Below are 71485 nucleotides of genomic sequence, written 5' to 3'. Positions count from 1 at the left end.
GGTGTCATTTACTCTCAGGTGAGTAAACTGATCACCATAACTAACAAGAGATTGATCTGTGACGATTAGAAATGAAAAGACTTGTTGGTTATGTTTTATTGGGACGGATTCTATTAACATTTAAGTACAGTTTAAAAACACAGATTTACAATGAAAAGTAACAAGCAAATATAAAAAGTGAAGGGGCTATTCCCCAAACTAGTTTCCAATGAGATACCACCAGAGAAAAACAACTCTCAGGACAGGGATACTGCTTCAAAGACACAGATTGCACAGCTGGATGGTTGATCTCGAATTTCCCAAAATGCCATCCTTTACTCATGAAATGCAGTTTATTTAAGAACTTTCTAATTTGACTGTAGTTTCATACACACACACTTCCGTGTATTGTGTATTATTCCATTATGATAAGTATAACTTATTTGAAAATGAGTTACATACTGGTGAGAAAATTTTCCCTTTAAATTAAACTTAAACTGACACCATAAAATGAGCAGCATCCGTTTGTCTGTTCCAAGAATTACCTAGGTTCTACCCAGGGCACCTGAGGTTGCTTGAAAACAAATGCAAAAAAAGTTGGGGTAAAAAATAAGAACGCCCTTCAATGTTACAAATGCATCCCAGTTTCAATTATTCACATTCGCGAGAATGATTCACATATATCCCACATTAGCAAAATTTCACCTACTCTCATCTACCAATTGACTAATCAAAACAAACCAAGACAGAATAATAAATTCAAATCCATCCAGTAACCTGAGGGGGAAACCTACACCTCAAAATGTAGTACATAGATATTCACACAGGATGTCACCTACTGTGAAAACGCATGCACAGAGACAGTCCCTTCACATGATCAGAATACTCAAAACTCCACAACAACATATTAGATATGGGATCATCTTGAAATGCAGCCATCACTAACCAGTTGTACCCTCTTGCATAGACAAAAACCTGAGGACCACATTATGTTATGTAGGAATGACTGTACACCTGTGTGTGTGTGTGTGTGTGTGTGTGTGTGTGTGTGTGTGTGTGTGTGCGTATAGGGATCCGTGGAATCCAATAGATATTCCAGTGATAACCTTTCTATGTTCAGCCTCTTGATTCCATATCAGAGTGAAATGACTTGCCAGTATGGAACAAGATAAGTCTTTTCAGGAAATGCACTTGTGGAAGCTAGATAGCCAAATCATAAAGCATCGAGTGCTGGAAACATGCACTGAAGTTAGATGAAATACTCAATGCACAAATTAGACTGTGAAAGACCATCAGGAAATCATGCAATCCCTGAGAGGCTGATTGATGACATCCCCGAATTTATGATTGTAAGAACAGAGAAATACGACATTCTATTTCCAGTGGTTGCGGACGTACGAAAGCAATTTAAGAAATCATGAAATCAAGAAACTTGAGTAATCGGAAGCTATGCCAACTAAAACCTTCGGTTCATGTAACAAAGGATGAAAACAAAAACCACATGTCACACAGCAGGGGAGATGACATTTTCATATGTATGTGATAATGGATCACCATTTGAGAGAGATGCAATAAGAAGTTCTAAATTTGACAAAAGCAAACAACCAGAATTAAACACTGGAAAAGCCTGGGTGACAGGAGTGGGGCGCCCTGTCTCAAGAAGAAAGAAACAGAGAAATTTGAAAGCAGGGAGTGAAACAGAGGTTTGTACACCATTGTTGCTACTGGCCCTTGTTTCAGTAGGAAAAGGCGAAAAGAAGGCATTTATCTCACGGATTCTTGCATGGATTGTTCAGGATCTGCCATGTTGCCTCCGTTTCCCCCAGTTAGGCATTGTGTGGTGGACTGGCAGTTCCCACATTTGGTGCAAAATGTAAAGGTGATGAATGTAGACATGCTCCCTAAACTAGGAGGGGCAGAATTTGGGTGTGTCTTCAGGTCCTTTGGCTTACCAGGAATGAGGATCCTGGCTCCAGGGATTTTGTCAAAATGTCTTAGAGAGTGAGAAACGGGGCAGAATTTAGGCCCGGCGTCAAGGCCTCGAGGTGTAAAGAAACACCCTGGCCTCAGGGCCCATGAAATCAGGATGATTTTAGGGAGGATGGTGGAATGAGAGGACTGTGACCTTTGGCCCCGTTTCTTTCCACTGTCTTTTCATGGGGCAGGTGTGTTCAATCAGAAGGCTTCCCGTGCCCGATGGGAAAGAGTCCTGGGGGAGGAAAGAAGCGCTGCTTAGAGAGTTGGTCCCCAGGGAGAAAGGAGCCACGATTTTCAGGAGAATGATCCCCAGAAGCGTGAGCAGTCCAGATGCCGTGGCTTCACACAAGACGCTGGAGGGTGTTATGTCTGAAGCCGGGACCTGGGCATCGGTGTTCTTTCATGCTCATAACTGATTTTGAGGTGAGTCCAATGGATCACCTGTCTGCCAGTCATGCTCATCACACTGTAGTTTACACACACATCACACGGAGACACTGTTAATACGCACATTTGTGTGCTTGAGCAGGGTTGCACCCAAGATTCTGTGATTGTACGGAGCCCTGAGTTATGCCCTGGACATCTTTACTCTTGGGTCGGTCAACTTGGATCACTGCACCTGAACGAGAAATGGAGCCTGAAATCCAATCAGCGAATACACAAAAGGAAGGGGCCATTTCCCACAATCATTTCCACTGCAACACCACCTCGCATGAACAAGTCTCATTGCAGGTCAGGGACTGTGCTTCAGAGATGCACCTTTCGCAGCTGGACGATTGACCTGGAATCTCCCAAATGCCATTTTTATACACACCAAATGAGATTTATTTCAGTGCTTGCTGATTTTATTTTAGTTGAATACACACACGCTCCTGTGTTTGATTTCCTTTATTATCAATGCGACTTACTTCCAAATGACTCACATACCAGTGGGATGATTTTCCGCTTCAATTTGTTGGAAATGGACACCATTCAATAGGCAAGTTGTCTGTCTGTCTGTTTCCAGCATTCTGTGGGTTCCACCAAGGGCACAAGTCCTAGGGCCCCTGAGGTCCATTCAACAAGCAATGTAAAAAACGGCGAGGCAGGTTCAAAAGAAGAACACCCTTCCTCTCTTCAAATGCGTTGCAGTTTCCACTACTCAAGGTGGCGTGAAGGATCCACAGAAGTCCCACGTTCGCAAAATTTCAACTTCTGGTGCTCACCAACAACTGAAGAATGAAACACACCCCAAGAGAAAATAGTCAACCCCGTCCCCTGCAATAACCTCACGCGCAACCCTACACCACAATATGTCCTATTCAGAAATTCACACTGAATGTCATCTACCATGAACACAAATACACAGACAATCCCTCCACAAGTTCAGAAGACTCACGACTGCAAAACTCGATGTTTCCCATGTCTGGGCTCATCCTGAAACGCAGCCATCACTATCCAGTTGTCCCTCTTCTGTAGACAGAAACCTGGGCTCCTCATTACTTTATGTCGGATTGACTGTGTATGTGATGGTGTGTGTGTGTGTGCGCGCCAACCCCCTCGTGGGTGTGTGGGTGTGTGCGCGCGCACTCCTGCATGTTGGTGGAGACTTTCCCTGAGATCACTGGTACACAAAGAGAGCCCTCTTGCTGTGTTTGTTCTTCCCTTTGAATCTCCTGGTCCTCCCTTGCAGAGAAGTGAGTGTGCCAGTGTTCATGGACTCCTGATGTGTCACATTTGCGTTAGTTTACTTAAAATATTGCTAGTGAATAATTCTGTACTTATGAAACAGTGTGTGTGTTTGTGTGTGTGTGTTTGCTTGCGTGAGCTTGTGGGCATGCACAATCATGCCTGTGTGAGTGTGATTTTGTTTGTGTTTATATGTCTGGATGTGTGTGTGTGTTTGAACTGGGATGTGCTTCCAACTATTTGCTTTTGGGATATACAATCATCCTTTCAGGCATTGAAGGACAGAAAGTCAGACCTTTACTTTCTGACTGGAGAATTGTCAATGAAGTACAGTTAATAACACAGCGTATTTGATTCCTTAATATCAAAGAAGAGATTTGTGGAGTCAAAAAGATATTTCAGCGATAACCTTTCCATGTTCAGCCTATTGATTCTGTATCCGAATGAAATGACTTGCCAGTGGGGAACAACACATGCCTTTGCAGGAAATGCTCTTGTGGAAGCTGTATACCCAAATCATAAATCATCAAGTGTTGGAAACATGCACTGAAGTTAGACGAAATACTCAGTGCACTAATTAGACTGTGAAAGACTTTCAGGAATTCATGCAATCACCGACATACCAATTGATGGCATTCCCTGAATTTATGATTGCAAGAAAAGAGAAATACTCATGACATTCTATTTCCAGTGATTGCGGATGTATGACGGCAATTTAAGAAATCATGAAATCAGGAAACTTGACTAATCAGAATCTATGCCAACTAAAACCTTTGGTTAATTTAAGAAAGAATGAAAATAAAAACAACATATTACACAGCATGGGAGATAATATTTTAATACGTATGTGATAATGGATCAACATTTGAGAGAGATGAAATGAAAAGTTCTAAATTTGAGAATAGCATATAACCAGAATTAAAACACTGTAAATGCCTGGGTGATGGGAGTGAGTCCCTGTCTCAAGAAGAAACATAGAGATTTAAAAGCAGGGCGTCTAAAAGAGATTTGCATAGCATTGTTAATACTGGCAGTTGTTTTAGTAAGAAAGGGAAAAATAAACCATTGGTCTTAGGGATTCTTGCATCTATTTTTCATCATCTGAGATGTTGCCTGATATTCCAGTTAAGCATTGTGTGGTGGACTTGCAGTTAACACATTTCGTGCAAAATTTCATGCTGATGAAGGTAGACTTGTTTCCGAAACTAAGAGGGACAGAATTTGGGTGTTTCTTTGGGACTTTTGGCTTACTAGGAATAAAGATCCTGGCTCTAGGGATTTTCTTAAAAATTTTCAGATAATGAGAAAGAGAATAGAATTTAGGCCAGACACCAAGGCCTCGAGGTGTACAGAATCATCCCCGGTCTTGGGGCCCATGAAATCAGGATGATTTTAGGGAAGATGGTGGAATGAGGGGAGTGTGACCTTTGGCCTCCTTTCTTTCCCTTTTCTTTTCATGGGTCAGGTGTGCTCTATCAGAAGGCTTCCCCTTTCTGTTGGACAGAGTCCTGGAAGAAGAAATGAGCCCTGCTGAGAAAGATAGCTCCACAAGGAGGAAGAAGTCACCGTTTACGGGAGCATGATCCCCAGAAGCATGAGAAATCCAGATGCCGTGGCTTTACATAGGATGCTGGAGTTTCTTTTCTCTGGATCCAGGACCTTGGCATCGTTGTTCTGTAATGCCCATAACTGATTTTGAGGTGAGTCCACTTGATAACCTGTCTGCGTGTCATGCTCATTCCACTGCAATTCACACACGTCACACCGAATCACTCTGAATGAGCATATTTATGTGCTTGAACAGTGTTGCACCCAGGGTTCTGTGATTCTACAGAGTCCTGAGTTTTGTCCTGGACATCTCTACTCTTGGGTAGGTCAACTTTGATCACTGTACCTAATGATAAATGTACCATTAAATCTAATCAGCAAATACACTAAAGCAAGGGGCCATTCTCCACAATCGTTTCACTCTGGTAGGTCAACTTTAATAACTGTACCTAAGAAGAAATGGATCTGTGATGATTCCACATCAAAGAACCTGTTGATTTTTTGCCATTTGAATGAATTATGTTAACATTTAAATAGAGTTTAAAACCCCAGATTTCCCATGAAATCTAATCAGCAGATACACAAAAGGAAGGGGCCATTCTCCAAAATCGTTTCCACTGAAACACCACCACCAATAAACAAGTCTCATTGCAGGAAAGGGATCCTGCTTCCAAGATCCAGTTTACACAGTTGGACAATTGACCCAGAATCTCCCCTAATGCCATTTTTTTACACCCCAAGTGAGATTTATTTCACGGTTTTCTAATTTTATCTCAGCTGAATACACACACTCCTGTGTTTCAATTTCTTTCAAACACCTTTTAATAATGAAGTATCTTGCTGCTTCACCCCTTATATAACTAATGCCCACCCACCGGTTCCACTACATTTACCCATCAATTACCCAATTTACCAATGAAATATCAGCAGTCAATTAAGTTTTGTGTCTTAGGTTGTATCCTTTTGCATTGCTCAGGGAATTTAATGGACACAGCTTAAATTGTGATTATAGAACAGTTGAATCAGATTTACTAATCAGTGTCATGGGCAAATATGATAGGAGTGGAACTGGGTTAGGACAGTGGCTACTGTCCAAGTACTGTCCACTAGGCAAGTGGCTATATGACATTTGCCTTATTTCATGTAAAACAATGCCAGTTAACAATTGTGTACATATTAAACAGTTTGTGCCTGTGTGTGTATTTGTATCTTTGTGTCTGGATGTGAGTGTGTGTGTGTGTGTTGAGAAGTACTTCCAAGCATGTGCATCTGGGAGATAAGATCATTCTTTCAGCGATTGAACAACAAGAAGTTGGAACTACACTTTCTGATTTGAGAATGTGCAGCGATGTTATGTAATTAACACAGCATATTCTGTCTTAATTAAGATGGAGAGATCAATGGAGTCAAATAGACATTCCAGAGATAACCTTCCCATTTTTGACCAATTGATTCTATATCATGTTGCAATGATCTGGCTGTGGGGACAAGACAAGTCTTTGCATGAAATGGTCTTGTGGAAGCAATATATGCAAATAATAAAGCATCAAATGGTACTATGCCTTCAATTTGTAGAAATATTCACTTAAGTTTGATGAAATTCTCAATGCCCAAAATAGACTGTGGAACACTTTCAAGAAAACATGCTATAACCCAGAGATTAATTGATGACATCCACTGAAGTTATGACTGCAAGAAAAGAGAAATATTCATGGCATTTTATATCCAAGGGTTTCTTGTATATGACAGCATATTTTGAAAAGTCAAAATCAGAAAAACTTGACAAACACAAAGATATATAAGCTAAAACCTTTTGTTCATTAAAGGAGTGATGAGAGGCAGTTCCAAGATGGCCGAATAGGAACAGATCCAGCCTCCAGCTCCCAGCGTGAGTGACACAGGAGACGGGTGATTTCTGCATTTCCAACTGAGGTACCGGGTTCATCTCACTGGGGCTTGTTTGACAGTGGGGGCAGGACAGTGAATGCAGCCCACAGAGCGACAACAGAAGCAGGGAGAGGCATCACCTCACCCAGGAAGTGCAAGGGGGAAGGGAATTCCCTTTCCTAGGCAAGGGAAACTGTGATACACAGCACCTGGAGAATTGGGTTCCTCCCACCCTAACACTGTCCTTTATCAAGGGTCTCAGCAAACGTCACCAAGAGATCATATCCCGCATCTGGCTTGGAGAGTCCCACGCTCACAGAGCCTCCCTCATTGCTAGTACAGTAGGCCGAGATCTAACTGCAAGGAGGCTGCAAGGCTGGGGGAGGGGCGCTTGCCATTGCTGAGGCTTGAGTAGGTAAACAAAGTGGCCGGGAAGCTCGAACTGGGTGGAGCCCACCACAGCTCAAAGAGGCCTGCCTGCCTCTGTAGACTCCACCTCTGGGGACACGGCATAGCCAAACAAAAGGCAGCAGAAACCTCTGCAGATTTAAATGTCACTGTCTGACAGCTTTGAAGAGAGTAGTGGCTCTCCCAGCATGGAGTTTGAGATCTGAGAACAGACAGACTGCCTGCTCAAGTGGGTCCCTGACCCTGAAGTAGCCTAACTGGGAGACACCCCCACTAGGGTCAGATTGACACCTCACACCTCACACAACCGGGTACCCCTCTGAGACGAAGCTTCCAGAGGAAAGATCAGGCAGAAACATTTGCTGTTCAGCAATATTCACTCTTCTGCAGCCTCCACTGCTGCCACCCAGGCAAACAGGGTCTGGAGTGGACCTTGAGCAAACTCCAACAGACCTGCAGCTGAGGGTCATGACTATTAGAAAGAAAACTAACAAACAAACAGAAAGGACATCCACACCAAAACCCCATCTGTACATCAACATCATCAAAGACCAAAGGTAGATAAAACCACAAAGATGGGGAAAAAGAAGTGCAGAAAAACTGAAAATTCTAAAAATCTGAGCACCACTCCCCCTCCAAAGGAATGCAGCTCCTCTCCAGCAATGGAACAAAGCTGAACAGAGAATGACTTTGACGAGTTGAGAGAAGGCTTCAGACGATCAAACTTCTCCAAGCTAAAGGAGGAAGTTCGAACCCATAGCAAAGAAGATAAAAACCTTGAAAAAAGATTTCCTGAATGGCTAACTAGAATAACCAATGTAGAGAAGTCCTTAAATGACCTGATAGAGCTGAAAATCATGACACGAGAACTACATGACAAATGCACAAGCTTCAGTAACTGACTCGGTCAACTGGAAGAAAGGGTGTCAGTGATTGAAGATCAAATGAATAAAATGAGGTGAGAAGAGAAGTTTAGAGAAAAAAGAGTAAAAAGAAATGAACAAAGCCTCCACGAAATATGGGATTATGAGAAAAGGCAAAATCTACATCGGATTTGTGTACCTGAAAGTGATGGGGAGAATGGAACCAAGTTGGAAAACACTCTGCAGGATATTATCCAGGAGAACTCCCCCAACCTAGGAAGGCAGGCCGACATTCAAATTCGGGAAATACAGAGAACGCCACAAAGATACTCCTCTAGAACAGCAACTCCAAGACACATAACTGTCAGATTCATCAAAGTTGAAATGAAGGAAAAAATGTTAAGGGCAGCCAGAAAGAAAGGTCGGGTTACCCACAAAGGGAAGCCCATCTGACTAACAGTGGATCTCTCGGCAGAAACTCTACAAGCCAGAAGGGAGGGGTGGGGCAATATTCAACATTCTTAAAGAAAAGAAGTTTCAACCCAGAATTTCATATCCAGCCAAATTAAGTTTCATAAGTGAGGGAGAAATAAAATCCTTACAGACAAGCAAACGCTGAGAGAGTTTGTCACCACCAGACCTGCCCTACAAGAGCTCCTGAAGGAAGCACTAAACATGGAAATGAACAACCGGTACAAGCCACTGCAAAAACATGCCAAAATTTAAAGACCATCAATGCTAGGAAGAAACTGCATCAACTAATGAGCAAAATAACCAGCTAACATCATAATGACAGGATCAAGTTCACATGTAATAATATTAACCTAAATGTAAATGGGCTAAATGTTCCAATTAAAAGACACAGACTGGCAAGTTGGATAAAGAGTCAGGAGCTCTTGTAGGTCAGGCCTGGTGGTGACAAGACCCATCAGTTTGCTGTATTCAGGAGACCCATCTCACATGCAGAGACACACATAGGCTCAAAATAAAGGGATGGAGGAAGATCTACCAAGCAAATGGAAAACAAAAAATGGCAGGGGTTGCAATCCTAGTCACTGATAAAACAGAGTTTAAACCAACAAAGATCAAAAGAGACAAAGAAGGCCATTACATAATCATAAAGGGATCAATTCAACAAGAAGAGCTAACTATCCAAAATATATATGCACCCAATTCAGGAGCACCCAGATTCATAAAGCAAGGCCTTAGAGACTTACAAAGAGTCTTAGACTCCCACACAATAATAATGGGAGACTTTAATATCCCACTATCAACATTAGACAGATCAATGAGACAGAAAGTTAAGGATGTACAGGAATTGAACCCAACTCTGCACCAAGCAGACCTAATAGACATCTACAGAACTGTCCACCCAAACCAACAGAATATACATTGTTCTCAGCACCACATCGCACTTATTCCAAAATTGACCACATAGTTGGAAGTAAAGCACTCCTCAGGAAATATAAAAGAACAGAAATTATAACAAACTGTCTCTCAGACCACAGTGCAATCAAACAAGAATTCAGGATTAAGAAACTCAATCAAAACTGCTCGACTAAATGGAAACTAAACAACTTGCTCCTGAATGACTACTGGTTACATAACGAAATGAAGCCAGAAATAAAGATGTTCTTTGAAACCAATGAGAACAAAGATACATCATACCAGAATCTCTGGACACATTTAAAGCAATGTGTAGAGCAAAATTTATAGCAATAAATGCCCACAAGAGAAAGCAGGAAAGATCTAAAATTGACATCCTAATATCACAATTAAAAGAACTAGAGAAGCAAGAGCAAACACATTCAAAAGCTAGCAGAAGGCAAGAAATAACTAAGATCAGAGCAGAACTGAAGGAGACAGAGACACAGAAAACCCTTTAAAAAATCAATGAATCCAGAAGCTGGTTTTTTGAAAAGATTAACAAAATTGATAGACAGCTAGCAAGACTAATAAAGAAGAAAAGAGAGAAAAATCAAATAGATGCAATAAAAAATGATAAAGGGGATATCACCACTGACCCCACAGAAATACAAACTACCGTCAGAGAATACTAAAAACACCTCTACGTAAATAAGCTAGAAAACCTAGAATAAATGGATAAATTCCTGGACACATACATTCTCCCAAGACTAAACCAGGAAGAAGTTGAATCCCTGAATAGACCAACAACAGGCTCTGAAATTGAGGCAATAATTAATAGCCTACCAACCAAAAAAGTCCAGGACCAGAAAGATTCATAGCCAAATTCTACCAGAGGTACAAGGAGGAGCTGGTACCATTCCTTCTGAAACTATTCCAATCAATAGAAAAAGAGGGAATCCTCCCTAACTCATTTTATAAGGCCAACGTCATCCTGATACCAAAGCCTGGCAGAGACACACACACACAAAAAGAGAATTTTAGACCAATATCCCTGATGAACATCCATGCAAAAATCCTCAATAAAATACTGGCAAACCAAATCCACAGCACTTCAAAAAGCTTATCCACCATGATCAAGTGGGCTTCATCCCTGGGATGCAAGACTGGTTCAACATACACAAATCAATAAATGTAATCCAGCATATAAACAGAACCAAGGACAAAAACCACATGATTATCTCAATAGATGCAGAAAAGGCCTTTGACAAAATTCAACAGCTCTTCATGCTAAAAACTTAATAAATTCGGTATTGATGGAACATATCTCAAAATAATAAGAGCTATTTATGACAAACCCACAGCCAATATCATATTGAATAGGCAAAAACTGGAAGCATTCCCCTTGAAAGCTAGCACAAGACAGGGATGCCCTCTCTCACCACTCCTATTCAACATAGTGTTGAACTTCTGGCCAGGGCAACCAGGCAAGAGAAAGAAATAAAGGGTATTCAATTAGGAAAAGAGGAAGTCAAATTGTCCCTGTTTGCAGATGACATGATTGTATATTTAGAAAACCTCATCATCTCAGCCCAAAATCTCCTTAAGCTGATAAGCAACTTCAGCAAAGTCTCAGGATACAAAATCAATTTGCAAAAATCACAGGCATTCTTATACACCAATGACAGACAAACAGAGAACCAAACCATAAGTGAACTCCCATTCACAATAGCTTCAAAGAGAATAAAATATCTAGGAATCCAACTTACAAGGGATGTGAAGGACCTCTTCAAGGAGATCTACAAACCACTGCTCAATGAAATAAAAGAGGACAGAAACAAATGGGAGAACATTTCATACATTCCATGCTCATGGATAGGAAGAATCAATATCGTGAAAATGGCCATCCTGCACAAGGTAATTTATAGATTCAATGCCATCCCCATTAAGCTACCAGTGACTTTCTTCACAGAGTTGGAAAAAACTACTTTAAATGTTCATATGGAACCAAAAAAGAGCCCACATTGCCAAGACAATCCTAAGTCAAAAGAACAAAGCTGGAGACATCACACTACCTGACTTCAAACTATACTACAAGGCTACAGTAACCAAAACAGCATGGTACTGGTACCAAAACAGAGCTCTAGACCAATGGAACAGAACAGAGCCCTCAGAAATAATACCACACTTCTACAACTATCTGATCTTTGACAAACCTGACAAAAACAAGAAATGGAGAAAGGGTTCCCTATTTAATAAATGCTGCTGGGAAAAGTGGCTAGCCATAAGTAGAAAGCTGAAACTGTATCCTTTCCTTACACCTTATACAAAAATTAATTCAAGATAGATTAGAGACTTAAATGTTAGACCTAAAACCATAAAAACCCTAGAAGAAAACCTAGGCGATACCATTCAGGACATAAGCATGGGCAAGGACTTCATGTCTAAAACAACAAAAGCAATGGTAACAAAAGCCAAAATTGACAAATGGGATCTAACTAAACTAAAGAGCTTCTGCATAGCAGAAGAAACTACCATCAGAATAAACAGGCAACCTACAGAATGGGAGAAAAATTTTTGCAATCTACTCATCTGACAAAGGGCTAATATCCAGAACCTACAAAGAACTCAAAGAAATTTACAAGAAAAAAAAAAACATCAAAAAGTGAGCAAAGGATATGAACAGACACTTCTCAAAAGAAGACATTTATGCAGTCAACAGACACATGAAAAAATGCTCATCATCACTAGCCATCAAAGAAATGCAAATCAAGACCACAATGAGATACCATCTCACACCAGTTAGAATAGTGATCATTAAAAAGTCAGGAAACAACAGGTGCTGGAGAGGATGTGGAGAAATAGGAACACTTTTACACTGTTAGTGGAACTGTCAGCTAGTTCAACCATTGTGGAGAACAGCGTGGCGATTCCTTAAAGATCTAGAACTAGAAATACCATTTGACCCAGACATCCCATTACTGGCTATATCCCCAAAGGATTATAAATCATGCTGCTATAAAGACACATGCACACATATGTTTATTGCGTTACTATTCACAACAGTAAAGACTTGGAACCAACACAAATGTTCATCAATGATAGACTGGATTAAGAAAATGTGACACATATACACCATGGAATACTATGCAGCCATAAAAGAGGATGAGTTCATGTCCTTCATAGGGACATGGATGCAGCTGGAAACCATCATTCTCAGCAAACTACTGCAAGAACAGAAAACCAAACACCACATGTTCTCACTCATGGATGGGAATTGAACAATGAGAACACCTGGACACAGGAAGGGGAATATCACACACCAGGGCCTGTTGTGGGGTGGGGGGAGGAGGGAAGGATAGCGTTAGGAGATATACCTAATGTATATGACGAGTTAATGGGTGCAGCACACCAACATGCCACATGTATACATGTGTAACAAACCTACACGTTGTGCATATATACCCTAGAATATAAGCTATAATAAAGTAAAATAATAAAATAAAAAAGGGACGATGAAAATAAATGAAATGTAACACACAGCATGTGAGATAATGTTTTAATACATATCTAAAAATGTCTTAAAATTCAATAGAAATAAAATAAAATCTTCTAAACCTTGACAAAAGGAAACAACAAAAATTACAGACTGGAAAAGCCTGGCTGACTGGAGTGATGTCCTGTCTCAAGAAGGAACAAACAAACACACAAACAAGCAAAGGATTCTGAAAGCAGAGAATCAAACAGATATTTGTACACCGTTCTTCCTTCTTCCTACTAGCACTCTTCATAGTAGGAAAAGTCTAAAAGAACCCAAATGTGTCACGAATTACTTCATCAGTTTTTTAGGATCTGAAATACTGCCTCAATTTTCAGTTACTCATTGTGGGGTGGACCTGCAGTTACCACATTTGGTCTAAAATTTTATGCTGATGAAGGTAGACCTGTCCTGCATTTTCAGAGGGACAGAATTCTGGTGTTTCTCCAGGTTCTTTGGCTTACCAGGAATGAAGATCCGGGAAGAATGTATGTGTGTGTGTATGTATGTATGTATGTATGTACATAAGTATTTCCTGTTTTTAAATTTAAAAAATACGGGATACATGTGCAGAACGTACAGGTTTGTTATATAGGTATCCTCTGCCATGGTGGTTTGTTGCACCTATTGACTCATCCTTTAAGTTCTCTTCCCTCACCCCCAGTCCCCAGCGGGCCGTGTTGTGTGTTGTTCCCCTCACTGTGTCCTTGTTTTCTCAATGTTCAACTTTCACTTATTAGTGAGAACATGCGGTGTTTGATTTTTTTGTTACTGTGTTAGTTTGCTCAGTATGATGGCTTCATCCATGTGCCTGCAAAAGACATGATCTCATTCCTTTTTATGACTGCATAGTATTTTATGGTGTATATGTACTACATTTTCTTTATCCAGTCTAGCACTGAAGGGCATTTGGGTTGGTTTCATGTCTTTGCCATTGTATATAGTGCTGCAATAAACTTACATGTGCATGTGTCTTTATAGTGGAATGATTTATATTCCTTTGGGATATAGCCAGTAATGGGATTACTGGGTCAAAAGGTGTTTCTGGTTCTAGATCCTTGAGGAATCACCATACTGTCTTCCACAGTGGTTGAACTAATTTACAGTTTCCCCAACAGTGTAAAAGCGTTCCTCTTTCTTCTCAGCCTCACCAGCATCTATTGTTTCTTAACTTTTTAATAATCACCATTCTGATGGGTGTAAGATGGTATCTCATTGTAGTTTTGATTTTCACTTCTCTGATGATCAGTATTGTTGAGCTTTTAAAAAATATATTTGTTGGTTAGATAAATGTCTTCTTTTGATAAGTTTCTGTTCATATCCTTTGCTCACTTTTGATGGGGTTGTTTGTTTTTTTGCTTGTAAATATGTTTAAGTTCCTTGTCAATTTTGTTATTAGACCTTTGTCAGATGGCTAGGTTGCAATAATTTTCTCCCATCCTGTAGGTTGATTGCTCATGCTGATGATAGTTTCTTTGCTGTGCAGAAGGTCTTTAGTTTAATTAGATCCGATTTGTCAATTTTGGCTTTTGTTGCAATTGCTTTTGACATTTTTGTCATGAAGTCTTTGTCCTTGCCTGTGTCCTGAATGGTATTGCCTAGGTTTTCTTCTAGGGTTTTTATGGTTTTGGATTTTACATTTAAGTCTTTAATCCATCTTGAGTTAATTATTGTATAAGGTGTAAGGAAGGGGTCAAGTTTTGGTTTTCTGTATATGGCAAGCCAGTTTTCCCAGCATCATCTACTGAATAGGAGATCCTTTCTCCCTTGCTTGTTTTTGTCAGGTTTGTCAAAGATCAGGTGTTCATAGATGTGTGGTGTTATTTCTGAGGTCTTTGTTCTGCTCCATTGCTCTATGTGTCTGTTTTGGCAGCAGTAGCCTGCTGTTTTGGTACTGTAGCCTTCTAGTACAGTTTGAAGTTAGCGTAATGCCTCCAGCTTTGTTATTTTTGTTTATGATTGTCTTGGCTATATGGGGTATTCTTTGATTCCATATGACATTTAAAATAGTTCTTTCTAATTCTGTGAAAAATGTCAACGGTATTTTGATGGGTATAGCATTGAATCTATAATGTTTGGGCAGTATGGCCATTTTCACAATATTGATTCTTCCTATTCATGAGGATGGAATGTTTTTCCATTCGTCTGTGTCCTCTCTTATTACCTTGAGCAGTGGTTTGCAGTTGTCCTTGAAGAGGTCCTTCACATCCCTTGTACTCCTAGTTGTATTCCTAGGTATTTTACTCTCTTTGTAGCAATTGTGAATGGGAGTTCATTCTTGATTTGGCTCTCTGCTTGACTATTGTTGGTGTAATGGAATGCTTGTGATTTTTGCACAATGATTTTGTATCTTGAGACATTGGTGAAGTTGCTTATCAGTTCAAGAAGTTTTTCAGTTGAGATGATGGGGTTTTCTCAATATGAAGTCATGTCATTGGCAAACAGAGACAAGTTGACTTTCTCTCTTCCTATTTGAATACCTTTATTTCTTTCTATTGCCTGATTGCCCTGGCTAGAACTTCCAATACTATGTTGAATAGAAGTGGTTACAGAGGGCTTCCTTGTCTTGTACCAGTTTTCAAATGGAATGCTTCCAGCTTTTGCCTATTCTTTATGATATTGGCTGTATGAAATAGCTCTTATTATTTTAAGATATGTTCCATCAATACCTAGTTTATTGAGAGTTTTTAACAGGAAGGGATGTTGAATTTTATCAGAGGCATTTTGGCATCTATCAAAATAATTGTCTGGTGTTTGCCTTTGGTTCTGTTTATGTGCTCAATTACATTTATTGATTTGTGTATGTTGAACCAGCCTTTCATCCCAAAGATGCAGCCCACTTGATCGTGGTGGATAAGCTTTTTGATGTGCTGCTGGATTCAGTTTGCCAGTATTTTATTGAGAATTTTTGCATCGATGTTCATCAGGGATAATGGCCTGAATTGAGCAGGTGTGTGTGTGTGTGTGTGTGTGTGTGTGTGTGTGTGTGTTTACCTTGGTTTGCCAGTAGGTTGATGTGTGAGTGTGTGTGTGTGTGTGTGTGTGTGTGTGTGTGTAGAATGTGTGATAGAGAGCCAAATTAGGGCAGAGGAGGCTCCCCGGCCTGCCATGACATTGAATGTTCTGAATTCAAGATGTTCTCATGAACTGTGTCAGTTGGCCTTCAGCCAGGAGGTGGTGCTTGCAAAAGACTGCCAGCTGTCTGGTGGTAGTGGTGAGATTTGGACTTGCCTTATGTTACCCATGGGAGGTACTCTGGTGTCTCAGGGAACGGGTAGAGCCAAAGGGCTTCTAAAAGTTTCTTCTGTTATTTGTGTTAATCTACCAGGGTAGGTGGTTGAGCAAAACCAGGTGGGAACAAGGTCAGGTAAAGTGATGCTCTGGCTCTCTACGTGTAGGACAAGCAGTGGCTCCAGTGGGAATTGGAAGGCAGTTCTTGGGCCACTGGGGTAATTTTCCAGAGAGAAGTGAAGCTGCCTCTGCCTCTGTACAAGGAGAGTCCATATGAAGAATGAGGAGTAGCAGCTTGGCAGTAAGCCCCATCCAGCTCCCACACCCCTGGCAAGGCAAGTCTCACACCGACAGTGTTCCACTGGGAGTAGCTAGCTAAGTTTCAAGAAGTCTGAACTCAGAGCTCAAAACTGACCCATACCATAAGCCTCTCCTATTGAGACAGTAACTGCAGCCTTCAGGCCACACCCCTCCTGATCCACCTGCAGAGCAGGGGCATTCCAGCTCCTGTGCTTGCTGCTGCATCACACGTCCCACTCACCTCTCAGTTCTGGCCTGGGGAGTTTGTCCCCACACAAGATGATATCAAACATTTCAGTTGTGAGGTTCTCTCAACTTGTGACCAGCATTTGAGTTAGCTGGCAGACTTCTGGGAGGTCCTCTCTGAGGTGGAATCAGAAATGGCTTCCCTCCATCCTGCCAGAAACTGGGAACTTGCTGGAGACTCAAAGCACATCCCAATGCCACTCCTCATATACTCGCCACTCTTCACTAAATCAACTCCAGCCCTGAGTAGGATTAAGGCCTTCCCCCATGGCCTAGATTGACAGGTTTCCCAATGGAAGTGTATACCTTAGAGTCAGTTTATCCCCCTCTCACACCCTGGAAACTCAAAATTTTCTGCCTAGCTTATGGTGTAAGCTGCATCCTGCTGCTTCTTTCAAATGGTCTGTGGCTTATTTCAATTTTCCTGTTAAGTTCCTGTGTTGCTTCTTGAAAGAAAGTTCAGTGTGAATCTCTGCATACCATTTTGTCTTTCCAAGTGCAAGAGGCAGGCTAACCATGCCTTCAATCCACCATCTTGGAAAACAAAAATAACAGTTTTCTCATTTTTAAAGGTTTTGTTAAGATCTGTTAGTGACTCACAAAGAAATAGTATTGGGTATATTTGAAATTAGTATTTATTCATTTATGTTGATAAGTGAAAATACAAGATAGTTATCAAGAAGGAAGTACTTAATATGTATATTTTAATATTCTTAGATGCAAATAACTTCACTTTTGATGTATTTTTATTTTATGTCAGTTTCATTTCAACTTAGGTTTAAGGGGTTCTTGATAATCTGACATGATAAGTGGTGTTGGAATTGGCATTAAAATCCTCCATGCTCTACAGCACTTCATCCTTCTTCGGCAGGCACCAATTTGATCTTCTACTACTTTGCAGACATCTCTTCTGCAAACACCAGACAAATTGAGACAATGACCTTCAGCAGCACCCAAACCACCTCTTACTGCAGGAAAGAAGATCCAGTGAGATAGTCAGTCCACAAATGGAATGTAAATCCATAAACACTCTTAAGTAACAGAATAAATTTAGTATGAGCATTTTTATGTGGGAGCTTTTGAAATGGTTGCTGCTCATATGTCAGAGACACATGCAGATTAAGAAAGGTAGTAGTTCCAATCCTGGTTTGGCACAACAGTCACGGTATTTTTGGTGGGGCAAAAGGGATATGGGAGGGGATGGTACATCTTCATCTTTTCCTCTGGGTTTTCTCTCAGAAATGGCTGCTGCTTACCCCTGCGGCAAAAATGCCAGTGTCTTCTGCCAGAGTGGGTTACTGAGGGCCATGGTGGTTCCACCTTGTGGCTGATACTGATAGTCCCTTTCTGCTTTTTTTGTTCCTAGCCAAAAAAGATGTTTCTGCTGTCTCAGGTATGCTGATTTCAGCAGTTGCTTTTTCTATATGGCTATTCGTTTTGTTTTTTTTTTTTTCATTCACTCTCTCTCTCTCTCTTTTTTTCTTTTTTCTTTTTTTTGGCTTCACTGTGTTGCCGTAATTTCTTAAGTGATCTCTTGAACCCTCTCAGGGCTATTTTGGTTTGTACATAGCTATCTGTATATTTTTTCTTGGGGGAAGTGTAGAGTTAAAGGCTGGTATATCCTGCTCTTGCTTTCCCAAGTGATTTTATTCCCCCAAGCTAATATTTCAGGCTTTCAATGTATTCGTGCTTTCATCTGTTCAAACATAAGTAGAAATTACTTTTTCTCTCCACATTTAGATTTGCTCTATCTACTTTAATTGCTAATAGTGTCTTAGTCATAGGATAGATTAGTTTAAAAAAAGGATTTTTTTGACATTATAAATGATCCTTTCAATTTGTGTCTAAAAGTGGAAAATATTAGAAAGCTTAACATTTATTATTGTGTCCAGACCAGTATTTCCTCCAGATGACCTTTATTACAACAAAGATAATTTAATGAAGATCTCTCTAATGGTAAAGCTGGTGGCTTTGTGCTGTTATAATATCCTTAAAATAAAGTGACAGTCTGGTGGAAAGATCAACTAAAGCAAGGGTTAGGAAAAAAACAGCTGCCTTCCCATCAGCGTGGCAGCAAGAAGGATGGCCTGCACTGAGCAGATGCAGAAGTGAGCTTTCCTGCCTGCCCCTTCCTGCACTGGCCTCAGAACCTCCAGCCCACACTGGAGCTAGAGTGAAGGCATTCAGCTGGGGTGAGTGAATCCCTTCCTCTAGAAGAGTTACACTTGAAATGAACCCACCTCTTCCGCATAGCAGGATGCTGCCCCCTCCAAGCAGGGCACAAAGGAGGCTGCCAAGAAGGTGGAAGCCTGGCCTGACAGATCCAGCTCCGCTCAGCCCCCACAGATCTGAGCTTGACAAGGGTTGCAGGAAGAAGGGCAGGACCCTGTGAGTGCTCAGCCTGTGTTGAGCCTTCACTCTGGGGTGAGATGGGGGACTCACATTCAGAACCTAGCTCTGCTGCTTAACTGTGCTGGGCTATACTTTCAAAGTCTCTCAGTCTCACTTTCCTCATCTAGGAGAACAACTGGACCAGGCTAGGCCAATCTGGGATTTGGAAGTGGGATTCAGAAAAACTTTCAGAAACTTGAAAACTGGGGGGCTCAAGGTGCTGTTCTGGGGAAACCTCTATAGAATCAATGAACATGAAAAAGCATAGAAAGCTGGTTCACAGGGAGAGGAGGATGCCTGAGGGAGATCAGGGTGCCCTCAGGGAGGCGAGGGAGGTGCAGCCTGGGTTACTGATGGCTCTTCCCAATCCATGGCTGCATTTCCAGCCCGGGGTTATCTGAGATATCCCATGTCCTTATAATGCATTCTCCTTTTTTTCTCAATTTGCTTAGAAAGGATTTCAAGTGTGCTTCCCTGTGGGGTAGGGCCCACATGCTCTTTGCAAAGGGCCCTTGCCACTCCTTTGCTAAAGAGGTGGAAACTATTTCCCCTCCACTGGTCCTGTTGCTGGTTTGCAATGAATGAGGCATCAATGACATTCTGGGAATTCCTGGTCCAGGTATCAAGAAGACCTGGCAGCTTCCACTTATGTGCTATTGGGGGAGCCAGCTGCCATGTAAAAAGTATCACTTCCCTGAAACCACTATGCTGTAAGGAAGCCTGAGCTAAACCACTTGGAGAGACTACATAGAGAGAGGTGGCTCTAGCTGGTCCAGCCATCCCAGCCCAGGCTCCAGATAGTAAACAAAGAACCCTTCTTGAATGTTTCAACCCCAGCAGATAACTCATGGAACTGTCCATTTGAAATTGGCCCAATTTTCCCATAGAACTGAAGCTTGAGAAACTTACATTTGTCTTATGAATTCCTTTCTCAGGAAATCGACCATCAGGCCTCCCAGATAGGATCAAGAAACTGATACATTCCAGATCACCTTATCCAGACAACCAGAGACCAGACCTCTCATCTGACCATCTGCTGCCTGTTCACTAGCTCCTCTTCCTTCCCTGCTCTACAAGTTCCTAACTCTGGTCAGCGAGAAAGTCAGATTGAGACTTGTCTCCCATCTTCTGGTGGATGTCACCCATCCAAAGCCTTTCTTTCCTGGCAATACTTGGTGTCTCAGTGATTGGCTTTCTGCACAGCAAGAAACCTAGCTGAACCCCTGACATTTGGTAACACGTTGACAGCTGAGCTGCCCCCATTGAGCTCTCCTCAAATTGCAGAAACACGAGCAAATAACTTTTTTTTTTTTTTACCACTACATCTTGGGATAGTTTGTTATGCAGCAATAAATAATTAAGGCAAGTTGTAGTAAAAAACAGAAAAAAAATGCTATAATCCTTACTATGCACGTATATTGGGCTCCTGAGTTCAGACAGTGACAGTTTTGATAGTGAGGGATAACCAGTTACGAGGTGAGGTGAGGGCCCCAGCCTGGCCCCATGAACATCCCTCCTGGACTAGCTCAGTGATCTGGAACCTCACAGACTGCCTGCCCAGAGCCACACCACTCTTCTCCTCCCTTACCAGCGTCTTTACTAAGCACCTAATTTACTCCATGAGCAGTTCCTCTACCAATGGCCAATAACCATATGAAAATATGCTCTACCTCATGAGTAATCAGAACATGCCAATTAAAGCAAGAATGAGATTCACCTTCCTGCTTATCAGATTGGCAAAATGAAGATTGAGGGTTGTTATACACTGGGGTGGGACATATTGGGGGCCTCAGGTGCTGGGAGGCAAACAATTTGAAGGGTAGTTTAGCAGCATTATTGAAATACAAAGCATGCATAGCCTCCAATTCAGCAATTCCACTTTATATATTGGAGAAATATTTACATATGTTACACAAGGGGGCACATGAAAAATATTCTCTGCAACAGAGTTCATCACTGTGAAACTCTGAAAATGTACAACACCTCCACTAATAAGGGCATGTATCCTTGCTCTGGTTAAAAGGCAGCCATTAACATAAATGGTATTTTGTGCTATATTTATGCTATAACATAGGTAACATATAGATGACACATATACATGGTATATAGCACAAAACTACTGGCTTGGAAAGGTCTCTAAGACACATTGTTGAGTGAAAAGAACATCCATACAGTATAATATTTGTGTAAACACCCTCACAAAAAATGGAAATACAAACATTCAAACGTAAATGCAAAATTTTAAGTGTGGGAAGAAACTCAGGAAACTGATAAGAAGTCTTCCCAGGAGAGGCAGATAGTATTGGGAGGGCCAAGGGGGATGTTTTTCTTATTTCTATTTTTTAACAATGATAATGTATTTATATATTTCTTACATTATTAAAAATAATTCTCAAAATAAGTATTTATGAATGTTCATGGAGCTTCCAAGATAGTGGGGGCAGCTAAGAAGAGTCAAGCCTAGGGAGACAGCAAGGGCTGGAGACCAAGACTTGGGGGGCTATGGGAGTACAGGGCTGGGAGATTATTGAGCACTGGTGCAGTTAGGGAAGGCAGCCTGGAGGAGAACCATCCCCGCAACAAAATGCTGGTGGGACCTGAGTGGGTGATGAGGAGGACCTGTCCAAGCTGAAGCAGGGTGCCCTGCTGCTGGGGAGCTGCAGAGGGAGCCTCTGGCTCAGTCAGAAAACGGGATTGGGCAACCTTGGAGAGTTTGCCCTGCCCCTGGCTGCTCCCATGCTCTGATTTCTTGGGTTGCTGGGATGTCCTTCCTGCTCTGCCTGTGAAGCTAAGCAGCCAGGACCCAGGACAGCAGGGATGTAGGACTTGATGGTCACCATTGCTCATCGCTCAGGAAGACACACACACACACACACCCGCACACACACACACATGACTTCTTCTGCCCCCAGAAAGACTTTATACTTATCCTCATAACATCCATCCATTTTTGCACCTATTCATCCACTGACTCCAGTGATGATTGAGAACTCGCTATGGGCCTACTCGCTATGGGCCTAGTGCTGTGTCTCAGCCACTAGCTCTCTTTTGGAGGCCCAGGTCACTACAGATGGAAGGACCCGAAGGGTTCATCTAGTCCAAACTTCACCCATTTTATAGATAAGAACAGGGCCGTGACTTACTCATAGGAAGCAGGGCCAGAACCAGGACTAGTCAGGTGCCAAGCAAATCCCCTTACTCCCTGCACCTATCCCGTCTACCTACATCTTTCCTTCAACTCTGTATCCCAGACCCACATCACACCTGCATGCAGAGAGAACTCAAAAATCTTTGGTTCAACAAATGATTCAGTAAATGAATGAGTGAGTTATGAATCAGTAAAAAGTAGGTAATGCTGGATTTCTCATCAGAGAGAAGAAAGAAGAAAGAGATCGTCTTCAGGGATATAAAGAGATTTCCAGCCTGCTCTTCAGGCTGAATCTTGGGTGGTGCACCTGTATGGGGAGGGGAAAGGTTATGGGCAGCTGGAGGGCATGTTTGTGCTTCAGTTCTAGATGTTCACTGGATCAGTATGTGCACATCTGTGCCTGTCAGGTCAGACCCAGAACAATGCTGGGAGAGAGGAACTTAGTCTAGGGCAATAGTTCTCAAATGTCAGCTTGCATTAGAATAACCTTGAGGACTTTCAAAACACAGAATGCTGCTCCCCCACTCCCAGAGCTTCTGATTCAGTGACTGTGAGATGGGCCCTACAGTTTGCATTTCTAACATGTTCCCGGGTGATACCGCTGCTGCGGATCTGGGATGGCAGTTTCTCAATCCTAGCTGCACAGTGGAATCACCTGGGTAGCCCTGACACCAGCAGGTGCCCAGCCTGCATCCTGGACCAACTGCCTCAGAATATCTGGAGAAGAGAGCTAGACAGCAGAGCTTCTCAAACTTCACCTAAGGTGAAGGGCCAGAATTTTCTTTCATTATTGTCAATCAATGGTGGATCAATATTTCTGATAAATACAACAAAAACAGATTTTCAGAAAAAAATGAAATAAACCATAAAGATCTGTAAAATATATGTTCACATTTTTCTTACTAGATTCAGCAAGCATAAAGCTACTCTATCACTTGCCATAAAAGTTTCTAAACACTTACTCTCAATTTCTGTACTTCTTTAAGGCTAGTGGCCAAAATTTCACAAGCTGGCAGCATCTAGGAATACCCTCTTTTGAGTAGTCCTCAGTTAGACCTTCTGTAATCTCAGAGACGGTCACAAGTCAGACAAAGATGACCAACAGCTTAACCTAACTTTCTCCAGGGGAGTAATCTCTTGCCTCTCTCTATATATCTACAGCCTCAAATCTAGATGGGTATAAAATCCTCTTCCCTGTGTCTATGGGGTTAGTCTTTACAAGGGCCAGAGTTGGGGGATTTTCTCAAATATTTTTAAAAACACTGGCACAGTAGCTCACACCTGTAATCCCAGCACTTTGGGAGGCTGAGGTAGGTGGATCACTTGAGGCCAGGAGATCAAGACCAGTCTGGCCAACATGGTAAAACCCTGTCTCTACAAAAAATACAAAAATTAGTCAGGCATGGTGGTGCATGCCTCTAGTCCCAGCTATTTGGGTGCCTGAGGCATGAGAATCTCTTGAACCTGTGAGACGGAGGTTGCAGTGAACCAAGATCGCATCACTGCACTCCAGCCTGAGTGACGAGCAAGATTCTGTCTCAAAAAATAAAAAATAAAAACACTGCAATGCAGAAAATCACTGGCAAAAGGCTTGCCTAGAGAGGTACTCTTTTGTTGCAGTTAGATTCCTAGTTGGGAAGTTAGCAGTTCTGGGTTCTGGTTTTAAATCTACCACTAGCTAGCTAAGATACCAGTATTTCTCTGGGTGTCTCGCACCCTCCCTGAGAAATGGGTAGAAAAGCATCTCTGGTTCCTGCAATGTCATCACCATGGTTCTAATGATTGGAAACACATATTACCCATGGGCTCAGTCATCAATGACCAGGATGAAAATCATGGTGAGAACTTCTCAGAAAGAATCGCCTGGTTGGCTGGGTGCGGTGGCTCATGCCTATAATCCCAGCACTTTGGGAGGCCAAGGCAGACGGATCACCAGAGGTCGGGAGTTCGAGATCAACCTGACTAACATGGAGGAACCCCATCTCTACTAAAAATACTAAATTAGCCAGGTGTGGTGGCGCATGCCTGTAGTCCCACTCAGGAGGCTGAGGCAGGAAAATCGCTTGAACCAGGGAGGCAGAGGTTGCGGTGAGCCGAGATTGCGCCGTTGCACTCCAGCCTGGGTAATAAGAGTGAAACTCCATCTCAAAAAAATAATAATTAAAAAAAAAAGAATTCCCTGGTTAACTAGTCACATGGCTTAGAGGACTGGTTATTAAACTGATGGCTGCTGTCCCTCCCTAGCAGTGTATGCTGGTACCTCAGCGCCAAATGTGCCAATTTGAGCTGTGATTTCTTTTCCCAAAGGCAGTATGTTGATTCTCTGACCTTCGAATCTTTTATTTGGTCACAGCCATGGATAAAGAAATGAACCTGGAGAAGCAGCATAGCCTCTTCCCTAGAAGGACTTAAGTCTCAGCTCTGACAGGGACCAACTGTAGAAGCCTGAGCAGCCCTTCCCCTCTCTGGGCCTCACTTTGAACATCTAAAATGAGGGGAATTAAGCTAGATGTTCTCTAAAGTTACTTGCAAAATTCTCTATTTTTGTATACAGTATTAATTTGCCAACTCTTGCTAGATTTTCATCAACAGTGCAAATATTTGTAGAAGATCAAAGTCACTTCTGGTGCCAATGATCAGGAGCAGGGTGGCCAGGGTGATCTCTTCTATCCCACCCATATTTTGCACTCACTTTTCCACTTGAAGGCTGTCACAGTAGCAGCTAGTCTTTGACTGAGGGTGTACGATGGTCCAGGCACTGATTTAACCACTGAGCCTTGATTCATACATGTAGTTCCCCATGATCCAAAGAGGTAGGTACCATGAAAGGTACTATTATCAGCTCCACTTTACAAAGGGAATTGTGACCCAGACAATGGAAGTCACTCGCCCAAGGTCACACAGCTAGAGTGCAGCAGACAGAATTCTCACCAGGCAATCTGGCTTTAGTCAATTCCCACTGAGCTCCTGCTATGTGCATATAATAAAAGACACTGCAAAGAATCAATATTTGGGGACATCTGTGATGGTATTTACGCCATGTTCAAAAACTAATTTCCCCTTCTTCCTGAGAAGCTGGGGGAAATTCAGGACAACTTGAATTTCCTTTGTCAATATTCTATATACCTGCCAATGAGAACATTAGCAGATTATGCAAGGAGGCGTGGTTCTCCGCACAAATACTTTCTGTTATTGCTGAATCAATAGCTCTGGTACTCAGTTTGAGAGAACCATATTTCTTAAAGAAAGAGAAAGAGAAAGAAAATGTTACTCAAAAATTCTAGTTCTCCCTTCACAAACAGCCTCCCGATAAGAGCAGCTGAGGGGCCGGTAGTTGATGGCTAGATGGGCTCTGAAATGTAGCAGGAGGACTAGGGACGGGGGATGGGAGAGTGATACTCTCATTTCATAGCAAGCCCTGGGAAAACAAGAGAGGTATTTCTAAGGACCTGCAGGCATTGGGTGGCCCTTCCCACAGAAGGGCGCCATAGCACAGCAGTTAAGAGCATGGACTCCTGACCCAGACTGCTGGTCAACTCCTAGATCCACTGCTTATTATTAGTGCTGTGACCTTGGGCCCATGACCTCAGCTCTCTATGCTTCGGTTTCTTCATCTCTAAAACATAGATAACAATATGGTTTTATATGGGGATTATATACATTTATAGGGTATACCTGAAAGGATTAGAATTATGCCTACCAGGGACCAAGGCTAAGTATGCATTAGCTGTTATTAGGAGTTTCAGGTAACTCACCAAGCCCTGTATTTGGAAATGCAGAAGTCAAGAGTTTAGGTGGGTGTGGGATTTAACTTTCCCTTTAAATATGTTTCCTTCTAAGAATAGAATTGTGATGGCCTTCCCAGAGTGTAAAGCAATGGGAATGAGTTTCTTTCCCTTTTCTCCACCACCCAATCGTTTCCATCCTTTGATTCCCCCGGGATCCTTTGTTGACAGTTCCAGCCCATGTGACCTCCCATCCCTCCTGCACACTCTCACAGCCTCCAACTCACACCTAGCCTAGAATGTTCCATGACTGTGGGTAAGTCAGCCTCCCAAGAATGAGACTGGATTTTTCCTCTGCTTCTCTTCCTCCCCCGCTCATCTTCATGCAGGGGCCTGGGTCTCCTCTTCCCATATTTCCTGAGCAGAGCTAGCACAGAGCTGGGCCCACAGGAAAAATCAGAGGCCAGGAGTTTGAGACCAGCCTGGGCAACATAGTGAGACCCCATATCTACCAAAAAAACCTGGGCATGGTGGCATGCACCTGTGATCCCAGCTACTTGGGAGGCTGAGGTGGGAGAATCTCTTGATCCTGGGAAGTGGCGCCTGCGGTGATCTATGATTGTGCCACCGCACTTCAGCCTGGTTACAAGAGCAAGACCCTGTCTCAAAAAAAAAAAAAAAAAAAAAAAAGAAGCTGGGACTCTGACTGGAGGGGGCCATGAGAACATGATCTCCCTGGAGAACATACGTGCCTGTGGAGGTCACTGAACTCCCTCAGGGAGGCAGGATAGCGTGCTCACAGCAACTTGAGTTAAATCTCAAAGGACAGCTGTCACCACATGGTAAGAGATATGGATGAGGGAGGCCAAGGAGAATGCAGCCCTCACACAGTAGGAACGCGGCTTTCCTCCTTTCCCCAGGCGGAAGGCAGGGCAAACAGTGGCTTCAGTGTTGTTCTGTTTCACTTCTTTCTTTGAGCTTCAATTAGTTAAACATCTCCCCTTGTTGCTGGCTTATTTCTAGCCTTCAGCATTAATGAAAACTTCAGGTGTATCTTGGGACGGTGGGAGGGGTGAGCCAGGAGGTGCTACTTGCAGCTGTCATACTTCCACGTCCCCTACTTCACATTTTTTCAGGGCTTTGTCTAATTCCAGGAACAACTGAGGGCTGTGGAGAAGAGATCAGAGTGGAAGGAAGTGGATCCCTCCCCTCTTTACTGACAGGCTAGCTCAGGCCACTCACCGGCAGGCTATGATGATGATCAGAGTGTCTGCCTGAGAGGCCATCAGCCCCGGCCCAGGGAGTAGCCAAGCAGAGACCCAGGGAACCCCTGGAAGGGAGGCCGGACCCCTCAGAATGTAAACATGACCCAGGGACAATGTAAGGCAGCTCAACCATGGAGACGATTCCATTTCACAGATGAGAAGCTTGAGGTCCAGACGATGAATCCCTTTTCTCCAAGGGCTCACAGCCAGTGAGTCATACAGCCGGACTGCAATCCTCCCTCCCAGTCCAGGCTCCAGGCCAAGTGAACTAGGCAGAGGACAAACCTTGCAGGCCGCTGGCCTCACTCTCACACTACCCCGCCCAGCCCTGCCAGCCACCAGGAGAGCACTCTGAGTCAATGTGGCATTCGGCTCTGGTTTCCTCTGGCTCACTCCTTTGTTCTCCCATGGCCCAAGGGGAGGGCAGCTGTTCTGGACACAGGTGACTCCATTACAAAAGGCTACCTCCTCACCTTGCCAGTCTGATACCACTGGCCAGTGGCCCTGTCCCCACATTCAGGTATGGAAATGCCCCCAAGCTGCCCAGCCACTGGGCCTGGCATTTGCCCAGTGAAGGGCTGAGTCCAGGATCTGCCAATCCCATGGACCACTCACCTTTTATTGACCTGCTGTCTCAGGCTCTTGCCCTCTGGGGAGCCCCAAGCTCAAGGCCCTACAACGTCACCCTGCAGTAGAGGCAGCGTGGCCCAGAACAACAGGAAGAGACATGTGTCATTGATCTGTCTCACTGCCCAGGTAGAAAGAGGTTGGGGAGAGGGCCAGCTAAGTGGCTGGGGAAGAAGCCTTCCTGGGGGTGGCCTTCCTGAAAATGCCAGGTCCCAGGCCTCATGGGGCCTTGGTTTCTCCACCTGTGAGATGGAAGCATGAATTGAGTGACTGTCAAGGTCCCTTCTGGCTCCAATGTTCTTTGGGTAGCAGCATCAGGACCAGGACTCAGGCCATCACCACTTCCCTACAGAGTCCCCTGCCTGGTCTCCCTGCCCCTGGGCATGTCCCGGCCAACCCATCCTCTACCCTATTCTTCCCACATTCCAGCCCTTGTCACTGCCACAGTGGAAACTTCCAAAGGCTGCCTTACCCAGCCCACATGCTCCAGGCCTGAGCTCTGCCCACGGCCCTGCCTCTCCCTAGTAGTCCCCCTGTTATGGACTGAATGTTTGTGTCCCACTCCCCCACCCCAAAGCCAAATGCTGAAATCCTAACCCCCATTGTGACAGTCTTAGGAAATGTGGCCTCTGGGAGGTGACTAGTCAGGAGGGCAGACCCTTCATGATGAGATTCTTGTCCTTATATAAAGGGATGGGAGAGCTTGCTCTGTCTCTGCCCTGTGAGGCTATGAGGAAAAGATGGCCATCTGCAGGCCAGGAAGTAGTTCCACACCAGACACCACCTGCCAGCTCCTTGATCTTGCACTTCCCAGCCTCCAGAACTGTGAGAAATAAAAGTCCTATTGTTTATAAGCCCCCGAGTCTATAATATTGTTCTTCAGCCCAAACTGGCTAAAACATCCCCCAGGCACCCATCTGTGACAGACGCTGCCCATACAAACCACCTGCTGGTGCGTGGGCCTGCCTTGTTCTTGCTCGTTTGCTGTTGACACCTCTAGCCTCACCCAGTTGAGCTCCCCTCATTCCTTAAGCCACCTTTCCTGGCCCCACTGGTGGGGTGCATGTGTTGGTGATGCTCACTCCTCCCCCCACAGGCCTTGCCTGTTTACTTATTGTCTCCCCCACCAAGCTGGGGCAACCACTGTGTCTTCTCTCCCTGTCTCCTGCACTTAATAGTTGCTCATTAAATAAAATTGTGTTAAGTTCAAACCAAACACTGTCTCCTGCCTTCCGTCCAGTGTTCTTGTAGGGGTCCAGGAAAGGCAGGCATAGTAATGGCATCCAGAGCCTGCCCACTGTGCAACCCTGCCCTTGACCACTCCATGCCCCTTGCCGTGAGGCTCCCGGGGTCCTCCCTGTCCATTCGTTCACTTGACATCTAAGAACCTTTGTTCTAAGCACCCATGGTCAGGCCTTGCATGGGGTCTTGCACATAGTAGGCCTTCAGTGTTTGTTGACTTTGAATCAAAATGACAATAATGGCAACCTCTCACATTTCTAGGCAGAGTTTGTCCACACAGGTCCTCACTTGGTCCTCACCATGGCCACCGATGACAGGGGAAAGAGTGGAGGGAATAAGCTAGGCATCTCGTGGGCCACAAAAGACGATGAGCAGGGGCAGGGACAGGCCCTGCGGGGTGGAGCCCAGACCCTGGCACAGGCCAAGCCCTCCAGGGCAGTCTCAGCCTGCCCTGCGCCACCTGGGATCCCCTCCATGGGTTTCTGCCCAGGACAGCCCACAGCGCCTGCTCCTGGGAGGAGCCTGCACACGGGACAGGGTGCAGCTGTGAAACCACAGATGGCACAAACAGAGCCATGCCTGATGCCACTGGGCACTGGAGCCTGGACTATTGCGGAAAACATGGGCTCCACAGCTGTTCTCAGGCACAAAGTTCAGGGCTCGTTCATGAGCGGTAGAAGCTCCACCAGAGCTGACTTAATCTCTATTAATCAAACATGACCTGTTTTTCTTCAGAGACCAGTGACAACAGAACTGCATCGTCACTCCTGCTCTGCCCTGGCCTTCCTGAACCAGGATTTAGGAGGCAAAAAAGAGAGAGTGGAATCAAATTAACATCCCATGGAACCCATGGGGTAAAAATGAAAATTAAAACTGAGCCAAATCAATGTATGTTCTTTCAACAATGCTGTAAAATTGTGCTCTGAAATTGCATAGCAAGAGCAGAGTCTGCAGCCTGAGGCTAAATTGGTGTGACTCTAGCTAAATTAGGGAGACAGCATCAGAAACCTGGGGAATGTCACCTGGCCACAAGGTCAGGCCGGGAGCTCCCTCTGCGGGACCCAAGGCACCTCATCTCCTATGGCACTGGGACTGAGCAGTCTTAGTCACAGGCAGAGATGGGGTCCATGCAGTGGCCCCGAAGGCAAGGTAGAGGTCCCTTTCTCGACAGGTGCTGCCTTTCCTTAGACTCCTCCCTGGACTGCGAGGACCAGCTCATCCCTTCCTGCCTGGGCTGCTGCATTCGCCCACACTGACTTCTTAACTCCAGACTTGCCACCTCCAACCCAAGACTACCCTGCTGCCCAAGCAAACCTTCTAGAATGCAGACTCTCCCCTGCCCAGGGACACATGTGTCCCTAAGTCCTCCAGCCCATCAAAGCCACCATTTCCTTTCACAATCACATGCAATGACCCAGCCACCCCATCCCATTAGATTTACAGAAGGTCTAGGCTCCCTGCAACAGTGCTGGCTCCCAGGCAAGTGGGTGGGGTGTCTTACATTTTCCTGGTCACTTTTTACTCTAAAGTCTACTCCTGTTCAATTCCTGAACACTTCTGTATTGGTCAGAATTCCATGGGTAGTAAGCAACAGAAACAAACTTTAAACATAAGGGAAGGTTTATTGGAAAGCTCTCTTACTGAAGGCAGGGGCAAGGCTGGCTTCAGGTCCAATTGGAACTAAAGCCTCAAAGGCTACCAGGCCCTTCTCTCCTCGTCTCTTCTCTGCCCATGCTCTTGGCTTGGCTCTCGATGAAGCCACTATATTTGGCAACTCTGGTTCTTCACGAGAAAGGAATAACCTCTTTCTGTGGAGCAAAGTTTAAAAATCCCAGCTGAGCAAGGTGGCTCATACCTGTAATCCCAGCACTTTGGGAGGTCAAGATGGGAGGATCACGTGAGCCCAGGTTTTTGAGACCAGCCTAGGTAACACAGTGAGACTCTGTCCCTACAAAAAAAGTTTTAAAAATTAGCTGGGCATGGTGGCCCACACCTGTAGTTCCAGCTACTCAGGAGGCTGAGGTGTGATGATCACTTGATCCTAGAAGGTAGAGGCTATAGTGAGCCATGATCATGCCACTGTACTCTAGCCTAGGTGACAGCATAAGACCCTGTCTCAAAAAATAAAAATAAAAATCCCAGAGAAGGGCTATGATTGGGTAATTTCAGATCAGCTGTCCATTCCTGTACCAAACAACCATGGTCAACGGGGTGAGACACTCTCATTGTCCAGCTTGGTCAACAGCATTCGGCCAATCCACAGTGGCTGGCTGCTAGCCAGATCACATGGCTGGAGAACAGCATGCCTGTTCTTTGCTCCCAAGGGAAGAAAATCGGTTCTTAGGAGGCAGAATCATCTGATATGTGAATGGTCTGTGGCCCTCCAAAGAGGCAAGTACATGACAGATAAACAGTTTATTTGTGGTATTAAAATTTAATGGTAGGAGGGAGGGCAATCAGGAAAATAAATATCTAAAAAGCCTTCTTGTAAATAATAATGGGGATAAAAAAGGCTGAGCAACGTTGGAGTAGAGGATGGAGCATTTCTCAGAAGAACAGTACCATCTTGGGACAAAACAAAGAAATTTCCTGTTTAGCTCCTGCTTCCCACAACCTCTGGCCTCTCTTAACCCTGTATCCAACATAATCCAGCACCTCCCCTTTCACTGTTGGCACAGGCTGTTGTATATTGTCGACTTTTCTGAAGATGAGGCATAACAATCATTGACAATTCAGCACCATAGGGAAGCTCCCAGTTCATCCATGCTTGGACCCGGCCAGTGCCCTCAGTCCCTGTCTCCTCTTCTTTTTCCTCCTCCTTTCTAGAGCCTGGCTCCTAGCCCTCCTATACCTTCTCCATCTTGGGATGCCATGCTCAATCTAGTCATTTCAATAGCTTTGCTTTACAAAGCTAGTTAGGTCTCTTTCCACCCCCTTCTCTTTTAGATCACTCTGAGTTTGTCTTTCCTCACCAAAAAGGCCCATGAAGGCATTTTCAAAAACATAAAGCCTCCTTTCCACCCTGAATCTACCCTTACTAACACAAAGCCTATAAATGACAATGTTGTTATTAACTTGCTCAGATCACATTGCTAGGCAGGGTTTCTTCTACCACCAGCGGCCTCAGAAAGTGAAAGCCTGTCTAGAGGAAACCCCACAGGCTCAAGTTTTTTGTTTTTTTATTGTTGCTTGTTGTTAACACCCTCCATTTAGAGGGATCAAGTCCAGACTTCTTTGACCATTTAAGCTCCCTTAGATGGGGTTCCCCAAAGGTGAAGATTCCTGTGCAGAGATGCGTAAAGAAAGTGCTCCCAGGAGCGACTGGTAAGAGAGGAGGCAAGGCAGGACAGAGAATGGAAAAGACCCCAGGCAGAGTCCTGGCCTCTGCCTGGCTCCGTAAGGAGTTCTAGAATGTCCATTACACTTCAGAGTTCCTTCCACCTCCAGGCAAAGGAACACCAATCAGTCAATGCTAAGAATGCCCTTAGGAGGTTGGGAGGATGTAAACTCCTGGGTACTTTGTGCAAAAAGTGGTTCTCATTGCCCCAGAGGAGTTCTAAGAAAGTTCTAGGTTGTGAAAGGGGACCTATTTAGAATCACAAGGACAGCCAGGGGACTGGTACTGCCAGCATTGAATGTGTGTGTCCCCCCAGATTCCCGAGTTGAAGCTTTAACCCCTAATGTGATGCTATTTGGGAGGTAATTAAGGTTTAGGGTTAGGTGAGGTCATGAGGGTAGAACCCCCATAATGGAATTAGTGCCTTTAGAAGAAGAGGAAGAGACAAGAGTCCAATGTCTCTGCCATGTAAGGAAACAGCAAGAAGGCAGCCACCTACAAACCCGAGAGAGCCCTCATCAGAACCTGACCATGCTGGCACCATGGATGTCACAGCCTCCAGAATAGAGAGAAATCAATGTCTGTTGTTAAGGCCACCCAGAATATGGTACTCTGCTACAGCAGCCCAAGCTAAGACAGACACCCAGAACACCCCACCCAGAGAGGAAACGGGGCTAAGCACTACAGTGCCTACTGCTACCTGGACCCTTCTAAAGCTGCAGAGAATCTGGCTTCCCTCCAGCCTACCTCACCCAGCCAGGCTCCCAGCTGCATGAGACTTACCTTGCTCCCTGCTTCTGCTCAGGAGACTTCCCCATTTGCAGTAAGGGTCTCCCCTTCCTCCATCTGTTTAAACCCTTCAACGTGCTCCTGCAGTACCTTCCCAGGAAGTGCCCTCTCACTCCCCTGAGCTGGCCCAGCACCTGTGCCATGTCCCGCCTCCCATCAGTTATGGATGCCCAGGTCTCATGGGTTCCCTATGCCTCTCCTTCCCGTGTCCCTGCACGTTCTGAGACTGGCCTCTGCTCTCGGTGCCTGCTATAAGGCTGTCCCCTGGAGACCTCCAGCTGAAGGCTGCTGAAGGGAACTGTCCCAGCCATCTTTCAGAGTCTTCCCAGCCCTCAAAGTCCTGCCAGCTTATGATGTTTTATAGAAGGTATCCATCTTCTACAAGGAGCGCTCTCTCACCAAGCCCATCTGGCTGGGTCCGGGAAAGCCAAATCCTGCCCCAGGACTTGGGATAGGGTTTTTACTCTGCCACCGTCTAATAAATGAGGAATCTGGTCAATTCTTCCTCCACTTTTCCTGTAAAGATTTCCCTGTACCACTGAGACTAAGCTCTGTAGAAAAGAGGAGGGAAGGGAGAAGAAAAAACGAGGAGAGGAAGGTTGGGGCACATCCACATTCATCCTTATCCTTGCAGAGCTTAGAGAACAGTTCAAAACAGTGAGGTGAGGCTTCAGACTCACACCTGCGAGATTTCACAGGAGAGGGAGGTGGGAGCTGGAGCAACCAGGAAGGCTGCCTGGAGGAAGGGGCTGAGGGTAGGGAGGAGGCACTCAAGGACAGAAAAGTGTCCCATGTCTCGGATAGGGAGACCAGAAGGAGCACAGAGTGTCTGAGTTACTTAAATTGGGACTGAGTTTTCCAAGGTCTCTCTCGGCCCTGCCTGCACCTCTAGGAGAAAGCTTGGTGCCCCACTAATCACATTCCTCACATGCTTTCCCCTCAGATCCTAACAACAAGCAAGGTCCAACTGCGGCTTAAGCTTTTAAACCCCCTGCACCAGGCCCATCTGTCAGCAACAGCTCCCAAGGAGGCTTCTGAGGCTCCGGAAGAACAGACCTCACCTCATGAGCCATGACCCAGCCCCAGGTTGAACCTGTCCCCACAAGAACAGCACTGCTCCACAAGATCCACCTGACATCAGGATCCCTAGCCATTTCCTGAAACATACAGACACCGAGGCCCCATCCCAAGCTACGTCATTGGAATCTCTGGGTGAGCCCTGCCATGGCTGTATTTGCTGTCAGTTGGGTATTTTTTTTTTTTAAGCATTTCATTTTGATAGAATTTCAAACGTACAGAAAAGTTGAAAGAATGATCCAAAGCATATCCATATACCCCTTTTCCAGATTTACCAACAATTTACATTTTGCCCCATCTGCTCTCTTGTTCTATCTATATCTCTATCTATGTGAGTGTATTTCTGAACGATTTGAAAGTACGTTACAAACATGGTGCCTCTTTAATCCTAAATGTGTATTTTCCAAGAACGAAAACATTCTCTCACCTACCCACAGTACAGGCAGATGTAGCACTGATACAGTACTACTATTTACCCAGCATCCACCCTCCCATCTCAGTCATCCCAGTAGGCATTAGCACCTGTTAAAACTCCCCAGATAGGTGTTAGGCAGTGCTGGCTCAGCTGAGACCCAGGGCAGCCCAACCCTGTGCTCAAGCAAGGACCACAGCCTAGGCCCCCTCCTCCTTTTCTCAATTCCTCTCTCCCACCTGGGGAGCTACAGCCTCAGCAATGCTGGAAGCAGATAGAAGGCATTAACCCCTTCTCTGCAGGCTGGAGGCAGAGCATAGCCCCCTGGCTGGCTGGGTAGCAGCAGCTGTCCTGCACCAGCTATAAATAACCTGGAGGCTGTGGGCTGTGGGGCGGGGCCACTGCTGCCCTGTGGAAGAGGTGGGTGGAGAATACCCCCTCGTGCCCAGGGCCTTACCTCGGGCCTCCCCTCCAGGGCTGGGTCCGGTGGGGCTGGCCGGGGTGTGGCCACTGTGCTGGGCAGCACTCTCGGGGCCCTAATCCCCATCCACTACTGGCATGAGGGGTCCCTCAGGGCCCCTAGGCCTCCTCTACATCCCACACCTCCTCTGCCTGCTCTGCCTCCTTCTACTGCTTCTCCAAGTAAGTGCAGGGAGTGGGAGTCCACGAGATGGGGCACCAGGAGTGCAGAACTCCCAGCTCTCATGACTGGGGGCGGGGGTCTGAGGGCATGGTGACTGGGCTGGATCGGGGATCCCTGAGTCTTGATGATGAATTGGAGATTCCATGCCTGGGTGAGGGGGCAGGGGAAGGGAAGATGAAACTGTGAGGCCGGCCAGGATGAGACTGGGAGTCCCCTGTGGATAAGCAGAGGGTTCTGGGGTGACACCCTAGCATCCAGAACTTGCCTACCTCAGGGCCCAAGGTTCCCTGTCTCCTGTCCATTCTCTCCCTACTCCCATGATTCCCCCTCCATCTCTCCTGCAGGATCTTTGACTTCTTTCCCCAGCCCATCCCTTACCTGCAGGGACCCGCAGAGAACCGCCTCCTGCCCCTGCTGCCTTGTCTCCACCCTTCCTTTCAGTGCCTGAAATCAGGCCGCCCCCAGTACCAGATGAGCGATGGGGACAGAATGGGCTCTGGGAGAACCAGCCTCTCCAAGGGTTTCTCCAGACTCTGAGCTTCGTCCAGCCACACCCTGTGCCTTTGTCCAGAGTTAGGGACTGCCGATGGAAAGTGGGGTGAAGGGACACAGAGCAGCCATCAAAAGAGAGCTGAAGAAGTGGGGGAGAGGCTGGTGGGAGTGGTCCACCATTTTACAGATGGGGAAATTGAGGCTCAGAGTGGGAGGGTGACCTGTCCTAGGCCTCACAATCTGGGGAGTGATGCCAGAGTGGAAGCTAAGAGGCCTGTCCCTGTCCAAGACTCCCCCCACAGACCAGCCTTGGGGACCATTTTCTGGGGCTTAGTGTCCCTATATGTATAAGGAGGATAATTCATTCAACAGATATTTGCCAACAAAACCAATCCAAATCCCCGCTTTGCTGCTTAATGTGTGACCTTGGACAGGTTACTCAAATCCTCAGTTTCCTCATCAGTCAAATGAGGATGACAACTGTGCTTACTGAACAGGCTTGTTGTGGGTAACACTGAGGTAATACAAGTAAAGCACGCAGCATCATGCTTGGCGTGGTGTGAGCACACAGTGAATGCCAGCTACGCTTTTGTGCCAGGCACCACAGATACAGCATGAGGACATGAGGGTCCCTGCCTTCCTAGGGGCCTGGCCAGGTGGAGGAGAGAGGTGGGAGGCAGGTACCATGCTGAGCTGTGGTCAGTGTCCCATAGGGAGATGGCCCCCAGACCGGCTGAGTCCTTTGAGTGACATTGCAGACTGCAATTGGGATGGGTGAAGGTTGTGCAGGTGGTTCACCATCCACCCCTCTGCCCCCAAAGACATCCTGGGCTTTGAGCTCTCTTGCCCTCTCCCACTTGTTCTCTAGATAAGTGCCTTCCAGGAGATCCAAGTATTGGGGCAAGGGTGGCCCCCAGCCCATCCCTCTGGGGGCCATGCTGCCAGCCACCCAAGCTAGTTAGACGGAGGCAGCTTCTGCTGACTGCTCCAGAGGTGCCCTAGGATTATCAGGGCAACACTGTGGGCTCAGCTTCCCTTGGGTCATCCCAGGCCCTGTCCCCAGCTCTCCCGGGGATCCCAGACTGGGATAGAGACCAGTTACTTGCCCACAGCTACTCAGCACGTAAGCAGCTGGAGAGCACTTAAACCCCAGCCTTTCTGACGCCAAAGCCCAGCCTTCATCTCGCTGGGCCTTCATGGCAATGGGACTTTTTCCTGGGTCCTGAGATGATGAGACCTGGAGCAGGCAGTAGGGAGGGAAGGCAGCCGAGGAGAGTCCGGCCTGGCCTGGGAGGCTTCTCAGTTATTCATCCAGTGTTTAAGGAGGACTGCCCATGGGGAGGATCCAGGGTCTGAACGCTAATCTGGTTTCAGTTCTTGTGGAGTTTATAGCCCAGAAGGGGGCGTGGCAGGAAAGAAAGGAGTCTGTATTTACAAGTTCCAGTAAATGGGCTCAGAAGAAGTATGTGTAGGTGTGAGGGCCCTTTACAGGATGGGGGGAGCCTGGTGGGAGGTGGGCAGCATAGCAGGGATGGAGATGGGTAGTTCAAGGGAAGGGATAGGGGAGAAGGTAGCGGGGAAGGCCCCAGGGCCCCAACCCAGAAAAGACATCTGTGCGAGACTGCAGAGCTGTATGGATCTGAGGACATACCCTGAAAAGACATCTGTGGGATCTGAGGACATGGGGCGCTCTCTGAGCAGGGGAGAGGACTGGTCTGATCTGCAATTGTAGGGGTTCCAGCTGCTGTTTTTGAGTGAAGAGGATGCCCTGGCCCAGGACACACTGAAGGCCTGGAGGAACCCACCCAGACTTGACCCCGGTGCTCCCTATTCCCCATGGAGGACTTTGGGAAGCTGCTCTGGAGGCAGGCCGTAATCTGGCAGCTTTTAAGTGGTGTTAGGCGCCTTACTCAAACACCGGGAGGTGGGGCCACTTATTTACAGACAGGAAACAGGTTTAAAGAGGCTCAGCAATGCCACTTGCCTCCCACTCTGTGAAGATCCCAGGAGCTTCTCAGCCCCTGCTGACTGAGTTCAGCTCCTTGGAGCTTTGGACAGCGAGATACCCCCATAGCGTCTCATGACGCTGCCTCTGTGACCTCTTGCCCAGGTCCTGGCTTCTGGTGGGCCCATCTGCCCCAAGAAGGCTCAGCAAAGAGAAAAGAACACGGAGAAGTCCCTGGCAGTCCCTGGACCGTCCCTGACCTGTCTGGCTCACACCAAAGACCAAGTCCACTGTGTGCCCTAAGACACACACTGAGGGTCGGCAGGGCCATTTGCCAGCAGCTAATGCATTGAATGACTTTTCCCAAAAATTCAACTCCCTTCGGAGCATTGTCTAGCCTATCTAGCTAATTTAGTCTCTGTTTTTGCGAATTGTTGGTGTTTCAGTATTTAAAAAAAAAAAAAAATCTGTCTGAGGGCAATGCCTACTTAATTTTGTATTCCTCCTAAGTCTCAAATTTGCAGCCTTTAAGAATTATGGGACTACTCTTTATCTTCTTAGCTGTCATATTCTACTTCATTTAATTTAAACCATTTTAAGCATTCCTCAGCCAGTTTAGCTACAGTCACTTCTTCCAAAATTCTAACTTTTTAAATGTTAATTATAATTATAATTATTTTATTTTGTTTTGTTTTAGATGGAGTCTCACTCTGTTGCCCAGGCTGGAGTGCAGTGGCACAATCTCGGCTCACTGCAAACTCCGCCTCCTGGGTTCAAGTGATTCTCCTGCCTCAGCCTCCTGAGTAGCTAGGACTACAGGCACCCATCACCACACCCAGCTAATTTTTTTGTGTACTTTTGGTAGAGATGGGGTTTCGCCATGTTGGCCAGGATGGTCTTGATCTCCTGACCTCATGATCCACTCACCTCAGCCTCCCAAAGTGCTGGGATTACAGGCGTGAGCCACCGTGCCTGGCCTTAATTTTTATTTTTAATTTTTGTGGGTACATAGTAGGTGTATACATTTATGGGGTACATGAGATATTTTTATACAGGCATACAATGTGTAAACAACACATCATGTAAAATGGGGCATCCATCCCCTCAAGAATTTATCCTTTGTGTTACAGACAATCCAATTGTACTTTTAGTTATTTAGTTATTTTAAAATGTACAATTAAATTATTGACTACAGTCACCCTTTTGTACTGTGAAATACTACGTCTTGTTCAGTCTATTTTTTTTTGGTACCTGTTAGCCCATCCCCTAATACCCTTACCAGCCTCTGGTAACCATTCTTCTACTCTCTATCTCCACAAATTCAACTGTTTTGAATTTTAAATCCCACAAATAAGTGATAACATGCGATGTTTGTCTTTCTCAAAATTCTAATTTTTAATCATTGCAAACCCATGGGGGACAGATGATTCAATAAGCTTATTTTATTTCACCTAGCAGCCCTACAGGGCCTATCATGGGCACTGACTCCCCTCACCTATGTTTAGCTTCACATCAACCCCACCAGTTAAAACCATCCTATCCCCATTTTGCAGATGAGGAAGTGAGGTGAGCTCATGTGCCCAGGGCCGCTCAGCTCGTACATGGCAGGGCCAGGATTCCAACCCACAGCCTGACTCCAGATTCCCTTCCTTTAACAAAAGTTTAATTTTAACATTGTTTAATTTTAATGTCGAATTATTTTTAGGACATTCAGACAGATGCCAAATCAGAAGAGATGTGACTTTTAGGCAAACTGGACATTAGATGTGTTGATAATTAAGGAGATAACTTTAGGCCAAGTGGCCTGTTAGAGGACCTCCTGCTGGCCAGTTCCTGCCCCTATGTTGGGCCAAGTCACCTCTCCCTCCCCTCCCAGTCCTCCTCCTTCCCCATCAGTGTTCAGGGCCCAGGGCTCGGCACAGGGGAGGCAAGCAGGACTGAGAGGAGAGGCATTCACAGGCGTTTAGAGAGAAGAGAGAACAGCAGAATGAGGAGAGGCCTAAGGCCTCCCGGGGGAGCTGGAGGGGAACTAGGAATGTAGGAAGATGAACTCGGCTGAGCACAGACTCAGGGATGAGAAAGCCTCTGGGAGCTGCCCAGGGCGGGGGTGGGGGTCCTCACTCAACATCCAACACCCTACAAGTTAGATCTAAAGTCTCCTCTTCCAAGGAGCCTGCCTGGACACACCAGGAAATAATGACCCACTTCCCTCATCTGACTCCCCACCCCTCACCCTCCCCTGGGCCAGTCTCAGCTCCCATTACTGTCCCCTATGTCTATGCAGGGCCTGACTGCCTCCTCCTCCCCCTCCTTGCTCATGGCCACCTTCCTCCATTCTTCCCCCTCCTTCCTGTTCCTGCATCCTTCCTTCCTCCCCCACCTCCTCCCCTTTCTCTTCCCGGTCTCCTCCACCTCCTTCCCCCATACTCCTCTTCCTCCCCTTCCTTCTTTCTCTCCTCCTCATTCTCCCCCTCTCCCTTTTCCGACCCCTTCTTCTCTCCTCATCATCATCCCCTCTCCTCCCCGCTCCTCCTTCCTCCCTTCCTTCTCCCTCCTCTGCATTCTTCCTTCCCTCTTTTCCAGTCTTCCCCTCCAAGCCTCCTTCTTCTCCTCTTCCTCTCCTCTTGCTCTTTCCTCTAATTCTGTGCTGCCTAAGGGGCAGGGCCTGAGCTCAGGCTCATTGAAATCCACTGAATGAAAGCAAACATGGGATGGAATCCTGCCCCTCCCAGCTGAGTCCTTCTCTGACCTTGGGAAGCAGAGGGAGGAAGCAGGGAGGGAGCTCACCCCATTCCCCTCTGGTCCCTGGCAGCCTGGGCCCAGGACGTGTGGTCCTGTAAATCTCCCCAGCTTAGACCAAGGGCTAAATATAGACAGAAGCTTTGTCACCAGGTCCTGGAGGGAACACTAGACTGGGCCAGACCCCCAGGCTCCAGGGAGGCGACACCTTTGAGGCCTGTCTGGGCCCCGGGCACAGGTTCTGTTTGGATAGGATCCAAGGTGGAAGAAGAGCAGCTGGAGTATTGGCTCTCACTCCTGCATCCTTCCCCAGCCAGGGCCTTTCCTTTGCCTCTTCTAAGGTGAGGGCCTCCCATGCCAGGCACTGAGAGGCAGGAACCAGGACCTGAGCCCTCACACAGGCTAGGCTCAGAGCAAAGTTCAGAGAGAAGGAAATATAGCAAGCAGGAAAAGCCCAGAACCTGGGCTCCCAGAATTAGGGGTGGGGATGTAGCTCTACCTGGCTGAGGGGGTCATGGTTTCATTAATCCATCCAAGCAGTTAGTCAGTCGACAAACATTTATTTAGCACCTGCTATGTGCCAGGCTCTGAACTAGGGACTGGGGACACAGATGTGGACCCTGGGCTCCCACAGCCTACAGTCAGTCTCATGGGCTGGGGTGTGGATGGTGGGGAGCTCTCTGTCCTAGGACAGCCAAGAGCTAATTAGCACACATGCCCAAGATGCTTCCCTCAGAAGAGAGAATCATGGAAACAGGAAAACAGTCTATTTCTTCTCTACACTCTTACACACCTCTGACACCAAAAGTGTGGATTTTCTGCCCCAAGCAATTCTGTACTTCTCTGGGGACCCCAACTGGGTGTCCCCCAATTCAATTCAATTCTGATGCTATCTTCCTGGAGTCAGCATCAGCCCCCACAGGTAAAGGCTCAGTCCCACAAGACTGCCCCCAATTCAGATGCCAATCACAAGACAGGGCTTCCCATTCTCTCGACGGACAGGCTATGTAAATCAAGAGTTCTCATGACCCTCTCTTTGGGTTCAATAATGTGCTATAACATTTTACAAAATTCAAGGAAACATTTCTATTTCCAGTTTATTTTAAAGTCTATCACAAAGGATACAGCTGAACAGCCAGGTGGAGAGGCACACAGGGTAAGCTGTGGGGAGGGCGCAGAGCACCATGCCCTCGCTGGATGCCACCCTCCCAGCACCACCAAGTGGTCACCACCCAGAAGCCCCCAATCCCACCTTTGAGGGGTTTCATAGAGGCTCCATTACCAAGGCATATTAACCCAATCTCCAGCCCCTCTCCCTTCCTCAAGGCATAGGAAGGTGCTGAAAGCTCCAACCTTCTAACCATGGCTTGGTCTCTCTGGTAACCAGCTCCATTTGGGAGCCCACCAAGAGTCACCTCATTAGAACAAACGACACTCCTGTCACCTAGGAAATTCCAAAGGTTTTCAGGACTCTGTGTCGGGAACCGGGGGCTAAGACCTAATATTTATAATTCCTCATCTCTCTTGTGCAAGGTCCTACCCGCTGGCTGGGTCTGCCTCCTGTGACCCAGCTCTCTGCCTCCAAGGCCCCTGCTCCTCTGTGGCAAGAGAGGGGCTTCTCACTTGAGTGGCCTCCTGAGCCCCACAGCAACCCCATTCTGGGGCTGGGGTCCTCTCAGCATCTGTGACCCACAGGTCTTCACTTCCTCACCCAGGACCAACTCTTCCCATGGGTACCTGACCAAGCCACAAACCTGCCGACTGTCTGGGCTTGAATCCTGCCTCTGCCCCTTACCTGAAGTCGGACCTTTGGCGGGTGACTTTGCTTCCCTGGGCCTCAGCAGCCTCATCTGTGAAATGGGGTTGTTTGCAGCTACCTCAGAGACTGCTGTGAGGATTAAATCTGCTGTCTTCTGTAGGGCATTTAGAGGCAGGTCTAGCACTAGAGTCAGTGCTGACTTCGCATGAAAGAAGCCTCCTCTTCCTGCCTGTCTCCCCTCTCCTTCTCTTGGCACCCCCAAACCAGATTCTGCAGTTTTCTGTGTGGGCCCTGGACTTGCCTGCCTCTGAGGCTTTGCTCTCTCAGTTCCTGCCTGTGTCACTTTCTCCTCTTCTTGCTGTCTGCCCTACTTATGGCCCAAGTCCTTCCATCCTTTTAGATTCTACTCCAATGCCCAGTTCTCCTAAGGGCCTTCGGTTTCCTCAATGAGCATTCACTGAGTGCCGCTGAGGAGTGAGCTCAGTGTGGGAGGTGGAGGGTATGCCTTCAGGGGCCCATTGTCCAAGGGAAGGCTGCTGAGGGCAAACGGAGTCCCACACTGACTGGAGAGCTGGGGAAGAGGGGCACAAGGTTTCCAGGAAGGTTTTCTGGGCAGGAAGAGCTTGAGCTGGGCCTTGGGAGTCCCCACGAGGGGACTCGACCTCCCATCACTCGAACTAGCTCCCTCCTAAAGTCCTCGCCAAGAGTCACCATTCAGCATGTGCAGTCTACGTGCCAGGCTCTTGACCTACAGTAATTTGTTGAATGCACACAAAATCCTATGGGATCTGTATCATCCCCATTTTAAAGATGAGGAGATCAAGGCTTAGAGAACTTAAGTGGCTTGCCAAAGCCACACAGCTAAGCCCAGCATCGCCAGAACTCTGCACACAGGGATGTGTGCACTCTACCCACTCTGAGAGCTCTTCTCAAGTTCTTGGAATGGGATTATCCAAGATGTGTCTGTCCCTGACTTTCCTGGACCATGTGTTTTCTGAGGACAGCAGCCTCCCTTTCCTCCTCCTCCCTGTCCACCCATCACCACCACCACCAGGGGCTCTGCCCAGAATTGACACCTGCAGGGTATATTACAACTTGGGACTGAGTCAAATCCACCCAAACAAGCCCCTTGAAGAGAATGAGTATCTTTGGCTGTGCCAGCTTTTGGGGCCAGCAGAGAAGTTACAGGAGATGAAGCCGGGATCTGGGGTTATTCCAAAAATTACTTCTGATATGCCTGCCCTAAATTTTGCTCAGACCCAAAGAGCAAGCATCAATTGCAGAATATGGTAACCCTGTGCCCACTCCCCACAAAGTGCTTGCTCAGCCAGAAGATGGCCACAGCCTGAGACCACAGAATCCAAGGCAAGGACAACGCCACATTGCCTGAGTCCTGGGGGAGGATGCCCTGACCCTATCATGGGTTCAAAGCAGGCATCAGAACCCCCAGTAAAGTCAAACAGGAGATCACTTCTGTGATGGGGCTACAAATGTCACAGCTCAGGGACTTTGAGAGAAGGCACTAATGTCTGAGATGGAATGGCTGTGTCTGCCTAAGGGCGTACCATGGACACTGCATGCTTCTGGGTTGCCCATACCCTGACCTCCAGAGGCTGGGATTCACTGGGAACCCTCCCAGGGAGGGTTCTCAAACAAGGGGGATGGGAGCCGTAAAGAGGGTGATGGGTCAGGCCTAGAACCCTCACTCTCCCCAGACCCAACCGAAAGCAGGGCCTGAGAATTCTTCCTGGAAGGTATCAGTGTCTGGAGTGTTCCCTCCCTTCCCCAGCACCCCCGACCCCTGGCAGTGGGTCAGCAAGGTCTTCCTGATGCCAGAGAAGTTGGAGCTGAGGAACTCTCAGCAGCTCCTTTGATATGCAGACAGCAAGACCATGGCCCCCAGGGTTTGTCCTGCAGGCCAAGAGGCCAGAACTCCTGGCTGACAGCTCAGGAGGCCCCCACAGTGCCAAGACACACACACAACACACACGCCTGCTCCTCTGCATTTCCCTCAGTACCTCACATTGTGGGTGGGAGTTTAGCGGAACACAGGTGCAGTGAGTGCCTCTAAATGGTGTCTTCCTCACCCTAGGCTTCCGGGAGGGGTGCAGGGGGCAGCACTCTCCTGTCTGCACAGGTGGGATCATTCATTAGAAGCTCCAGGCTGACATGGTGAGGCTGAGCGTGCAGCTTCCAGGCCCAGCACAGGAAACGGACTGAGCCCAGTGTGGAGAACGTGATGTTTGAGGGCTTTGGGGCTCTGGCCCCTGGGGACATCCTGGGGCAAACATTGACCCAGCTGTCAGAAGGAGTACATCTGACAGGCAGCAGGAAGAGAAGGGGCTGCCCACTGATGGAGCAGTGCCTTCTAGAATCCCAGAATCAGGAATGTCAGGGTTGGGAGAGGCACAAAAGTCACACACACATGTGCATGCACACGCACACATGCTGACCACAGAGCAAGAAAGGAGTGGTCTTGGGACGAATAGGGCCAAGGGTTAGAATTTTAGAGTGCATTGCTCTCGTTCAGTCATACACCATGCATTTTCCGGCTCTCTGCCTTTGCGCATGCTGTGCTCTCTACCTAGAATGCCCTTCCTGGCCTGATCAGCTTGGCAAGCTCCTACTCACCCTTCAAAACCCACATTAGCATGACCTCTTCTGTGATGCTACCCCTGCCCTCCTCAGTAAATCATACATGCTGTAAAGCTGTATATCCTATCCATCTTTCCCACCGGAATATGGTCCCTTCACGGGTGCACATGCCCACATCTACTTTATCCATGCACATCCAGCACCCATTCTGATTATTTTTTAGGAGATGGGATCCTGGGTACTTCTCTGTCTTTTGGATGGAAATGCCATTATTGCAACAATCACATCTCTTCCCTAGTGAGTGCCTAAGCTGGCCCTATGGTCCCTTCTTTTGTCCCTACTCATCTTTCTGGTTGCCCCAAAATGCTACCTCTTTCAGTAAAGCCTTCCCTGTCTTCCTGAATCCAAGTCAGGCACCTCTCTCATGTATTAACCTAATGCTGTTCGTTGCAAATGCCTGCTTACCTGTGTGACAGGGAAACAAAGTTAAATCATGCATTTGCCTCCTCTTTCTTCTGCACTTTCTAAGTCTAGAGGATCCCTACCTGGCCTGGGACTACCTGAAGGACACCCATCAAGTTCCCCCAGCCAGGGCCTGACACACAGTAGGTGTTCTGCAAATATTTGTCGGTTGAATGAACAACTAATGGAACCCACCCCTCACCCGGCTTTGCTGACAGAAGGACATGAGCTCCATCACAGGGACACATCCCAGCCTGAGGAGGAGACAGCCTTGGGAGCTGAGGGATGGACAGAGCAGACCCCTGCCCAGGAGACAATGTTACACTGGGCCACTTCTGAGGCCTTTCTTGGGTCTAGCCCAGGCCAGGCTGCTGCTGCTCCATGTGGCTGTGGGCATCTCCCTCCTCGTTGTTCTCCCTCTCTGTACTAAGAGGAGTAAGGGATAAGTGATAGGATAGGATGGGAGCAGACAGACGTTGTCAATGGCCAGCCTGGGCCTGATCTCTGACCCTCATCCCTGCTCTCCCCTAGGCAGCTGGGCAGAGCCAGAGCCTGTGGGCACTTCTGGAGCAGTACTGCCACACCATCATGAGCCTCACCAACCTCTCAGGTAGGCACCCTCCACCACCACCATCCAGCAGCTTCCAGAGATGTGGGTGGGCCCTAGGAGAGGAAGAGGCTTTCCTGAGGCCAGCCCAGGCTCAGCTGGATAGTGGGTGGGGTGCTGGCTTCCAGTCCTGGTTTGATTTCTGCCTTGCTGGGGGCCCTTAGGCAGGCGCCTTCCCCATTCTAGGCTCAGGCCTGCCCCTGATAATGAAGGGCTTGACTGGGAGGCCCCTCCCCATTCCCAGCTCCCTCGAGGTAAGTCAGTTGGCTGGCATTCAGGAGTTCAAGGAGGGGATGACCCCTCTGCTTTCCAACTCCGGGGAGACTGGCAGAAGGTGCTAAATATTCTCTGGTTGCCGTGGCTACAGGTGTCACTTCCTGGTAAGGACTTGCAAAGCAGCAGCCCGGCCCTGAGTTCTGGCCCCTCAGAGGTTTCCAGTGGCTGATTCACAGGGTCAGGGTCAGCCACTGCAGAGCTACACAGAGCCCTGGATTCTGCTGGGTTCCAGAGAGATATCTCCAGTGTCCCACCCTGTATCCTGGCCTTCCCAGGTCTGCATCCACAGGATGGGAGTGGGGGTGACCCTCGCTCGGGCCTGGGGCCACCGCCAGGGCATGAGGAGACAAGGGTACTGGCCAGCACCCGGACCCAGCCTCCAGGCGCTGCCCAAGCCAGGCATCAAAGAGAAAGTCTTGCTGCCTGTTCTCCTTCCACTGGGGCGGTCAAGAGCTCAGGTGTTGGGATCAGGTAGACCTAAGTCTGGATCCTAGCTCTTCCACCCAGCGGCCTCGCCCAGACCCTGGAAATTCGCCTAACTCATCTGTGTTAGTGTCCTAGTGTCCTGGGGCCACTGGAACAAAGCACTGCAGACTGGGGGCTTGAGCAGAAGCTGATTTCCTCACCATTCTGGAGACTGGAAGACCAAGATCAAGCTGTGGGCAGGGTTGGTTCCTCCCGAGGCCTCTCCTCTTGGCTTGCAGATGGTCTTCTTCTCCCTATGTCTTCACCTGCTGTCTCCTCTGCATGTCTGTGTCCCAATCTCCTCTTCTTCTAAGAACACCAGTACTATCGGATTAAAGCCCACTTACCTTACTTTACTTTAATCACCTCATCAAAGACCCTAAATCCAAACAAGGCCACATTCTGAGGTATTGGGAGTTAGGACTTCAACATATGAATTTTGGAGTAACACAGTTCAGCCTGTAACAGCATCTGAAACTAGTTTCCTCATCTGTTTAGCAATGGGTCTAAGTCCACCTCGGAGGCTCACAGTGAAGGCTGAATGAGAGCCCACATGGACACCCAGCACAGGCCATGCCAGCACCAGACAGGAAATGGAGGCCCCTCCCTTCAGGAAGGCCCAGCCTTCCCTCACCCTCAGAGGCAGCGCGGGTTTGTCAGCAGACCCACAGCCTTCTCCCTGCCTTCCCCTGCTCTCCCTCCAGCAGGTGGCACAGACCCTTCCCTGTCTCCCTTGGGGGATGGTCCTCCCTCTGAGTGCAGTGGATAGGGTCCCAGCTTCTCCAAACATACACCCTTGCCTCTTCAGCTTCTAACAGCATTCATCTATTTGCAAAAGGGATCCACATGATTTCTATAAAATTGGGCACAAAAAAATGTAACTCAAAGAAGACAATAAGTACTTGTTCTCCCGCAACCCAAGAATTTTTATAATGCCTCATATCCCTCAAGAATGTATGCATCCATAGAGCCTCATGTTCAACTGTTTTCTTCATTTTCTTTTTCTTTTCTTTTCTTTTCTTTTTTTTTTTAAATGCGATAATAGTGTGTCCATAGTTTCGTCACCTGCTTTTTCCTCTTATAACTCAGAGTGAACATTTCCCCATGTCATTAAATATTCAACCACCACATCGCTGGTAACGCTGCCTAGCAGCCACCCTGGGGATGCTTTACCCCGTATGAAGCATGACTGGATGGTGGATGTAGAGGCTGTTAGGGAGCCCCTCGAGCTTCAGGAATCATTTCTCAAGTCCCCACATGATAATGACCTTCTTTTTAGTGTCCACTCTTTGAGGAAATACATCATGACTAACACAGAGTTCAAAACCAAGTAAAACCAAACACTATGTCTTTTAGATGTACATACCTGTGAGAAAACTGAAAAAAAAAAAAAAAAATATATGAGCCAGAGAATGACAAATGCAATAGTCAAGGGAATGTTTCCTCTGGGCAAGGAGAATAGAAATAACTATGTAAGTGACTAGTAATGATGTAGTTTCCAGTTGGGTGGTAGGTTTATTATATTGTCTACTACATACAATAAAAAGACTAAATAAAATAAAGACTAAAAAATAAAGTTAAGCCATGCATGGGCTAATGCACAGGCTAATAATGACAAAGGGTCATGAAACTATGATCAATTCAATTGTATGCCCCTGAAAAAGGAAACACATGCATAATCACAAGAGCGATTATGACTTCAGGCAGGCTTTAAATAGATTATTTCTATTTTATTCATCACAGAAGCATCTACATATATTTGAAAAATATTAGGGCATATATTATGAGGCATTTTATTTATCCCATCCATAGACAATATAAAAATCCAAACGGACTATTTATTTATTTATTTATTATTTTTTGTAGAGGTGGGGGTCTCACTGTGTTGCCCAGGCTGGTCTTGAATTCCTGGACTCAAGCAATCTGCCTTCCTTGGCTTCCCCAAGTGCTGAGATTATAGGTGTCACCCACCACACTTGGCCAAGAATCCGAATGGATTCAAAGATACCTTGAAATAATTCCTCAATGAGGCCAGGCGTGGTGGCTCAAGCCTATAATCCCAGCACTTTGGGAGGCCGAGACGGGCGGATCACGAGGTCAGGAGATCGAGACCATCCTGGCTAACATGGCGAAACCCCGTCTCTACTGAAAAATAAAAAAAAATAAAAAATCTAGCCGGGCGAGGTGGTGGGCACCTGGAGTCCCAGCTACTCGGGAGGCTGAGGCAGAATGGCGTAAACCTGGGAGGCAGAGCTTGCAGTGAGCTGAGATCTGGCCACTGCACTCCAGCCTGGGTGACAGAGCGAGACTTCGTCTCAAAAAAAAAAAAAAAGAAATAATTCCTCAATGCAACACACACACACATACACCGGGGTTGGTCAAATGGGAAGAGAGCCGTGGCCCGAAGACAGGGTCCTGGGCTTTCCTCAGCTCTTCTGCCAAGGTATCTGTTCTTTCTTAGTGATTCACTGGGCTGAAGCCTAGAGCATTTCAATGGGTGCTGTGGATGGGTTAGTGAACAGGACCAGCCCTGCCCTTGGGGAGGCATGGGCTGGTAGATGAGACAATGAATAAAAAGCAACTTGGATGTGACATAGGCCAGCACCCAGCAGATGGGGTCACCAAAGAGCTGCATGTCTGAAGGATGAGTGTGGAGCTGTAAGGCCATTTCCAGTACAGGAACACAAACAAGGAGCAGAGATAGCGAATGGTTCCTGGTAGTGACATATTGTTCTGGAGGGCCTTTCAAATGAAGCAGGAGGGTGAGGATGGGGAACAATGATCATGAAGAACCTTCTTTGCAATACCAAAGATGGTTCCCAGGAATGACACATTGTTCTGGAGGGCCTTTCAAATCAAGCAGGAGGGTGAGGATGAGGGATAGATGATCATGAAGGACCTTCTTTGCAATACCAAAGAGGTGGTCTCCATCTCAAGGGCAACGGGGTGGGGGAACTCCTATGAGGCAGAGTGACAGGATCATAATTATAAAACATCGTTTCATCTGCCATGAGGAGACAGGGAGCCCATTTGGGCTGCTGTAGAGATGAGGACGGCCTGGGAGAAGCAGGGGAGGGAAACCTCTTTTCCTTGTCTGGGAATCCTATTGTCCATTTGTAAAACAAGAATGTGGGATTGGATGTCACTGAGGGTCCTTTCTGTCCCCACAGCTTAGTCCCATGGTTTGACACGAAGACACCAGGCCACTTCCTCTGTCCTGCAGTGGAGTAGGATAGGGTGAGGAGGGGGTGCCTGGCCTGGGACCCCTGTCTCCAGTGCTACAGGGCAAGAGTGAGGCACCTTCAGGCCCCTCTGGAACCCCTGCGCCCTCAGCAACCCCATCATAATTCCCAGGAAACACCATGACTGTTCCAGCTGTGCCTGAATAGACTCCCTGTCTATGCAGTCTAACCAAGGACAGTCCCTTGGAGAAGCAAAGATGCATCCTGTGCCTTTAAATCCTGTTTTCCAGTTGACATTTGAGTGGTAGGGGATGAATGAGAGAGAGAATGTGTGTTTATGGTGAAGATGCATAACTGTGGTTCTGTGTACGATTCTGTTGTGCCTACATGCCTGTTTGATGCCATGTAGTAGGCTTTGCAAGTGTGTCTGAGCTGGCCTGGAACTGTCCACTGCCGCTACAGCTGACATCAGAGGTGGGTCATGGGATGGGATACAGGGCACCAGAGGCACCTGCCTTACCCTGCTGCTTATGGTACACAGGGGTCTTCCCGAGCACCTGTCACACTTCCCTGAACCTATTTGCCAACATGTCCCCAGCAGCTTGGGGAGACACAAACTGTTCCAAATGCTTATCCCCTAATGCCTGGCCTCCAGCTGGGATGGGGCTGGCCTGCAGCCCGGGGAATCCATCACTATCCCAAAGCCTCTAATCTACCTCTGCTTCTTTAGTTAGCAAAAAGGCCCCTGTCTTTGTTTGTTTGTACTTGGATTTAGTAAAATTGAGGGAAGTGTGGGGCTCTTCCCAATTTCCTCCTCATTTACCTATTTGCAGACACTAAAGTGAGCTGTAAAATCAATTTGTTCCCAAACTGTTACCTTTTCTAGTTTTCCCTGTGTCACATCTGGAATGACAACTATGCCTATAATAATATCCATGAAGTAATGGCCCCACATCCAGGGGACCTTGGGTCTGTGGGTCTGTGCTCAGACCCCAACTGCTCATTCAGGATGCAGAACAGCCTTTGACTCTGCCGCTGAAATGATTACTTCCCAGAGGAATCTTCGGTATGTGAGATCTCCCAGTTAAGAGTGATCCAGTTCACCCAGGCCAACCATCTGTTATGAGCTTTCCCAGTTAAGAGTGATCCAGTTCACTCAGGCCAACCCTCTGTTCTGCAGAAATCTGCATGAGATGAGAAGTCCCTGGCCTCTGGTCATTGGGAGCACACCACCTCTGGACATAGCTGCATCTCAGAAGGTGGTACACTTTAGGCAACACCCAGGTGGTGGCTCTAGTAACAAACAAGGTTAATAACTTAAGCTTGGCTTAGGATTTCTCCCTTCCTCTGTACTGCACTGTGCTGTGTAAAGGGCCGTCCCCTGTATATGAGGGACACTATTTCCCTGTGAATACATGGGCTCACCTGGTCAGCCATACTCTGGCCTGTGTGGGATCCTGGGTTAACAGGGCTCAGTCTAGGAACAGAGGGTAGGACTCTGCCGAGGTCCTCCCCTGCTCCTAGCACTGGATGATATGAAGACCAAGGAAATTCTACCTCTGCAGTTGCCCAGAGCTGAACATGAGCTCTCACTGTCCATTCAGGAGGCAGAGGATAGACCTGGCTGAGTGCTCAGCACCTTGTACCTGCCAGTCAGCAGGCCCTGGAGAGATTCCAAGGCTCAGCCCTGGTCTTAGTGTGGCCTCGCTCGCTCTGCCTGGGCAGTGACAGAACCATTAATATGGAGGCTGGTGAGAGCAGAGCACACAAAAGCAGCCTGCCTGCCGCTTCGCCTCTCTTTGCCCAGGGCATGGTGCTGGTTCATGGTGAATTCAGCCTCTCCTAGCAGTTTAGGTTTATGTGGAGGATGGCAGGGGAACAGGACTCATTCCTGAGACTGGGTTCCAGCTCTCCCTGCCCTCTAAAGATAGAAACACACAACACATATGTATGTATTCCCCAGTCTCTCCATCTCATAACTCAGAACCAGTCTCAGAGCTGAGAGGGGCCTCGGGGAAGATTTCACTGATGGAGAAAGCCCCAGAAGAGAGGGCAAGAGTCCTGCCTGGGGTACCATGGCAGAGAGAGCAGAATCAGAACCTGGACCAAAACGCAGCCTGAGTGGAAGCATGTCTTACTCCAGGCCCTGCTGCCCGAGCCGGATGCCCCACTCAGCAGGCAGACACAGCAGGCCTGCCCTGGGCACTCTGAGGGTGCAGCCACAGCAGATCCCCAAGGAGGCAGTCTGGGGTTGGGGGACCTGAGCAAGTTCCCTGGGAAAGTTTTCAGCTCCTCCACACCTGCTGTGGGGCCTAATTCTCCCGGCCCCTGACGGCTACTGGTGTGGAAACCAGGGTCAGGTGAGGCCCTGCCCAAGCCTTGAGGAAGAGATACACATTCTCACTTTCTTTCTGGTGCCCAGGGCACCAACACCCGGGTGTATAAAGCCTTCCAGATAATTTCAGCCAATTTCTCCCCTAGACTTACTCCATCTGATTAAATGGCCACCCGGTCACTCAAGCTGGAGACCCAATGTTATCCCTGCTTCCGGGCTCCTGCTTAAAACCAGCCACCCACTCCAGTTCCTCCTCACCAGGTCTGGCTGCCCCTCGGAAATCTCTCTCCATTCCAGCTTCCACAGCCTGATCCAAGGTCTTCAACCTACTCAGGCCACTTGATCTCATTAGACTCTTGGGTGTCTCCCTGCTTCCCTCCAGGCCTCCCCAATCCATTTCCTTCCAGGAGGCTATAGAGGCTTTTGGAGGGTGCAGATCTGCCCATGGCCTCTCGGTCCCTGCCTCCCTCCAATGTCCTCGCTCAGGGAGGGGAAGCTCAGGCGGAGAGCTTTCGAACTTTGGGTCGCGGCTGTCCCTCAGTTAGGAGAGCTGCAGTGTTCTCCTCCGGCAGGCGGGCAGGTGGGAGCGCTTTGCTGCCCCCTGCAGCTCTGGGGCCTGCTATCCCCTCACGGGGCATTCCGTTACCCCAGGCCCACGCTCTCCAGCCCACAGCCCTCCTCTGGACGCCGCGAGTGGAAGAGAGCCGAGAACTGCGAAGCCGTACTCTGGGCAGGGTGGGGGGCCCGGGGGCTGGAGTCCGAGCCCCTCCGAGAGGAGCCGCCCGGCCCCGCCCCCCCGGCGCCGCCATTGGCCGCGGCGGAGCGGCTGTACCCGCAGCTGGGTGCGCTCCGCCGCTCCTCTCCGGGAAGGTCCCCACTTGACAGCTCTGGGCGACCGGAGGCGGCGCCCAGAGGCTGCCCGGGAGACCGGGGCTGGGCTGGCGGGGGCCAGGACCCCGAGCCCTCTCTGCCGCTCACTCTCGCGGCCACTCCTTCGCAGCCACGCCGAGCGCGCACTCCTACTCCCTCTCCGCACGCGGCTGCGGAGCGCGATGGACGCGGCACTGCTCCACAGCCTGTTGGAGGTTAACTGCAGCCTGGCGCTGGCCGAAGAGCTGCTCTTGGACGGCTGGGGGCCACCCCTGGACCCCGAGGGTAGGCGGGAGGCGAGAGGTCGGAGGCTGCGCGGGCTCCTTCTCTTGCGCGCTGGATGCGCCCCTGACCCCACGCTCCGAGAGCCCCGCGTCCCAGGGGGCCCCTCTGAGCCCTACTGCGCTCTCTCGCGCCGCCAGGTCCCTACTCCTACTGCAACACGACCTTGGACCAGATCGGAACGTGCTGGCCCCGCAGCGCTGCCGGAGCCCTCGTGGAGAGGCCGTGCCCCGAGTACTTCAACGGCGTCAAGTACAACACGACCCGTGAGTGCCCCCGGCTCTCGCTACCTGCTCTATACCGGCCTCCAGGGAAGGCGATTTAGGGAGTAAAGAGGATTCCGGACCCAGCGGCACAAAGCAGCTGAGGGCCGTGGTACCGCAGACCGCTGGCGTTAAGGACCCCTTACAATGTTGGGGGCGCGCCTTCTGCTTCTATCCCCAATACAGCGTCTAACCTCAGTAAGCCAGTGATTTGCCCACAATTCCCGTGCTCCATGCGGTGACAGTCCAAAAAGGGGAGAAGGAAATACTTCCTCCTCTTTGAGTGTAAACCTCCCTCCCTCATTGTAGGTTCCCGTTGCCTGAAGTTCCCCATTAGGGCTTCATTGTTTAGATAATGCTTCCCCTGCCCAGGACGGGGACCTGTCCCAGGAGGGCGGATATGCTAAGTCCCAAATCCCCCAGAGTGAGTGCAGTGACCAGATCCTACTACCACAGTGGAGAGGAGGAGGGCAGGAGGCAGGAGGGCTGAGGCGAGGGCATATTTTGTGGGAAGGACATGCAGGCGTAGATTATGCTAAGCCAGAGGGTGCGGGGTGTTGCATCTTCCCTAATCCGAGGTCCCAGGACTGACCTGCTGGGCTGAGTCAGGGGCTGTGGGCAGCATTATTCCTGCGTCCCCATGATGACTGTTGTCTGAATCAGCCCCCACCCCTACCCCACCCCACCGCCAACACCACTTCTCAAGGAGAACAACCTGTGCCTGCCTTCCTCCTGGCAAGTCACGGACTGGCTTGAGGCTCTGGGGGAAAGGGCAGCAGAGGTTGCTGGAGTTACACAGCCTCCAGGTGGGGTCGTTCAGTGTGGGTTCTGGGTGTGTGCATGTCTGTAAGTGCCTGTCTGTGCCCTGTGGAACAATGGGATGGGAGCCAGGCATGTGGTCTGCAGGAGGCTGTGGGGGCAGAAATCACTGCCCCACCTATAAGCCCCCTCACATCTCCAGCCGGACCCCAGTTGTCAAGCACGCTGAGACCCTATCTGGATTGTTTGTCTGAAGCCTCTCATCCTGGAAACATCCTTAGAAGCCATCTCAGAGTGTCTGTGTCTGAGTGGTGGCCCAGCTCCACCTCCACCACCCATACACACACACACACACACACACACACACAAGCTTTCAGAAGCTGAGGCTGAGGGCTTTGCCATGAGGGATGGTTAGAAGGCAAGAGATGCACCTGCACCTGATGCCAAGCTGCATTCCCTTGGCTGCACCAGCTGAGGGCTCTGGTGGGCCCAGGGACCACATGCTTCCTATCCATGATTAAAACAGATCTCCCTGGAAGGAAGTAAGGTCCTCAAGCTAGGAGGTGTGCAAGCAGAAGGAATGATTTCCCTGTACCTTCCTATTCCTGACCTTATAAAACTGTATTTTTAGGATTCCATGAGCTGTGTGCGGTGGGGCAATGGAGATCAGCGTGCCTAATTCAGACTGGGCCCGGAGATTAAGGGCCATCCAGGGTAAAGTGGGGTGATGGAGCATCTTAGCCCACAGCCTGTGAACCTCAGGGAGCTCTGCTTTGGTTCTTACCCCAGCCTGGGCTATGCCTTGTTCTCCCCAACCAGCCTGGAGGCCCCCCTTTCCCAAGGCAGGGCCTGGGTCTCTTCTTCATAACTGAACTGAGTACAGTAATATTCAGTCAATTTGTGGAACACCCACTATGTGCCAGCCACTGCACAGGCACTGTATTGAGACTCTCACTCACAATTGCGACAGACAAAAAGAACAGAATGATGAATGCCCTGATTAGGGGGGAAGCACAAGGTCTGTGGAATTGGGGTGGGGGTGGGTGATAGGGAAGACTTCCCAAAGGTGCTGCAGACAGCACATATCAGGCCATTCCTATCAATTAAGTCTAATGAGAAGCTGATAAAATGTTTGCGCACCACCCAGGCTGGTAAAAGTAGGGCCAATTAGCCCCTGGTATCTAATGAACAATTTTCTTCATTTAGACCAAAGTGCTCCTGGCACTGCAACTGCTGGAGAATGAGAGGAGCTGGTGGAGGGTGGGGATCACTTACCATTAACCAGCACCTATGAGGTCAGCCTAGGTGGGAAGAGCAAAGGCTGCTAATGGCTGTGGAAATGCATGATTGATTTCCCTCCTCCCCTTTCTTCACATCAATGCTGCTTCCTTCTTCTCTGTTTGCCTTTTCCATGGGATCCTTCCTTTAAAAAGAATGACACAGAGAGAAAACTCCATGAGAAGCCTAAGGGAAGAACAGGAGCGTTCAGGCTCCACTTCCTGCCCCAATTTTGTTATGCTATAGCCAAACCCCCACTGAAGCCTCATTCCTTAGAGAGCAGAAATCGCCCAGGTGGGGATAGCAGTTTAGATATTAGTCTCCGCAATTTTTCAACTCAACTGAGCACAGAGAATCTGCCACAAAGCTATCAAGTGTTGATCATTTTCCAGGTGCCAGCTGCTACTGAGAGAGCTTTGTATCCATATCTCAGGCATCCATAATCCCACTCACCCACACTCCCTCTGAGATACATACTGCTTTTATGCCCATATTGCAGACAAGAACACTGAGTCTCAGACACATGAAGTAACTTGTTCAAAGTCCTAATCAGCTCCTATGCACCAGTGCAGGCAGGTGAATCCACAGCCCTCACTATTAACCATGGAGCAGTACTGCCTCCATAAGAGGCATTCGGTTTGTGAGGAGAGCTTAGAGATTTGGAAAGAAGACTCATACCTCCGGCCTGGAGGATCAGGGAGGACTTAGCCCTCTGAGCTGGGTTTCGAGGGACAGTTTGGGTTTTAGCAGGTGAGTGTGTAATAGGCACAGGAGAGGCCCTCTAGGCTGAGGTGACTGGGCAAAGCATGGAGAGAGGCCGGGCTTTGTGCCTTGGGAGGAGTGAGTGTTGTATAGAGAACAGGGAGTAGGAGAAACAATGAGGCTGGGGAGGAGCATGGAGGTCAGGTGATGCAGGCCATTCTACAGGGCTTCACCATCTGGAGAGGGAGCCTGGGTGAGCTTGGGAGCAGGGGAGCTCAGCTTTGGGAGCACATTGTCCTCTGGAGGGAAAGGAGAGGTAAGGGGACTTTTGCACAGAGCCAGGTAGACTATAGGTTGTGGGAGCAAACGAGGATGAAGATGCCAGCAACCTTGGGCATTTGAAATTGACAAGATATGGTGAGAAACGGCAAGGTAAAGCATTGGGCACACAAGAAACAGCTGAGCACAGTTGGGAATGTGTTGGCTTTGAGGAGCTGGAGGGACACCTGAGCAGAGGTGTCCAGAAAGCAGCCAGCTGGGTTGGGAAAAGCTCAAGAGAGCACCAAGAGTGGAGATAAGGCATTTAGAAGTCCTCAGGATGTGGGGTTAGCAAATAGCTACAGTGTGTGAGTTTGGGAGGCTAGGTCAGAGCCTTGAGTCATCTTACCCAGAGCTATTTCCAGATGCAGCAGGGCCAAGGGAAGGGAAGGGACTAGTGCATGGCCACACATGCTAGTCAGTGGCAGAGCCAAGTTAAGCACACGAGTCTCCTTGGGTGTTCTCTACACAACCTGTGCTGGCACTTCAGTGGCTGAGCTTCCATGTGTTTGTACTGTGGTTTAACTTATTTAATCCTCGCACCATCCAGTGACAGAGACATAGCATTATCCTCATTTTACACCTGGGGAAACTGAGGTGTGGAGCAATTAAGTCACTTATAACAGAACAAGGATTCAAACCCAGGTTCTGCTGCCTCTCAAGAAGCAACTCTGCTAGGTTAAGCAGAGAAGAAGTTTTAAAAAAAATTTATTGGAGAGCTTATGGAATCACGGAGTGGGCTAGAGAACCAGATTTGGGGCCCCAAGCCAAGAACACAGGGCAGAGCTGGCCCAGTGAGGGGACCTCCCTCTCCCTGAAAGGCCCTGCCAACACCACCAGCCCTGGCCACTAGGTGGGACACAGCCCTGCTACCACCACTGCCACCACTGCTACCACTACTCTAGAGTCTTTTTTTTTTTTTGAGACAAGCTCTCAATCTACTACCCAGGCTGGAGTCCAGTGGCATGATCAAGGATCACTGCAATCTCAAACTCCTGTGCCCAGGCGATCCTCCTGCCTCAGCCTCCCAAGTAGCTGAGACTACAGGCACATGCCACCACACCTGGCTAATTTTTAAATTTTTTGTAGAGGTGGGATCTTGCCATTTTGCCAGAGCTGGTCTTCAACTCCTGGACTCAAGCGATCCTCCTGTCTCTGGCTCCCAAAGTGCTGGGAGAATAGGCGTGAGCTGCTGCACCTGGCCAACCTGGAGTCTTAAGCTTCCTGCAGTTATCTCTGGAGAGGCTTTCTCCCTGTCTCCATCTAGGGGCCCCCAGTTCACTAATTCCCTCAGGTAGGTGCATCTGATGGTTGGGGGAGTATGTGGAGCCCCAGGTCCCATGCCAAAGCTCTGGCTACAAGGGAGCCTGGGAAGTAAGGATCTGGCATTTTAGCTGTAGGTGGGGAGGTAGCCTCGGTCTTCCCCCAGGATTCCCCGAGCCCAGGTTCAAATCCTGGGTGGCTAGAAACAATCCTAAATGTCCATATGCAATTTAATCGGGGCAAGTCCTCTCCCTTTTGTGGGCCTCAGTCTCCCTATCTGTAGGCAGAAAGGAGGTGGATTAGCATGGAAGTGGTTTGGCCAGAAGTGGGGCACTTATATTCCATTTTCCTCCCACCTCTCCCCATTCCACATGGACTTCTCTGAGCCCATCTCTGTGCACATCTCTGTCTCTGTGTCTCTCTCGTTGTCTCCCTGTTTCTGTTTTTCTCTATGTGTGGTTCTGTTTCTGTGTGTATGTTTCTATGTCCTTCTCAGTTTCTCTTTTTTTTTTCTATCTCTCTCTCTTTCTCCTTCTCCATCTCTCCTTACTGCTTTCTCCGTCCCCCGGCTCCATCTCCAAACCCACCATCTCCCCGCTCACATCCCTCACTCTATCTGCCCTCCTCCTGCACCTCATCTTGCCTGTCCCTGTGGTCCTTTTGGCTGCAAAGGAGGGTCCTGCCACCTCCCTCCTGGCCATGGTCCATTTTCCTTCTGTGGAACCACTAAGTGGAGCTTGGCTCAGCCTCAGCCTCCTTGACCTCAGGCTCCACAATGTCCTACTGGGAATGGTTGGGGTCATCTCTACTGAGGCATCTGCCAGGACAGGGGAAGAAGGGACATCCCATCTAACCTAGTCACATGGAGAGGTTAGGGGTCCCCACTTCCCAGAACCCCATTCTAGAGACATGCTGAAACACTGGTTGTGTTACAATGGAAACACATAAGCTGAGTGGTCTCCAGCCAGAGGAGTCTCTCCCATTGGGTCTGCCTGCTTAATCCCTTCTTCAGCCCTCAGGGCCAGAGGTGATAAGAAAGGCTGAGACCTGCCCTCAGGAAGCTCCAGGCTGCTTATCAACCAGGCTTGTGCAAATCAAGTCAGAGATCAGGAAGAGGGGTTTGGTGGACACTGGGACATTCCTGGGAGGCTTTCTGGAGGGAGTGGGGGTAAACTTTAAAGGTCTTAGAGCAGTTGGGATGCCACATTTGTTGAGGACAGGCACAGTGCAGGAGTGCAAGCCTCAGGAGGACCTCAGATAGACCCTGCCCTCTGGGTTGAAGAAGTAGAAGCTGTAAATCTGGAAACTTAGGTCTGCATTCTCAGACACCAGTGAGACCTGATCCTGCCCTGACTCTATTCCATTCTCCAAGGCCCATAAGTTACTCCATGTGTGAGAACAACTTCCCTGCTGGGAGAGAGGGAAGGCGGGGCAGGCACAGCCGTCACAGAGGTTTAGCTAAGAGAAGAAGGAAGGAAGAGAAATAAAGCAGAAGTGGATGCCCTTGTGGCCATCCTGACACCCCAGAGCTGCCCGGCTGCAGAGCCCTCTATACGCTGAGTCCAGCCCTCCCCTCCCCTAAGGGTAGGAAATGACTGCCCAGGAGAGGGCAAAACAGTTGCCCAGAGTCCTACAGCAAGTCTGGGCCCTGGTAGGCCTCTGCTGGCTCCGGAAACTCCTGGCTTCTGCTCTAGCTTCTACCCACCTCTGCATGCATCTTGATCTTTCCTGTCTCCTGCTCTCCCCAGGAATCCTCCAGCCACCTAATCATCTTGCTCAGGCTCACCCCTTATTGAGGTTGTATTTCACCCTTTCCCCCAGAAAGCACTGAGGAGCCTAGAGACAAGGTTGTCAAAGATGCGTAAGACCTGAGCCTGCCTTCCAGGAGCTCCTGTTCTAGAAACAGTGACAGGCAGACCCTCAAAGAGAACTTTTTAATATATGCTCTCAAGTAAAATAGCGCAGTGAAGACAGTCGGGCACATGGAAGGGAATTATTCCAAGAGGAAGGGAGAGTAAGTTTGGAAGACTTCATGGAGAAAGTCTTGTTGAACAGTACCTTGAAAAATTGAGCTAATGATGTGTCAGATGGAAGGGAGGGTGGGAGCAGAAGTGGAGGAGGAGGGAGGGAAGCAGAAGCCAGATCATGGAGGCCTAAGATGTTGGCCTCAATTCTGCTGGCTTTAGAGACACCGGCTGTTTGTCCGTAGCCCTATGGTGCAGGACCAGAATACTCTGGCCATTTCCTCTCCTACCTCCTGCTCATTAAGTCAGAGGTCCCAGCATCCTTCCCTGTGCACTCCCTACCACCAATGCCACAGCAGAGCCTGGATCCCTGGAGAAGGACTAAAGGAGGAGCCCCATCTCAGTAACCCTCAGGGAGCTCCCCACAGGGCTTCTTGTCTGGGCCTCAGGTGCAGGCATCTGGGCCCCTCTGACTGCCCACCCCCACCAGGTGCTCCAGAGTCAGGCAGGCAGTCCCTTTCACACACAGCACCTGCCAGGAGAGCGGCTGGGGCAAGGGAGAGTGGAAGGAACCTGGGCTCAGATTCAGCAGGGCTGGATCTAAGTCCTGGGTTTGCCATGACTCACTGAGGGACTGGCAGGCCCTCCTTGTCCAAGTCTCGGTTTTCTTATCTGTTTGAAGGGGACAGCGAACATGCTGACCTCGTGGGGCCATCGCACACAGGGGAGATGAGGCTGCTTGGGGCTCCCTGTGGACAGCTAGGACATTGTCAGCAAGGGGAGGGGAGTTGAAGGTGGCCTGGGGCCCGGAAGGAGAGGCCATCATGTCCTTGGGGAGGGGAGAGTCCCACCCACACCAAGAATGGCTATCCTCATTCTGGAGTGGTGGTCTCCTGCTGTCTCTGAGAGTCCCCAGAATGCTGTGGTTTCTGGGGATGTCCTGGGAGGGGGAAGTCTGTCCATCTAGACTGAGAAGGTCTGGTCCCTAAAAGCCTGTAGAGAAAGGCAGCCACTTGCCCCCCCAGCTGTCTTCTCCCTGCATTGCTTCACAGGAACCATGAACTGAAAGCCAGTTCTAATTCTGGCCATCCTACTCACTGCTTTTCTCACTTTGGGCAGGTTGTCTCCCCTCTTCAGACCTCAGTTTATCTGCACCAGGTGGGTGGAGGACTTGATGAGTTCTAGTGATGTTTCTCAGTTCCAAGGCAGCTTCTACCACAGGGGTCCTCTGTTCGTCCTTTCCCCACCTTCCTCCACAGGCCGGCGTCATGGCGACGAGCCCACTGAGCGTTGCTAGGATGGCTGGAAGGAGGGAGCCCTGTACAGTAGAGGCGGGAGCATGAGGTAGGGGCCTCCTCCCACTGCCCCTTCTCCGGGGAGGGCAGAGCTTACACAGTGAGCTGGGTTCTGCTCCCCCTTCCCTTTTTCATAGACCCAGTATGGTCTTCATTAAACTGCTCAGTGCCTCTATGACTCAGTTTCCCCACTGTCTCCTTTAAGTATGCTTATAGATCCTGCTTAAGGATGGCAGGGCACCGTGAGTGAAAAGTCCTGTGGAAATAGGGAGCTGAGGCTCTCTGGAGGTCCAGAACAGGCAGTTGAGGTTCAGAGAGCTGTGTCCATACAACACTAAGAAATGGAATCCAAGCTCCCTGGCCTGAATCTCATACATCACCAACAAAGGGCCCTGGGGATGCCTTTCCCACCCATTGGCTGGGGTTGGCAATAGTAGACTCCCAAACTCAACCTAGCACTTCTATGTCAGTCTGGGTCTGGGCTTGGGTGAACATCACCAGCTGCCTATTCCTCTCTGACCACCAATTTGCTGTGATCGGATCAAGACAGAAATATGCAAGGTGGGCCTCAACGTTGGTCAGTCCTCCTTAGCCAGAAGTGGCCTCCAGGCAATGCAGGGTACTGACTCAAGGAGATGCACCTCATTTGGGAAGCTCAGGAAAACCATGCTGTTAGCACCAGGACTATACGTCTGACCACCCCAGCTCTGGCCGCACTTCCTGAAAAGTCTCTTAACTGGGTATGAAAAGCAATCCAGCCCAGGAAGTGGAGGCCAAGCTGGGAGGAGACATTGTCTGAGAGGTTTTTCCCAAAAAAAGCAAGAAAGATGGCCAGGCATGGTGACTCATGCCTGCAATCCCAACATTTTGGGAGGCTGAGGCAGGAGGATCACTTGAGGCCAGGAGTTTGAGACCAGCTAAAGCCACATAGTGAGACCCCATTTCTACAAAAAAAAAAAAAATTAACAAATTATCATGGCATGGTGGCACATGCCTGTAGTCCCATTACTCAGGAGGCTGAGGCAGGAGGATCACTTGAGTACAGGAGTTCAAGGCTGCAGAGAGCTAAGATCACACCACTGCCCTCCAACCTGGGTGACAGAGTGAGACCCCATCTCAAAAAAAGTAGGTAAGAAAGGTGCCTCAAAGTCAAGGTCAAAGATTTCCCAACTAGGCCCCAAGTCAGACAAGAAGATGGCTGGATCTGGAGTGGCCCAACTACAGGCAGTAAAAGGAATTGAGAGTGGAATATCTGGCCCCTAAGGTATTATCTTCTGGGGATCTGGACACTAAGTGGCAATGACACTGAAGAGGTGGTATAACTGGCTGCACCTGCTGAAACACAGGGTCATAGGGAGAGCCTCTCTCCTAGGTACATCAACTCCAGGGTCTCCTGTGAGGAAGTGTGTCCCAGAGGAGAGAGATCTTTTGCCTCTTTATGGTTGAGTGACCCCAGACATGTCAGTTTCTCTCTTCGGGTCCCACCAGACCAGATGCAGAAGTTGCCTTCCTTCCTAATTCCCAAGGAGATGCCTCATGACTCAGTTTCCAACTTGCTTCCCTTGGAATAGTCAAAGCTTTCATGCCAGGAACCTGGAGGATGGTGCCCACAGGTTTGCTGTTTGAGACTGACACCCCTCCCCCATGTGAGGTTGGACTGCAATGTCTGCAGTTTGGCAGCTGGGTCAGCCTACCCGTGGTGTCTTGTCGTGTGATCTTGCGTGTGTGACTGTTTTGTATTTGCCATGCATCTTGGTGGAGCATGGGCATACAAGGTGGCAGACTGTCTTCCAGGCCCACTCTGAGCCTCCTACCTTCAATGAGTTCCCAAGTAACCTAGGAAACAGCATCAGCCTTGGTCCATCCTGAGATCCTGTGTGCTCAGCTTTGTGCAGTACTTAAGAAAGGGCCAGAAATGACAGCAATCCAGGCCATGCCTTTAGGGGTTCTCAGCCTTGTACAAAATAAGGCAAACTTCTGCTCCAGAGAACCTGGGCTGGTTAGGAAAGTACAACACCTTTACAGGGGTCAGTGAAAGAACAATCCCAGCCTAGCGTGAGCCAGGCAGACATAAGCAGCTGGACCCTTGGGGAGCTGGAACAGTCATGGAAGCTACCTGGAGGAACTGGGGCTGGAGCTGGGCCTTGAAAAGGGGCATGAATTAGCGTGACCTCCTTGGGCCGGGCCCAGGGCCAAGGTCTGAATATCAGGTGGGAAGGCTGATTCTTAGGAGCTCTCCGAGGTCTCCGAGGTCCCCAACCGTAGAGACAGGCAGGGATGAAGAATGGAGTTACGCTGTCCGCGGTGCTGAAAGTTCCGATTCCCATGTGGTGACTTCATTCCTTCTGTAAATATTGCTTCTGGCCCTCCCCACCTCAATGTCATCACCTTCTCTCCCTCACCACTACTACTACTAGTACTACCTCTTCTTTTTCTCCTCCTCCTTCTCCTCATCCTCCTTCTTCTTCTATAATCGATATCACAGGGTCTCACTCTATCACCCAGGCTGGAGTGCAGTGGCACAATCTCAGCTGACTGCAACCTCTGCCTCCCAGGCTCAAGCAATCCTCTCACTTCAGCCTTCTGAGTAGCTGGGACTATAGGCACACACCACCACGCCTGGTTGTTGTTTTTTTTTTTTTTTTTTTTAGAGAGAGATGGAGTTTCATCATGTTGCTCAGACTGGTTTCAAACTCCCGGGCTCAAGCAATTCACCCACCTTGGTCTCCCAAAATGTTGGGATTACAGGCATGAGCCACCATATCCAGCCTTTCCCTCACTTCCTCCTGTACTTTTCTTTCCAAATAGCCAATGACCCCATTGCTGTGCTTCACCACAGTCCCATTCACTCTTTTCCCCATGCCTACCCCTGTCCCTTGTACTCCTTCCCCCAGAACTACCACCAAAAATAGCCCCTCATGGTCCTTGTCTCCTATGGTCCATGTCTCTCCAGACGGTATCGGAGATAGAAGTGCCAACTATTTGAAGGTGATGTGAGGATGCTTGGAGTTGTCACAATAGCTTGGGGATGCTAACTGGCATTTAGTAGACTGGGGAGTCTCACATAACATATAATTGATACACCTGAGATGCCAAACATCATAGAGAATCAATTTACTGTAGTTTTTCTAAGAGGCAAAACTGAGACTAAGAGGGAAGGGACTTAGTCATGGTCACCTAGCTATCCAGAGACAAAACTACAGCTAGAATATAGGCTCTCATGTCCTAGCCAGGCTTCAGGACCACCCCAGGTAACTGTCTGAACTGGGAACTCTTTGCAAAGTGTCAGCATCTGAAATGGGGAGAGACCATTGTAATGGGGGTTTTTGGCAGGCCTGGGCCACTCTGAGCATGGAAACCAGGTCTTCCAGACTACAGAGTCCTGCAAGAGAAGACCCTGCCTGCATCATTCAGACCCTAATGCCCCTGGAAGCCCACACTCCACATCATCAGCATTGATCCTCAGCAGGGGCACCTGTGTTGCTATGGTAATGGACACCCACCTCTCTGCATCCAGCCCCACAATTTTAGCTTTGCCATCTGCCCTCAGAGTGTGTGCCCATCCATCTATGGTTTCCAGGGGGTGGAGGGGATTCTTTCCGTCTTACTCACTCCTGTCCAAGGCTGTGCCTGAGGGCCCAGTGCCCTCATTAGCTACAGTAGACAGCTCCTCCGAAGAGTGGGGCACATCTGTCCTCCAGTCCTTTGATACCCAGTGTCTGTAGCCAGAAGCTTATCTGCAGGCAGGGCTGGGCTGCCAGAGAGGGAAGTCCTCTCCCACTACTGCATCCTACCTGCTTTCCCAGGGGTCAGCAGGTCTGAGTCAATTCTGTTCAGCCCACATTTCCTCAGTGGCTCTGTCCTGAGGGAGATCTGGTGGCTCCAATATGGTTTCTACTTACTTGTCTGTCCCCAAGGAGCTCAAGTCCAGTACCAAAGAAAAGAATGATTAGGTCCAAAGACGTGAAATTCATAGTGAATTACAGCAAATGCACTAAAACAGAATTTGTGTTTTTCAAACTATGGATTGTGATACAAGAGTGGACTGTGGAGTCAATTTAGTGGGTCATGATCAGCGTTTGTGTGTGAAATGAATAGAAGGCATTAGAATAGGCTGGATAGGAAAATAGTACAGTTGTGCTCAAGCTAAATCTTGCTTTTTGAAACTGGATTCTGTGTGTGTGTGTGTGTGTGTGTGTACTGGATTATAATACAAAATGTATGTGTTATTGTGGTTCAAGGGCAATAAAGTGGAAAAACTACAATACAAGAGAAGAGAAGGGATACAGGGGGAAACAAAGAAAGGATTGCCTCAGACCTAGGGGTGCTGGGGATGGCTCCATGCAGGAGTGGCATTTGAGAGTGGGTTAAAGATGGGTAAGAGTTCATCCATGAGCAGTGGGTAAGAAGGAGGAGGTGTTTTAAGAGGTGGATCCACACAAAGAGGGTATGTGCCAAGCCTATTTGTGCCAATGCCAGTGGCCATGCAGAATGCTGGAGATGGGTCAGGGCAGCTAGGCTGGGGCCTGTGTATCAAGGGCCTTGACTATCATGCTAAGAAATTAGACTTTATTCCTGAGAGCAATAAACAGCCACTGATGGCTTTTAAGCAGGAATCAACATGGTCAAGGTGGCAAGAGAAGAAGCAGGGAGGCGAGAGAGGAGGCCGTTGTGGCAGTCCAGGCAAGAAGACTAAGAGCAGATGGAGGGATGGGCAGGAAGGGAGTGAACTCTGGAAAAAGAAAAGGAGGAGAAAGAATCCATGGAACTTGGGACCCCATGGGCACTGGTGTGAGGGGAGGAAAGGTCTCTGATTTGCAGCATTTCTATCCTGACCCCCTCCCACCTGCAAGTCCACCCCACTATCAATGCCACCACAGGATATCATATTTGGGAAACAAGTGTTCTGAGGCCCCATCCTCAGGGAGCCCCCACACTGATCAGAGTGATCAGACTCACTCACCTGGACAGCTCAGGGCTGGTCATGGGGCAAAGTTTGGAGTGTGGGGCTCAGGCGGTCAGGACTGGAGGTGCTTGGGAGAGAGAGCTATAGAGAAAGCAATCAAGGAGGTCTTCCTGAAGGAAGGGGCCTAGCATTGAGCTTCAGGAAAGCTAGATAATATTTATGAACACATAGAAGATAAATTTTTCTGCCCTTTGAAACACAGACAGGATTCTGGTCTGCCTCACCTCACATAGACTGTTCAGAGACACTGTAAAACCCCATCAGGGAGGGACTGTTCATTTCACAAAAGAACTTACCCTCCTTACACACTTACTTTTTTAGTTCGGTGACATCACCATCACCAACCCTCAGAAGTTGAGGTAGCCTCTCCCTTTCATGAGCATGAATGTTGGTAAGAAAAGATGGTCCCAGGTATCAAATTCAGAGCCCACCTGGGGAGTTGGGCACCATGGCTAGGGGTGGGGAGCCAACTTCCTCTTCCTGGGAGTCAGAATCAGCATCAGACCAGGGCATTCCGTGACTCACTTCGCAGGGGGAGGGCAGGGCCCTGCCAGGGATGGGCCTTGGCCCAGGAGGAAGGAATAGGCCAGTCATGACCCTGGGTTTGAAGAATGGATGAGCTCCAGGCACCAAACTAAAACACAATTAAGCTAATAGAATCTTCCCCATTGATTTTGCTCTTCGGCAAGTGCTCCTTCCCAATTCCATTGCTTCAAACTCATCGGGCTCAACGGAAGTGGGTTTTTAAGTAAACTTAATTATTTCAGAACACACTGCTTCCAAAAACAACCTAAGGTTCCCCCTCCAGCTCTGCAACTCTGTGATCTGCGAGCTATTTATTTTAATTAGCTTTATATTGTATATCTAACATATGCTAAAAAGAAAAATTCACAGACAACTGCTCATTAGTCAGAGAGATGAACCCTGGTACAAATCACCCCCATACAGTGGAACATTCAGCATTTGTAACTCACCCGGGAGGTCAGAAACACACTAGTGAGGTAGGCAGAGCAGAGGCAGGCTTGGAGAGCTCCGGGCCTTCTCAGGTGGAAGGGCTTCTTCCTGACTGGAGCTGGCGTATGAAGGGGGTGTCTTAGGAGCCAGACCTTGACAGTTGGAGCTGAGATAGAGAGAAAGGCAAATATGAGCATTTTCAACTTTCCTACCTTCCCCCTTGACAAAACCTGCACTTATGTGCACAGGACAATGCTCCTTGAAACGTCTTTTCACACATCATGTTCCAACTTGAATACAGAGGCTGGTTCTTGAACATTTAGAGACATCACATGGTGGCCTCCCAGGCAGCAGCAGCCCAAGGGCAGCGGCCCAGCCCTGAGTCCCCAGCATTCCCTCATTCCTGTTTGCCACTACTTGATATGGCCTAAAGGTTAAGAACAGAAGACCTGAAGCCAGAACTTCTGGGTTTGAATCCTCTTGTCATCTTTGTATCCTTGGCCAGCAGCTTAATCTCTTTGTGCCTCAGTTTCCTCCTGTTTGAAATGGGTTCATATTAATTCCTACTTCATGGGGTGGTTGTAGAGATTGAATGTGTATCCATAGCAGTTAGAAGAGGACCTGGCACATGGGAAACACATGCTATGTAAATGGTAGCTATTATTAAAATTGAAATGCTGATATTGGTGAAGTATGGATCTCAAATATAAAACAATTGAGATGAGGATGTAAATCATGTGGCATGCTGAAAGCAGTGAATCTTCAGGCATAACCCACTGCTCACAATTGGATTCAGTTTGAAGCAAATGAACAAAATGAAAGTGTACAAAGTGTTAGTCAAAGATTGTGTCTAAAATGGGTTTTAGCATGCCTTTAGCAATCTTGTAAGATGAGTCTTTTGTGCTATTTTCACACAAGTGGCTTGCATGTAAACTTTCAGATGCACATTGTATTTCCTGCCCTAGGAGAGCTGAGATGTATTTACCTTATCCTGTGGGCACTAGGGAGCAAGGGAGGGCTCTTGAGGAGGGGAGTGACCTGACTCTTGGCAGTTGGCATTTTTTTGTAGGGAATGCCTATCGAGAATGCTTGGAGAATGGGACGTGGGCCTCAAAGATCAACTACTCACAGTGTGAGCCCATTTTGGATGACAAGGTGAGTGGCCCTCACCTGCTGCGACCCCAGGCCTCACAGACGTATTAGGACTCAGGTTGAACACAGAGGATCCCAAGGGGGGCAGACCAATCCTTGTGTCACCCAGCCACTCCCTTCTGTACCTCCTGCCCCTGCCCCCAGTGTCCTGCCCTGTGCTCAGTGATACTGTAGAGGAGTAGAGAAGGGGGACATGGAGTCCTACCTTCAAGAGAGCTTGGGCTGCTAGAGGATACAGCCAAGGTGGCATGTGACACAAAAAGGGAATGACCGTGTAATCAATGCTCCCAACATCTTAGACGCTGTGTGGCTGCACACCTTCCTCTCCCTCTGGGCCTCAGTTTCCCAATCTGACATTCTGATTCTGTGACTCCACATGGAAACAAATGCAGCCCCACAAGGGCTGTCCCGGTGGGAAGCTGGGTCCTGCTCTGCCTCCCCGGAGCCCTGCTCCAGCTCTTGCTCTGGAATTCAATTCGGTGCTGCTGAGGCACCGAACTCCTCCCTTTGAGGCTACGCCTCATTCCTGACCTGAAAGGATACATCTCAGCTCTGTCCCCTCCTCATCACCCAGCACAGTCCTCAGTGGGGCTGGGACTTTTCCCCAAATGAAGTCCAAATTGAGAGAGAAAAACATTCACCCGCCCTGAGAAAGTGATTCTGCAAAATGTGAGCCACAGGGGTTCTGCAGGGAGGCCACTCAACGGGCAGGGAGGCCTCCAGCCCTCAGTTCTCACCTCCACTCTTTCTGCTGCTCCAGCAGTGGAGAATCAACACAGGGGGTGGGTAGGGTGGACGGGTGGCTCTCCCTGGCGGGAAGGAGTATTTCATCACTGACTTTGTTTCAAATTGCCAACACTTGGTGATAATTAAAAGTCAACTGACTTTTATTCAGTTTGAATAAAATTTCTAAATTCTCTATAGATAGTGCACCCCCTCGTGTGGTCTCCAGGGCAGAGTAATCTCAGTGCACCCCACCCCAGGCCTCCCATAGGCCATTGCTTCTGAGGCAGGATGGCAAGTTGGCCCCATTGTACAGACATCAAAAACTGAGGTCCAGAGATAAAATTAACCCACCCTCAGTCACTCAGCCAGCTGAGATCTGGGCTGAGACTAAACTCAGGAGAGGCATGCTAGAGTCTAGAATTTTTAAAAAGAATCTGTACCCATACCTCTCAAAATGTGCCCCAAAAATGCATGTTGGTGCCTGGCACAGTGGCACATGTCTGTAGTCCCAGCTACTTGAGAGGCTGAAGTGGGAGGATTGCTTCAGGCCTGCAGATCAAGGCTGCAGTGCACTATGATTACACCTGTGAATAGCCACTGGAACCCAGCCTGAGCAACAGACTGATACCCCATCCCTAAAAAAATAAAAATAAATGCATGTTGGAAGGCCTGACCACAGCCATTTATCACAACAAGAGCCACCCAGGACCAACAGGAATGAACTCTAAGAGCCAGGCATGGCAATGACAGGTGGAGCACTTCTGCCCCCAAGATCAGGACGCAGAGGTGGCCATGGCTGGAGTACCCAGCCCCACCCCCACATGCCCGTGCCCCCATCTGCCCTGCCCATGTCTGTCTGTCCAGCAGAGAAGTACGATCTGCACTACCACCGCGTTGCCCTTGTCGTCAACTACCTGGGCCACTGCGTATCTGTGGCAGCCCTGGTGGCTGCCTTCCTGCTTTCTCTGCCCTGCGGTGAGTCCACCCTTCTGCCTTGCTTTCTCCTCCTCCCTCCTCCTACAGTACCCCCTTCACCTCTCCCAGACATTCTCACCTCCATTCTGGGGTCCAGCAGATAAAAGGGCCAGTGGAGAAAGGGGGGGCTTGGGTGGGGTGCCAGGGCATAGATCACCAGCAGGCATGTGGGCTGCAGAGTGGGAGCTGGACTCAGAGGCCTCACTGTGGCCACCATGGGTGGGAAGTGGCTCCTAGTGCAGCCCTGCCCTCACCCTGAGTCTCTACCTGGCCTCAGGGTGAACCCAGTCCCAGTTGACCCCTGACCCCGGCTGACCCCTGACCTGCACCTCCCACAGGAGCATCCGCTGTCTGCGGAATGTGATTCACTGGAACCTCATCACCACCTTTATCCTGCGAAATGTCATGTGGTTCCTGCTGCAGCTCATCGACCATGAAGTGCATGAGAGCAATGAGGTCACTGCTCGGGGAGACTCGGGGCTAGACCTGGGGGACTCTGGGCTCTGGGGGCACCATCTCTCTGTCTGCTCTCTGCTTAGACCCCTCCTTTGACAGGAAACTCACTACCTATCAAAGCAGCCCTCTTCTTCTTGGGCAGCTTTTACTCTTACAAGCTCTTCCTAATGTTGAGCTTCTGCAACTCTACCCCATTCTTGCTCCCACTCTGAGAATAGATCCTCTGTACTCTCTCCAGGCTCTGAGACAGACCCCTTGGAGATTTGCACACAGAGACTGATGTTCACCAGTCCCCACTACTCTCAGCTGGTGACACCTGACTTTCTGGCTGCTCCTTGGCTGACCCATGGCCAGAATGCTGTCATCTGGGCTGTGGCTCAGGTGCAAAACCATACCTGAGCTCACCTCCACCCTAGCCATTGTCCCACCAGAGCTGGGCTGGGAGGAGCAGGAAGATGCCAGGCTGGAAGCTTCACAAAGCTGACTCCAGACACATTTATCCTAATCCACTCCTCGTCTTGTGGATTCAGATGTCCTCAAAGACCCCTTTGAGAAAAAGAGGCTAGAACTAACCTCTGTTGAGCTTTCTCTGAATCCCAATGAGACTAGCAGGGATCATTTTCCTCATTACATAGACATGGAAACTGAGACTCACAGAGGTTAAGTGACTAGCCAAGGTCACATGCAGTGATGGTACCTCTACATAAGGGGCTATCCCACATGCTAACTGTCCACCCTG

The 71485-nt window shown here is 48.3% G+C and overlaps 1 protein-coding gene and 1 pseudogene across 2 annotated transcripts; one reads left to right on the top strand and one right to left on the bottom strand.

Annotated features, from left to right (window-relative positions):
- Nucleotides 1–17711: 17711 nt before the first annotated feature.
- Nucleotides 17712–18319, bottom strand: LOC115898187 (annotated as a pseudogene). Its single transcript, XR_004057881.1, has 2 exons — nucleotides 18267–18319; nucleotides 17712–18007 (listed from the first exon to the last, which is right to left on the bottom strand). The product of XR_004057881.1 is annotated as a beta-defensin 109 pseudogene (transcript).
- A 35256-nt stretch (nucleotides 18320–53575) lies between these two features.
- LOC115898351 (corticotropin-releasing factor receptor 2-like) lies at nucleotides 53576–70727 on the top strand. Its single transcript, XM_030933091.1, has 4 exons — nucleotides 53576–53678; nucleotides 53816–53941; nucleotides 68507–68592; nucleotides 70629–70727. The coding sequence occupies exons 1-4, from the start codon at nucleotides 53576–53578 to the stop codon at nucleotides 70725–70727; spliced, it is 414 nt and encodes a 137-aa protein (XP_030788951.1).
- Nucleotides 70728–71485: the final 758 nt, after the last annotated feature.

Source organism: Rhinopithecus roxellana, chromosome 6 (genome assembly GCF_007565055.1).
Source record: "Rhinopithecus roxellana isolate Shanxi Qingling chromosome 6, ASM756505v1, whole genome shotgun sequence".
Classification (NCBI taxonomy): domain Eukaryota; kingdom Metazoa; phylum Chordata; class Mammalia; order Primates; family Cercopithecidae; genus Rhinopithecus; species Rhinopithecus roxellana.
The sequence above is the reverse complement of the archived record's forward strand: the minus strand, read 5'-3'. Positions and strand labels throughout refer to the sequence as shown.

Excerpts from the sequence above, each read along its gene's own strand:
- LOC115898351 (XM_030933091.1), top strand. The coding sequence starts at position 53,576 with ATGGACGCGGCACTGCTCCACAGCCTGTTGGAGGTTAACTGCAGCCTG. Across the intron at positions 53,679-53,815 it reads GCCACCCCTGGACCCCGAGG|GTCCCTACTCCTACTGCAAC; the intron begins GTAGGCGGGAGG and ends TCGCGCCGCCAG. Across the intron at positions 53,942-68,506 it reads CGTCAAGTACAACACGACCC|GGAATGCCTATCGAGAATGC; the intron begins GTGAGTGCCCCC and ends ATTTTTTTGTAG.